Source organism: Geotrypetes seraphini, chromosome 1 (assembly GCF_902459505.1).
Source record: "Geotrypetes seraphini chromosome 1, aGeoSer1.1, whole genome shotgun sequence".
NCBI lineage: Eukaryota > Metazoa > Chordata > Amphibia > Gymnophiona > Dermophiidae > Geotrypetes > Geotrypetes seraphini.
This window is the reverse complement of record NC_047084.1, coordinates 218,298,428-218,370,516: the sequence shown is the minus strand read 5'-3', so window position 1 is coordinate 218,370,516 and position 72,089 is coordinate 218,298,428.

Here is a 72,089-nt window from a genome sequence, read left to right as displayed (position 1 = left end):
GAAAACCCGATTGGATGCCGGCCCTCGAGGACCGCAGTTGTCCATGTCTGGGATAGAAAGATGGATGCCATTGGTTCTTCAGGTCTACATCTGTGCCATCATGGTTCAATAAATGAAAAAATGTAGTATGTCATTATAAGTACGAGGGGGTGCTGAAAAGTTCTCAGCCCAACCAACCAACTTCCTAAATTCTGAGTGTAATTTTGCCACTGTAGCTGAAAAGAATCTCATCTTATTTCATTAAGAGCCAATTTGCAGAAATAAAATTTTATGTTTTGACATTGTTTCAGATTATTGATTGAACCATGTCCACGTAATTTTCTTCTTGGTTGGGCTGAAAACTTGTCAGCACCCCCTTGTATTTTATTAGATTCATGTGTTAATAAATTTATTAATAGCCATCTAACATAACACCTTTTAATGTGCTATGTATATTATCAAATGTTGTTGAACATTCATGTATTCACCTTAATGAACTTATTAAGCTGTAAAGCTATTGTACTAATTAGCAATTATGTTCCATATGACTATCCATAATTTTGTTTCCTCAACAAAACTTGTCATTTTGTTAATCTAATGTCATGAAGACAATTTGTCTAAACAATGTCTGATCATTCCTGGAACATTTTTACAATAGAATAATCCTCTTCCTTGTCATTACATTAAAGTTACCATATGAAAATGAGTTAATGAGTTCTTTGCTTGCCCCCATCTGTGACTTTTACAGCAGACTTGCTCAGTTTGCTAATTACAATCCTTTTGCCCTTTCAAATTGTTCACCATTGATGGATTACTTTAAGTTTCAAAATTTTCCCTAGTCTTGACATTATCACAAAGAATAAACCACTGTCTGTCACAAGCAAAATGAACACATTGAGTTTCACAATTCAATTTTACTGAAGAGTCACAAAAAGGATAAAATGGAGTTTAATTATAAAAAGGGTAAATATAGCCTGGAAAGCACAGAATAAAGGGGTCTTGCATTCTGCATCTCCTTTGTAATGAACAAATCTTTCATTGTTTAATGACAAATTCATTTTCAACCAAGCCTTTGGTAAACACCCAGTACGAGGAGCACAATCAAGAAGAGAATGATGTGGAGTTATGAAACAAGAATCAAGAAGAGAATGATGTGGAGTTATGAAACAAGATATTCCATACTTTTTTTTCCTTTCATATAATTGAAATGAAAAATGTCAAGAAAAGTGCTGGGTTTATTTTTTAGTTTTGTTTTCTAACCATTTCCTCAATTTATCATTGTCTCTGTTCAAAGACAAATGCTAGAACAGAAGATTTTCTTAGTACCTTCCAGTTTTGAATATTGTCATTAATCGGCCATTTTGAAAGTGGGCAAGAACAGGCATTCTGGGATGGAGTTGGGGAGGAGCCAGAAGTTATGCAGGTGCTAGCAATATTCAGAGATGGTGCTTGCATAGGTAACCAGACATTTAGGACCTCATAAATAGCAGTCCTAACTTTGCTCAGTTCTTTATACAGATCCTGGCACTGAATATTGGCGCATAAGTTCCCATGGTTAGCACATGTCTGGTGAGATTAGGATGTTCAATGCTGGTACCTGAACAAGGCTCAGCAATGAATATCCAGCAATATCAGCAATGAATCCTGGTAATGGCCAGTGCATACAAAAAAACACTGCCACCAGCTGAATATTGACTGGCATATTATCATTATTACTGGCATATTATCATTATTACCTCCCACACCAAATGCTGCATTTCACTAAAGTCTAGGCCTAAATTATTTCCCTATCTAGAAATTTTAGCTTCCTAGGATGTATTTACATGATATTTACCTAGTCAATATTAGAAACATAATAATAATAATAATCTTTATTTATTTATATAATTTATACACCATCTAGAACAGGGGTGTCAAAGTCCCTCCTCGAGGGCTGCAATCCAGTCGAGTTTTCAGGATTTCCCCAATGAATATGCATGAGATCTATCTGCATGCACTGCTTTTATTGTATGCTAATAGATCTCATGCATATTCATTGGAGAAATCCTGAAAACCCGTCTAGATTGCCGCGCTCAAGGAGGGACTTTGACACCCCTGATCTAGAACTAAGTGGTTTCCAAAGAAACATGCAAAATATAAAAACAGTACATCCTACATAAAACAGGAAACAACAGCTGTCTTGACAGCCTCACTTCTGTCCACTAATGGCATAATTACATAAATTCACTGGCAAATAACTGTGTTTTCAATAGCTTCTTAAAACTAACATGATCAGCACATAAGTATAATTGGCCTGGCAAGGCATTCCAAAGTTTTACCCCTGCTATTGCAAACGTAGAAGCTCTGGTATCAGCATAATGCACTTTTAAATCTCTGGCCAATGTCAACCAGTAGCACACAGCAAGCTTAAAGGAACAGAAATCCACGCATATGTGTATGTAAAGCACCGTGTACGGTACATAGCAGGATACGAATTCCAATTGAATCAATGAAATTTGACTTTGCTGTATCTGATCCAATTGCTGCTAGAGTTGAGGTAGTGAATTTATTCTTAACATAGTAACATAGTAACATAGTAGATGACGGCAGATAAAGACCCGAATGGTCCATCCAGTCTGCCCAACCTGATTCAATTAAAATTTTTTTTTTTTTTTCTTCTTAGCTATTTCTGGGCAAGAATCCAAAGCTTTACCCGGTACTATGCTTGGGTTCCACCTGCCGAAATCTCTGTTAAGACTTACTCCAGCCCATCTACACCCTCTCAGCCATTGAAGCCCTCCCCTGCCCATCCTCCACCAAACGGCCATACACAGACACAGACCGTGCAAGTCTGCCCAGTAACTGGCCTTAGTTCAATATTTAATATTATTTTCTGATTCTAAATCTTCTGTGTTCATCCCACGCTTCTTTGAACTCAGTCACAGTTTTACTCTCCACCACCTCTCTCGGGAGCGCATTCCAGGCATCCACCACCCTCTCCGTAAAGTAGAATTTCCTAACATTGCCCCTGAATCTACCACCCCTCAACCTCAAATTATGTCCTCTGGTTTTACCATTTTCCTTTCTCTGGAAAAGATTTTGTTCTACGTTAAGATGTAACTAAACTTATTATCATGCATGTAATTAAAGAACTTGAAAATGAATTAAGACACAAACTCATGCATAGAGAGGCCAAGAAAGATTTAAAGGACATGAGAAGAAGATGTGAGGAATATGCAAATGGGAGCAAATGAAGCTATAAGTAAGCACATTACAAGGAGCAGTTTAGAGATATATTGTGACAGCTATCAGAGTGCAAGATTATTCATTGAGTGTCAGTATTATATTACACTAAGTTTAATATTTTAGTTTAATTGCTTTCTGAAATATCAATTTTTCACAATGAATAATTGTCATCAGATTCCCATAAGGAAATCTATTGAGAAAAAAATAAAAATGAACAACTCTCAAATTCTAATGATTTGCAAATGAGAGCCATGAGTGTCTTCATTTGCATTCAACATTAGCAATAGTGCTATATATTGTTAGAGAATAATTTGAATTCAGCTTTAAAATCATAAAAATGTATTTTGATAGTAACACTTACCAACATTAGTTCTAATATGCATAAAGACCAAAGGGAGTACCTGATCCCAGTTTTTTTCCAGTCAGATTCAGCAAAGGGCTGAGATGGGCCTTAATAGTTTGGTTCATTCTTCCTACCTGACCTGCTGCCTGTGAGTGGTACGGGATGTGCAATTGCTGCTCTATGCCTAGAAACTCAAATAATTCCTTGATAAGCTGAGGAACAAAAGCAGGACCATTGTCAGAATTAATGGTTTTGGGGATCCCTGTCATGTAAAAAATTGCAGAGTGAGAACTTCAGCTATGGTCCTGACAGCCTGATTTGGTACCAGGAATGTTTCTACCCAATGTGATAAGGAATCAACCACAGTGAGTAAAAATCTGCTCTTTTTTTTTTCTAGCTGTTAAAGAAAGAAAGCCCACATGATCTATCTGTAGTCTCTCAAATGGGCCACGTGGAGGCATTCTCATTAACTGTCCCCTTCTCTTTTTGGTTGTCTCCCAAAGGAGGTGCAGATTATACAGGAGGAAACATGTTCCTGTATGTCATGTTTCATTTCTGGCCACCATACCAACATATCCAGGATAGACAGCATTTCATCAGTTTTGGGAGGTCCAATAGGACTTGCACCATGAACCCAATGCATCCAGCTTGAGCTCTGGGGATAGCTATAACTAAACCTGCCTCCCTTTTCACATATAGAATGTCTTTCTGTATAGTGAATGTGATTATAGAAAAATAAAACCACACAGAAATGTTTGTAGCTGGGCAGAAAAGAGGTAAATAGGCCACAGAATTAGAGGAAGAGAACCAGACCAACCCAGAGGAGGAAATTTCACAGCTATGCCAGAGCAATACCCAGAGCGACAAGGAAGTTGCTGAAGTCCCTGTATATTAATCTGGAGCTCCAGTAACAGCTGAGCTGCAGGACTCAATGAAAGATGGGGTCATTGAAAGGATAGTTGGCCCTATGCCTTTTAACATAAACGAATGGTGCAAATGGGCTACTGAAATTCTGATTCACTGGGGTCTAAGGAAGTATAAGAGGAAAAATTCAGATTTTGATAAGCTTGTGCATCTAGCCTTGGGACCACACTTATATATTTGGCTCTCTCACTCACCCATGCCAGTTTGTAAAGAGGGGCATTGAACAACTATTTTGCTGTGCTCCTTTGCAAGTACTTAGAACTCTTTCTCCTCTGCCAAATTACACCTTAGAGTCAGTGGCGTACCTAGCATATATGACACCCGAGGCCCATCATTTTTTGACACCCCCCCATCTATATGAAAAATATGATTTTTAGTAACAATCCATATATTGCACAACAAGAGTGTACCTAGGAAAAGGCAGCATCTTAAACACTGCAGTGAACACTACAACACCAACACATACATTGTAAAACTAAACAAGCCAGATCCCACACAGACAATTGATACTACAGTCAATGCCAACTGAAGACTATGTTCTTTTCATACACACAGAACAGAGATACACCCTCACCCAATATGGAATAATCACAAACTAAAAATAGAAATATATAGACAAAAGTTAAACTAAACCGCCAAGAAACCAGACTCTGCATACAATGCAACACCACAACACCACAAAAACAGTAACACATGTCCTCTAATACTGTGCAAAATATAAAGACAGTAGATGTAAATTTGAAAAAACAGATACATAACAATCACCACTTAACAAATTAACAAATAAAAATAAAACAAATAATGAGAAATAAGAAAATACCATTTTATTGGACTAATCCCCGTAAGCTCGGTCCCCATCCCCGCAAACCACCTGATTCCATCCACACAAGCCTTGAATTGTTTTATATTGAACTTATTATATTAAAGTATAAAAAGAAACAATATTCTGTACAATTGTCAATTTATAAATCAGCGCCTTCTCCCAACTCTCTCTTCCCTATTTCCCTTCAGCGTCCTCAGCCCACTCTCTCTCCACTTTCCTTCAGCGCACGCACATAAAAACAAGCAAGTAATTTTATATCATTTTCATTCTATTCATTCATAGAAATTAAAGTCTAAATGAAAGTCTAAATAATGCCAGTCACATAACAAAACATGATTTTACAAAAATAATTCCCTTCACAGTCAAGCCTGCAAGGATTACTAGATGTCTTTCAGCAGCTCCCCACCCTCCCTCCCCCTTACCTTCGTGGCCAAGTCAAAATGATCTACCAACAATTAAATTTTAAAAACACAAAGCACACTGTATGCAGAGAAAATATTATCATTTATATTCCGCGGGTTTTCAAAGAGGTCAAGGCAGATGACTTTATGAAATGTCACCTCAGTAACAACTATACAAAAATAGACCCCCCTCGCTTTTTACTAAACCGCGATAGCGTTTTCTAGCGCAGGGAGCTGCGCTGAATGCCCCACATTGCTCTCGACACTCATAGGTTCCCTGCGCTAGAAACTGCTATTGTGGTTTAGTAAAAGGGGGCCATAGCCAAAGTGAAAAATATAGACATCAGATATAAATTCTCAAAACAGACACATTTTGATCACTAAATTGAAAATAAAATAATTTTCCTACCTTTGTTTGGTAATTTCATCAGTCTCTGGTTGCACTTTATTCTTCTGATTGTGCATCCAATATTTCTTCCCTTCTTTCAGCCTCCTATATGCTTCCTCTCCTCCAGACTCATTCCCTCCACCAACTTTTTCTTTCTTTCTCTGATTCCGTGCCCCATTTTTTGCTTTGTTTCTGGCTCCCTGTTCCCCCTCCTTCTTTCTTTCTTCCTTCCTGCCCTTCCCCATGCCACTGCCGCCGGGGAATAGGCTGCTGTCGCTGCCGCCATCGGGAACAGGCCGAGATCTCCCTGCTTCTTGTCTCCACGGGGCCGACCAACTCTCGCCGCCCGACGTCATTTCTAACGTCAGAAAGGACGTTCTGGGCAGCCAGGCAGCGATTGGTTAGCCAGAACGTCCTCTCGACGTCAGAATTGACGTCGGGCGGCGAGAGTTGGTCGGCCCCATAGGGAGATCAAAGAACACGGTGCCGGCCTGTTCCCCGATGGCAGCGGTGAGAAGGGAAGTGAAGCAGGTTGGGCACCACTGCTCTAGACGACCCGCGAGCCGCACTCTAGGGAGAACAGTGGAGGGTGGTAAGCTGTGCACCCCCTTGGGGCGTACACCCGGGGCGGAACGCCCCCCCCCGCCCTCCCCTTGGTACGCCACTGCTTAGAGTAATTTGCATATAGGGTGTGGTTCTACTTCTCATTGCCTCTTTGAGGGTTGAACCCTGGACCTAGAACAGACTAGAGAATACATGAAAATACAAAACACAAAAGATTACATTTGGGAGCTTGTCTGACAAAGAGTTTTGTTAATTTGTTTCCTTAGGTGTGGTAAACTCTTGACAGGATGAAACTTTAAAGTATATTTAAATGTAGAAATATATAAGAACAGTATTTTATGTGGATAAGATGTTTGAATAAGAAAATTATTTCATACCTATTAATGTAGTCAACAATTGAATATGATGATATAGCAAACTGTGACAACATCCTGTACCCCTCTTGAATAGATTTGACACGCTTGGGGGCTTATGGCAATGATTAATATTAATATTAAGCATAATATGGGGGGCATACACTATAAATGTGTGAGACACCCCTTGCCTGGGATACCTGAAGAAAGACATCAATATCAATATATATAAATAAAAGATGAAGCTGAGTGATATATAAATGATATAGAGATATAGTAAAAAAGAATATTGTTTGGTTTGCATCACTGGCAAGCTGTTAAAGTTTTAAATAGATATTTTGTTTCAGCTGTTACTTCCTGTAAGATTGGGTAATAGATGGGTCCTAGAACAGGAAACAGGTCACTGTGCCCTAAGCTAACATGTTGTTACAATATGCCCAATGTATTGAAATAAATAATGATCTCAGTTAGTCTAAACGTAAATGCTGACAGGAGCAAAACCAATAGTGCATGATTTATAAGTCATTATAGAGTTGCTTATGTTAGGGGAAATTACTAGTGACAAGAAATCACATGACCAATGAAGCAAATATTGACCTATTGACAAAATGTAGTCATTTGCTATTTATCATTGGATCAAAATGAAATAATTGTATTGTAATTGGAAGTTGTACTAACTAACATATGAATAATAATAAATGTAATGATTTAATGAAGCTAATAAAATGGGCTGTCACCCATGGTTCAGGGAGATTGTTAACTGGAGCGCTGCCAGTTAGCAGATCACCAAACTTTCCCAATGCCTTGATGCTTTAAACTACCATTTGTGTCTGCTTGTTATTCGTTGGTCTTCCGCAGAAATGGAAGAAAGGGCTGGGGGCTGGGGGTGGTAGGAAGTTTGTCCATGTAGTTTTTCAAAGCACATGGAAAATAATAGCAAATAAGACCATTCGACTGATATTCAGCACTATTTAACTAGCCAGGAATAGCTCCCGGCTCGTTAAATAACACTTAGCTGGCTAAGCACTAGTATTCAACATGAGATGGCCACTGAATATTAGCATTTAGCAGCATCTCAGTGTTACTTCATTTCTCTTACTTTTACCCAACTGAGGTGCCTTTTTACTAAGGGGTGATAATCACTAATGTGTGCTTACCACTATCTAAAAGTGACACAAGCAGGTTGCACTCAGGAGTCAAGTGCTAACCACAGGCTCAGCATGCACCACCCATGTACTAAGAAATGCATTTTATTCTTTAGCCTGAGAAGAGTGTTTGGGGGCAGAGAGTAGGCATGTCCTATGTTAATCAGTTAGTACATGGGCATTGGCATGCACTGACTAATTAGTGTGACAGCCCTAACCACCTGTACAACAGATGATGGTAAGGGCTCGTGTGCTAATGAACAGACACAAATTGTGAAATTAGCACATGACCTTTAATAAGGAACACCAAATTATGACCAGCTTTGAGCCAAACTAAAAAGTGGCCTCAGCTCATGGGTAACCTATGTGCTATAAATCACAGTTCCTCAACTGCCGGTCCGCAGGAAATTTTTGCCGGTCCACACAGGGCCGGCAAGATTGACTCCCTTCAATTTCCTACCGGTCCGCGCAGGGCCAGCAAGATCAACAGCTGAAGTCTGCGCTGGGCCGGAGAGATCTTGGGGAGCCTCCGACAGTGGCTTTCTCCCCTCTCTGCAGCTCTCCTTTACTTCCCAGTGCAGCGATTCACGAAGGCAGCCTCGGGGCTTTTGCTGAGTCAAGGCTGCCTCTGATGATGCAACTTCCTCTTTCCTCAGAGGCGGCGTGACCCAACAAAGGACCCGAGACTGCCTTCCTGAATCGCTGCGCTGGGAAGTAAGGAGAGCTGCTGGGAGGGGAGAAAGCCACTATTTGAGTCTGGGAAGCTGCTGGGCAAGGGGAAACAGGGACAGCTGCTACTGGAGAGGGAGAAGGAAAGATGCTGCTGGGAGGGGAGGAGAGAAAGGAATCTGGGAAGCTGCTGGGCAAGGGAAAAAAAGGGACAGCTGCTACTGGACCTGGAGGGAAGGAGAAGGAGAGATGCTGCTGGGAGGGGAGGAGGGAAAGGAGTCTGGGAAGCTGCTGGGCAAGGGGAAAAAAGGGACAGCTGCTACTGGACCTGGAGGGAAGCTTGTGGGCAAGGGAAAAAAAAGGGACAGCTGCTACTGGAGAGGGAGAAGGAGAGATGCTGCTGGGAGGGGAGGAAGGGAAGAGAGTTACTGCTGGACAGGAGGAGGAGGGAAGGGAGAATGAAAAAAGGAAGGAAACAGCTGGCAGAGAGATTAGAGGAGGGGAAGGGGAGACACAGGCATGAGAAAGTAGAGAGATTGATGATAGGAAGGGGTCAGCAGAAAAATAAGCAGAGAGGGACAACGATGATAGATCTGGTGTAGGAGAGATAAAAATGAAGAGAGCAGTGAAGCTGGAATGAATCATGTAAAAAGGAGAGAGGGGGCACAAGCTGGATGGAAAGAGGAGAGGGGCATAGAAAGAAGACAGATACCATAGGGAAGGGGGAGAGGACAAACAGTGGATGGAAGGGGCAGATGCTGGATTGAAGAGACAGAGAGGGTCAGGTGCTGGAAGGAAGAGAGTGAAAAGAAGATTGAAAGCAGAAACCAGAGAAGACAAAAGGTAGAAAAAAATAATTTATTTCTATTTTGTGATTAGAATCTATCAGATTTGAAATATATATCCTGCTAGAGCTGGTGTTAGACATAGCTGGGGACTGCAAAACCCAGGCAGTGCTTCTTTAGCTTCCAGCTGGCTTAGGGCGCTCTCTGACCAGGGGGCAGTTGCCTTAGTTGCACTCCCCTAAAACTATTCCTGTCATGTGTGACTGCAGTATTCTGTTAGCATGAAATTTCTGTGTAGCATTCTGTAATAATTTGGCTTGTTCAGTTTTCTTGATAGTAGAGGGGATATATGTGAAGGTGAGGGGAGACAGGGGTTTTGTTGATCCTTGCTCTGAATTATTTGTATTTATAAAATGACAATTGTACAGAATATTTTCTTTTTATACTTTAATAAAATACATTCAATATAAAATCATAACTGAGGCTTGTGTGGATGTGATTAGATGATTTGTGGGGACCAAGCTCACAGAGATGGGGCGGAAACGGGGTTTTTAAATTTTAGTCTTAGTAATTTGCCGGTCCACAAAATAATTCTTTTTTTTCTGCCAGTCCACGGGTGTAAAAAGGTTGAAGAACACTGCTATAAATAACGCAGGCCAAGGGTAACCTATGAGCTATAAATAGCATAGGCCACTTTTTAGTGCAGCTTAGTTAAGGGGTCCCTGAGTTTGTTTGTATTTTAAAATAATTTTTGGTGCATTCCCTTTATTTTTTTTTCCTAACACAAACCATAAACGTACAGTCACTGATACAGTATAATATACTATCTAGATTAACATCTACAAAGATCAAATTGCATTTTTTTTTTTCATTTTGGCTTATATAAATTTAACTTGATATAATTCCTCCTCAAGCTCTGACAAGATTATGAATGATATCTGTTATTTTGATATCTGTCTGTCAATTGTTTCTGCTATATGCTTTCCTATTTGGATAATGAATCTTGTTACAGAACTGGATAGTTTATCTACCTCTAATACACGCGCTCAAGACATGTGCTTTTAAGATTTTTTTTTCTCCATTACTATATTACTATTACTTATGTGAATTGTGTTTTGTTTTTTTAACATGAGTCACAGCCAGAAAAACTGATAATCGAGCAGTAAAATACTGTCACGCTAAACTGACTAAAACCGATTTTGCGACCATCATTAAAGGCAGCACTAAATATTGGCTTTACAACTCCCCACCATTTTTTTTTTTTTTAGTATCCTAGCTTTGTCAGCCTTGATATATTCTTCAGTCTTAACCTTGGCATGATGGTATGGTGACAGCATGACAGCATGGTTGGAGTTTTGGTCTATGTCAGAATGCAACAGGTGTTCCTATCATTTTTTGCACTTTACAGCTAAAATAAGTTAAGTCGAATTGTATAAACATGTGACTTCTATTAATAGCTTGCCCATTTAAATTCAGCAATGCTACTTAAATAAATTGCACCACTGAAAATCCACATAGAAGAGAAGTGGATTTGTCATCACTTTATGTTTAGGTGGAAACTACCCAAAGGAATATTGACGTCAATGACTGTTAGCTACTTTGAGTATGTTGTTATATTGGCAACAATACCAGCTTGCAACATAAGTTCATGCTCTGTGTTCTGTTAATAACCCTTTTTCAGCTAAATTAATGATAGTGGGAAGTTCAGAAAGGTGATTATATATCATTCACTTCCCAACACTGAGAGATTATCTTGTTTTTTTGCAAGGTGTTTCGAACTCCTGAAAAATGAGACAGAGTCAATTCAAAATGGATGGCTTCCATTATAACTCTGCATCTTCTGTTTATAGCTTCCACGAAGTGTCTGATATATTTGCCACATGCCTTATTGCTCTATTGAAAAATGAGCTTCTTAAGGCAGCAATTGCTAGGCTTCTCTTTATTATCTGGTGTACAATAGAAGAGATGTAGCTGCTGGTTCTAGTATAGTGTCTGTATAATGGAATTATCAGTTTCCAAACTCTTACTGGGTGTTCTGTACGGTTGCTCCCTCAGATTCTTTTATATGCAGTATAAGGGCTTTTTTTTTTTTTTTGCCATGACTACCAATATTGCAGAGGATAACATTAGAATCAGAAAATAATATTAAATATTGAACTAGGCCAGTTACTGGGCAGACTTGCACGGTCTGTGTCTGTGTATGGCCGTTTGGTGGAGGATGGGCAGGGGAGGGCTTCAATGGCTGGGAGGGTGTGGATGGGCTGGAGTGGGTCTTAACAGAGATTTCGGCAGTTGGAACCCAAGCATAGTACGGGTAAAGCTTTGGATCCTTGCCCAGAAATAGCTAAGAAGAAAAAAACAAAAAAAATTTTAATTGAATCAGGTTGGGCAGACTGGATGGACCATTCGGGTCTTTATCTGCCGTCATCTACTATGTTACTATGTATATTATTCAGGTGGGGGTTGTGTTTATTCACCTCTGTCTACAATTAAGATTCTGGGAGTCACGCTGGACAGGAGTTTGACAATGTAGAACCAGTTTGATACTGTAGTTTGAAAGGGTTTTGCTCCACTCTCTAGGTCTATATTTTCATACTGTTTATTTTTGGGTGTTGTCACAATCATTACTACCACTATTTATCATGTATAAAGTTCTTAGTAGGGGAGTACATCAAAATGTTCTTCCTGCTTCCGCTAGAGAAACTTAGGCCCCCTTTTATCAAGCCGCGTTAAGGTTTATTATTGCCAGTCACTGTGGTAAACGCTCCGATGCATATATAAATCATATAAGCATCGGAGCTTTTACTGTAGTAGCCAGTGATTTTTTTTTTTTTTTTTTTTTTTAAAGGGATCCTAACATGGCTTGATAAAAGGGGGCCTTAGTTACAATATCCTCCAGAGTTTTATAGAAACTTGCCGGAAGAAGCAATGGCAACATGTTAAGTACATAATTATAAAAATTATACAGGTTCCTAAGATTAGGGCTCATTTTACAAAGGCACGCTAGCGGGGTTAATGCGCACGACTTTTCATCGCGCACTAACCCCTGCGCTGGCCCAAAACTACCGCCTGCTCAAGAGGAGGCAGCAGCGGCTAGCGCGTCCGGCAGTTTAGCGCACGCTATTACGTGCGTTAAACCGCTAGCGTGCCTTTGTAAAAGGAGCCCTTAGTCTCCATTTGCCCCCATCAGGATATGTATGAAGGAGACTAACTTGTCACCAAATCTTTTAACCCCAAATTCTATATACAAGGAGGTGCTGAAAACTTCTCAGCCCAACCAGCTTCCTAAATTCTGAGCATTAGTTTGCCACTGTAGCTGAAAAGAGTATTACTTTATTTTGTAAAGCGCCAATTTACAGAATCATAATGCTATGTTTAACATTGTTTCAGATCACTGATTGAACCATGTCAACGAAAAGTGTGCAATTTTCAAGTATGGAACTTCGTGCCATCATGAATTTTATTTACAGCTTCATTGGTTGCCATTTGAAGCAAGAATTCTGTTTAAATTTGGTTGCATTTGCTTTAAAGCACTGTTTGGTCTGGCTCCAGGATACCTATCCTCCCAATTCAAGTTACATAAGTCTAATAAAAATACTCAAAATAATAATTTGTTTATGTACCCATCTTTAAAAGCTTGTCATTATAAGAGATTTTTGGACATGACTTTTGCATTTTAGTTAGGAAAAATGAATTCCTGGTTAAATATTCTGATTCCACAAGCACAATCATATTATGTTTTAAGGAAATCATTAAAAACTTATCTGTTTGATAAATTTGTAACATGATTATCATTGTATCAATGTTTATATGTATGCTTCACTGATTGTACAGTCCTTCTTCGATGTAAACCGCCTGGAACTTATGGTTGGATGGTATAAAAGAATAAGGATGATTATTATTATTCCTGAAATGAAACAAAAAGTGTCAAGAAAAGTGTGGAATAGAGAATGACACGGAGACAAAATTTTCCCCGTCCCCTCAGGAACTAAATTTCCCTGTCCCTGCGAGTTTTTTTGCTCTCCCTGTCCTTGCCCTTTTAAGCTCTGCTTAACCACACAGGCCTCGAACACGTGATTTTAAAGTGTTTGAGGCTTGTGCAGATGAGGACAGAGCTTGCAGGAATGGGGCAGGGACAGGAAAAGAACTCGCTGAGATGGGAAAATGAGTTCCTGCAGTAACAGGGAAAAATTTGTGCCGGTGTCATGGCTCCAGATCATTCTCTTCTTGGCTGGGCTGAGAACTTTCAGCACCCCCTCATATGGTGCCTAAAGTTATGTCACACACTTAGGGCTCCTTTTACGAAGGTGCGCTAAGTGTTTTAGCGCATGCACCGGATTAGCGCGCGCTAGCCAAAAATCTACCGCCAGCTCAAAAGGAGGCGGTAGTGGCTAGCACGCGGGGCAATTTACCGCGTGCTATTCCCCGTGTTAAGGCCCTAGCGCGGCTTTGTGAAAGGAGCCCTTAGCTGATGCTTGCATATAACTTAAATAATAGGCTCAATCAGTATCAATAGTTGCCAATTAATACCTGATAATTGACATTAAACTGGAGTTAATTGAAAGTCAGGTGCACAAATTAGTAGGTGCATTGCACAAAGTGGTATGTGCCTTGTGCAAAGTGTATAGTTAAAAGCGGCCACGTTTAGGGGTGAGGCATATGTTTTTGGCTTAAGCTCTTTTGTGTGCACAAATTAGGCACAGGGTTTTAGGCCAAGAAAACCGTGGCATAAATAGGGTGTGCTTAAATGATGGGACACCTGGTAACACATAGAGGTGCTTAGGGATGGTGATAAGCACCAGTGGCATAGTAAGGATAGGAGGCGCCCCCCCCCCTGCACCCTCCTCTCCATGCCCCCACTCCTTCCATACACCCCTGCTCCTTCCCATACCCATTCCACACTTTCACTCTCCCTTCCCCCATACCTCTTAATCTTTGCCAGCGCCATGGCTTCTGCATTCAGGTTCCTTGCGCCAGCATTAGATTCTCTCTGATGTCACTTCCTGGCCCCATGACCCGGAAGAGATTCAGAGGGGAACCAGGCAGGCGCAAGCAACAGGCAGAAGTTGCTCGTGCTAGTGAAGGTAATATGGAGGTGCGCGGTGGGGAGAGGGATGGCACAAGGGTGGTAGGATGGGGCAAAGAGGTGCTAGCGCAGCCACCGACTTGGCTACCAATATATCAATGTTTATTTTACAATAGCCTCTAAAGTTTTCCCAAACCAGATACTCAAGTACTATATTTCAAATAAGAGGACTACCACTTGAGGGGGGAACTGGACTACATTCCCTTGTGAAACCATCACAGAAAAATACTCACACTTATCCCAATTTATAACATACCCTGAAGACAAACTAAACCATTTAATGGGGGCAAGCAGAACAGGGATGGAAAGGACCATGATATATACCAGAAAATAATCAGCATACAAGGACAATCTGACCTTCAAACGAGTCAAATGAAACCCTTCTATGCATTTAGATTGTCTAATAGACAGAGCAGATTAAACAGCAGAGGAGAGAGTGGACTAGCCTGACATGTTCCCAGAGACAAAGTGTGGGATTTTTTTTTTTTTAAGTACATGTTTGTCACCACAACTAACGGTTGGCTTCACCAGTGAGGACACAGAGTTTTCCTCCATGCCTTTTTCATTTATAAATTACAATGAGCAAGCACAAAGCCAGATTTGCTATGAAGCAATGTTTTCTGATTTTTTCTACAGATTATTTATTTAATTAATTTGTATTCTATCCCATCCTCCCCCAAAAAGCTCAGAATGGGTTACAGGTTAACATACATAGGGCTCCTTTTACAAAAGCATGCTTAGTGGTTTTAGCGCGCGCTTAGCATGCGTTAAAATGCCACACACGCTAGCCGCTATCGCCTCCTCTTGAATAGGCGGTGATTTTCAGGTAGCGCGCACTATAGCGTGCGCTAATCTGGTGCGTGTGCTAAAAATGCTAGCGCACCTTTGTAAAAGGAGCCCATAATATACAGTTAACAGGTTACAATATGCCTTAGTTACAGTACAATAATTTTTTTTCTGATACAAATTTTTATCCTAACTCAACACACTATCAAAATCTAACATCAAGATCCATGATATACAGTTTACAGGTTAAATTTGTCACAGTTACAGTACAAGATTTTACAATACATGGACTAAAGCTAAGGGAGGACAATTTCAGGACAAATATCAGGAAGTTCTGCTTCACACAACGAGTGATAGAAACCTGGAATGCTCTCCCAGAAGAGGTAATTGCGGAATCTACCATTCTAGGGTTTAAGGGTAAGTTAGATGTACATTAGAGAATGACACGGTGGCGGTTTACCCGCGGCTACTGCGTTTAGCCGCGGGTAACCCACCAAAAACGGGGAATGAAAATTAGCAGCCTCTGCGGGGACGGGGACAAGGCCATCACCGCCCCGTGGAGCGGTGAATGGTCTTGTCACCGCAGTGAGGCATAAAGGATCGTGCGGTCCCCGCAGCCCCTACTCGCCCACCCGCACGCCGGCTCGATCATTTAACCAGCTTCCTCTCTCCTCCTCACCTTAGTTTGCCGGCTTTCTTTTTCAGCGACCGGAACGCTTTCAAAAGAGCCGCGCACGCGCGGCTGCTCAGTATTCAATCTTCTGCTCTGACCCAACCGGAAACAGGAAATTGCAGCAGAGCAGAAGATTGAACTTTGAGCAGCCGCGCATGCGCGGCTCTTTGAAAGCGTGCCGGTCGCAGAAAAAGAAAACCGGCAAACTAAGGAGAGCTGAAGAGCAGTAGCGTACCAAGGGGGGGGGGGGGGGGGGGGGGGTGAAAAAGGTAATGGCGCCAGGCCTTGGAGCACCGAGGCAGACCGCTTCTCCCCCCTCCCAGCCGAACCCCCGCTGACCCTCCTATCTCTCCCCCCCAAGTGAACCTTTCCGACCCTCCCAGCGAAAGCAGCAAACCTCCCTCCAGTAGCATCGGCTTTCTCCCTCTGCCGCATCACTAATGACGTCATCAGTGACGCGGCATAGGGAGGAGAAAGCCGCAAAGAGGTTTGCTGCTCTCGCTGGGAGGGTCGGAAAGGTTCACGGAGGGGGGGAGATAGGAGGGTCAGCGGGGATTCGGCTGGGAGGGGGGAGAAGCGGTCTGCCTCGTGCTCCATTACCTTCTTCGGGCAGCAGCAGCGTTTACAATTCGCTGCTGTTGCCGGCTTCAGGCCTTGTTCTCTGCCGGGTCCTGCCTACTTCCTGTTTTCATGAAGACAGGACCCGACAGAGAGGAAGGCCTGAAGCAGGCAACAGCAGTGAATTGTGAATGCTGCTGCTGCCCGATGAAGTTCAGGACATCGGGGAAGGAGCAGGGAGAAATCGGCTGCTGGCTTGGGGGTGAGGGTAGGGAAAGAATTGTGGAAGTGGATAAATTGGCACGATGGCTTTGTGGGGGCTAGGGGGAGAGAGAAAGGAAAAAATAAAGAGGGGGGCAGGGGGAGAGAGAAAGAAAGGCAGAAATAAAGAGGAGTCAGGGGGAGAGAGAAAGAAAGGCAGAAATAAAGAGGGGGGTCAAGAGGGAGAGAAAGAAAGGCAGAAAGAAAGAGGAGGGCCAGGGGGAGAGAGAAATAAAGAAGGAGGCCAGGGGAAGAGAGAAAGAAAGGCAGAAATAAAGAGGGGGGCCAGAGGGAGAGAGAAAGAAAGGCAGAAATGAAGAGGGGGTCAAGGGGGAGAGAAAGAAAGGCAGAAAGAAAGAGGAGGGCCAGGGGGAGAGAGAAATAAAGAGGGAGGCCAGGGGGAGAGAGAAAGAAAGGCAGAAATAAAGAGGGGGGCTAGGGGGAGAGAGAAAGAAAGGCAGAAATAAAGAGGGGAGCCAGGGGGAGAGAGAAAGAAAGAGGGGGGGGCAGGAGAAGAAAGAAGGACCAGAGACTCATGAAATCACCAGACAAAAAGGTAGGAAAAATGATTTTATTTTCAACTTAGTGATCAAAATGTGTCCGTTTTGAGAATTTATATCTGCTGTCTATATTTTGCACTATGGCCCCCTTTTACTAAAATGCAATAGCGGTTTTTAGCACAGGGAGCCTATGAGCGTCGAGAGCAGTGTGGGGCATTCAGCGCAGCTCCCTGCGCTAAAAACCGCTATCGCAGTTTAGTAAAAAGGGAGGGGGAATATTTGTCTATTTTTGTATAGTTGTTACTGAGGTGACATTGCATAAAGTCAAAGTCATCTGCCTTGACCTCTTTGAAAACCCGCGGAATATAAATGATAATTAACATTTTCTCTGCGTACAGCGTGCTTTGTGTTTTTAAAATTTTATTGTTGGTAGATCATTTTGACTTGGCCACAAAGGTAAGGGGGAGGGAGGGAGGGGAGCTGCTGAAAGACATCTAGTAATCCTTGCAGGCTTGACTGTGCAGGGAATTATTTTTGTAAAATCATGTTTTGTTATGTGACTGGCATTATCTAGACTTTAATTTCTATGAATGAATAGAATGAAAATGATATAAAATTACTTGCTTGTGGGGACCGCGTGTTCCGGCTCACACAAGGAAGGAGGGGGTGAAAGGGAAAAAGTTTCTCTTCCTTGGAAATAGATTCTGAAGTGACCTCATCAAAGAAGACCAGCACCAAATGTAAAAGAAATCCCTTAAACAATGTCAAAAGAGCCCAAAATAGAAAACTGCTACTGCCTTGAAGGAATCAACTTGAAATCACAGAAGAGACAGGAAAAGGTTAAATGCCTCATGGAATCCTCAGGTACAAAATACAAACCAAATTGTGAATGAAATCAGAGCAGACAGTAAGAATTATAAAATTGATGTCATTATCCATCTGGAAAAAAAGGCGTACCAGAAATAATGCCTCAGCAATACAATTTTCAGAAGTTCTATTTGCTCATGGTAAGGGAGAAGAGAGACTGCTAGTGATGGTGGGGGGACTGATAAAAGATATGAAAGAAGGGTGATAGAAAGGAACAGTTGGTAAAGGAGGGAGGGAAGGGTGGTGGTGGAAAGGAATAGAACAGACATTGAAAGAGGGTAGAGAGGAACAGACCCTGAAAGAAAGAAGACAGATGCCAGACTATGGGGGAGCGGAGGGAAGAAGATGGGTGCTAGACGGGGACGGGGCGGTGAATGGGATGGCAGTGGCGGTGACAGGGCGGTGAAAGGGATGACGGTGACAGTGACGGGGCGGTGAAGGGAACGGCGGTGAAGGGGCGGTGCAGAGGATGGTGGGCCGGGGACGGTGCAGTGACGGGGACAGATTTTTTCCCCGTGTCATTCTCTAATGTACATCTCCTTATGAGTGGCTTAAGGTGACATAGGTAAGGGTAAGCTTGATGCACATCTCTTATGAGAAGCTTAGAGTGATATGGGGACTAATACTATAACAGGGCACACCTGGCGGGGCCTCCGCGTGTGCGGATCACCAGACTTGATGGACCTAGGGTCTGTTCCGGAGATGGCACTTCTTATGTTCTTATTCTTTTAGCCTAATGTGACACATACTGAGGATCTTGTATCAATAGACATTTTGTTGTAATCTATCAGTCGTGGGAATTAAGCAAGCAGGTATGTTTTTGTTGCTTTCCTAAAGTTGAGGAGTCCTTCATGGGATTTTATCTGCGGGGGGCAGTCATTGACAGGAGAACGGCAGCCACATTTAAGGTGGCCACCAATTTGGGTGCTGATTACAGAATCCGGCCCTTAGTCCAGTGATTTTCCACCGTTTTCATTCCATTGGAAAAATATGGATTAAGTATATAGCTTTCGATGGAGTCTGCCCCAACTTTGTTGGTTGGGTTGAGAATTTTTCAGCGGCCCCTCATGGTTGAATGCTACTTTTCAGATAACTCATCTGACAGCATTTTACACAGTTCCCCCATGCTGTCCTTTGCACATTTTATGATATAGCTTATTGGCTTGTGTAATGCAACTAGAAAAATGGTACAACTGTTTAATTTGGTACTCTGAATATGTGGCTCAGTAGCTAATATGTTGCAAAGTTTTTTCTATAAAATAACCTTTTGCAATTTGTTTCTTCTAGCATGTGACAACCTAGCATGACTGCTTTAAATAGCTCATCTTATTCTGCTAGTGGCACAATTCCTGGGGGTGTGCCTCAGCCTTCCATTATTTCCACTTTGTCCTTTTTCTTTCTCTTTTTGATTTCCTCAGGCACACTGCCATCATATGTTTAGATTGCTTAATTTAATTGTTATTAACATAAAGGATTTCAGTAGAATTGTCTTCTCTCTTAGGATTTACTTTTCTAATTCCAACATTTCCATTTTTAATTCATATGCATTTGTGTTTTTAGACAGATTTGCAATTTAAGGTTCATGGATTCTCATTATTTATGGTTAATGTGTTAGTTTTTAATATTTTATGTAATTTTGGTAAGTCATTTTTGCATCATTTATATGTTTATGTAAAACTTTCACTCTTTGATATGTAAAGTATATACTACTGCATTTAAGTATTTCTAAATGTTTTACTATTAAAGACTTTTGGATTTGGATTGGACCTCTCTTATCTAATTATTTTCCTCACTTTTCCACCTTACTATTATTTGCATGAGGATTGCATCCTTCTTCATATTTACCTTTTGCAGCAGAGGAATATCCATATTATAAAATGGCCACACAGACATCCATGCAGGGGTCCTTAAACATTTCCTGGGGACCCCCAGCTAGTAGGGTGTTCAAGGTATGCCTAATGAATATGCTTGAGGCAGATTTGCATGCCTCTCACTTCTATTATATACAAATCTGCCTCAAGCACATTCATTAGTGATATCTTGAAAACCCGACTGTCCGGGGGTCCCCCATGATAGGTTTTCAGATATCTAAAACATGATTAGAACTTCTAAAAAAGCACCTAAATATCCTGACAATGTTAATAACTCCAGTAGTTTAAGTAGTTAAGAGAGGGCTAAGAGGGCACTGCAAAAGTAACCTGCAAGGAGCAGGAGCTATAGTAACCCTGTATCAGTTGGGCACTCTAGTAGCAGCAATTAGTAGTATTTTGTGCAAAATCGGACTAATTTACACTGTTAACTTACATTTTTTTTCTCAGTTGCCCCTTCCTGGTTCAAAGATCTCACAGATCTTTGTATTATTATAAAGAACTAGTATTTTAGCCCGTTTCATTAACGGGTGCTAGCTGTCTGTCTTTCTTTCCCTCCACTTCCCTGTGCAGCAGCCACAGCAGCATTCTCTCCCCCTCTATGTCCCTGTGCAGCAGCATTTCCCCCCACCCTACTTCCCTGTACAGCAGCATTTTGATCCCCCCCAAACTTCCCTGTGCAGCAGCTACAGCAGCAGCATTCCCTCCCCCCACATCACTTCCCTGTGCAGCAGTAGCATTTCCCTTACTCCCCCCCCCCCTTCCCTTCCCACGGTCCTGCCCCCCCCCCACACACACACTACCCTGTGCAATAGCAGCATTTCCCGGCCTTCCCTGTGTAATACCATTTCCCCCCCACACACACACACACTTCCCTGTGCAGCAGCAGCATTTCCTACCCTTCCCTGTGCAGCAGCTGCATTTCCCTGCCTTCCCTGTGCAGAAGCAGCATTTGCCCCCCCCACACACACACACTTCCCTGTGCAGCAGCAGCATTTCCCAGCCTTTCCTGTGCAGCAGCAGCATTTCCCGGCCTTTCCTGTGCAGCAGCAGCATTTTCCGCCACCCCCTTCCCAGCCGCCACGTTGAAATTGATAGAAAAGCGCTGCACCGCACTACCACTGGCTTCGGCATCTTCTATCCACTGCGGCCAACCCTAGCGGAAACAGGAAGTAGTTTTTTAGTTTGTGATTACTTATTCCATACTGGGTGAGGGTGCATCTGTGTTCTGTGTGTATGAAAAGGATATGGTTTTCTGTTAGCATTGACTGTATGGGACCGATCTGTATTAATCTGACTTGTTTAGTTTGACAATAAAAAATGATTCAGCTTTAAACTTAAAAAGCTGTGTCATTGAAAGTGAATTGAGTTGAAAAATTGATTCCATAGGCCAAATCAAATTAAAAAAAAAAAAAAAGTTCCCTGAATGGGGCAGATCTAATTTCTAGGTTATTACAATGCACTATACCTCAAGGATCAATGTTGTCCTTACTGCATTTTAATATTTATGCAACCCTCATTGGTTTCATTGTTTAGGCACTTTCCTGTGGCATGCTATATGTTTTCAGGTGGTATGCACCTAAGAGCACCTTAATGAAGAATCCATAGGAGACAATGCAAAGGATGAATTGTGTATGGCAGGTGATCTACTACTACTAGTACTATTACTACTACTTACCATTTCTAAAACATTGAAAAGCATACAAAGTGCTGTACATAATCATTTGAAGGAACAAGAAGGAGTGGGGAAGGAACACAGGTCAAACCACTGTGTGGACAAATACGTTTATTTAAGGTATCAAACAAATTTCAGTTAAAAATCACACAAATATATAAATAAATAAAATGTGGCAGGCATATAATGTCCTTTCTAATAAAACAGATACTGGACCCCAACACGATCTGTGTTTCAGCCTTCTTCAGGGGTGTGAAAATTATCCCAGTAGATGGCACCAAATGATATAAAATCAAGCAGCGATTTATCTTTATCACAGTGTTATTCTGAGTTCAAACTATGTGCCAGGTGGCAGGAATCTTGTAATACTTACCGCAAGTAAACTCATTTTGGTTTGATTTTATATCATTATATACGTATTTGTCCACACAGTGGGTTGACCTGTGTCCCTTCCCCACTCCTTCTTGTTCCTATAATTTGCCCGTGTGGTGTTTTTTCCTTTGTATTGTCTGACACATAATTATTTAACATGTAATAGATGATCCCTGCTCAGAAAATCTTACAATCTAATTTAGACCGTAAGCTGAAGATTAATCTAGAAAATTCTGAATTGCCATGTTTGAGCCATAAACAAATACTTGCTATCAGTGATTACTGGGATGGTTTTTACATTCCAAAAAACACAATCACTTCTAGGTATGAAATTATCCAGATTTCATATCTCATGAGACAGATTTTTAAGGCTTTTCACCATACATTCTAAAGATGGCCTTTATTTATTGGGATTTATGAAGAGATTTGCTCAAGGTGGTATGCGGCAGGTACAACTTGTCATAAAACTTACATTTTTGTTAACCGCATAAAAATAGTGAAATGATCAAACATAAGCATAAATGTAATCAATGAGCTATACTTGGAAATGACAAACACGGTAAAACAACACAGTAGAACAATCATATAATATAAATATGACAAATGCTAGCAGAGTACAAAAGATATATTATAATAGGCAGTATGGAAAGAACTTTCCTTTAACATAGATGTGGTGCTCACAATGCCAGCACAATACAAATGACACACCTGAATAGGTTTGTATTAGAACATTCAAATAACAAAATGTGATGTTCATAATGTCAGTACAATGCAATAAAACATCTTAATAGTAGAGAGGACAATTGCAGATGAGATATATGGGTAGGCAAGGAGAGAGAATGAAGACAGTGGCGTACATAGCATATGTGACACCCGGGACCCATTATTTTATGACACCCCTCCCCCCATTTGTATGAAAAACATGATTTTTAGTAACAATCCACACATCACACATGAATATCTAGGAAAAGGCAGCATCTTACATACTGCAGTGAGCAGTACATCAATAAACCCATTGTAAAACAAGCCAGACTAGTACAGATAAATTCTACACAGTCAATCCTAACAGAAAACCATGTCTTTTCGAACACACAGAACACAGAAAATACCTTCGCCTAGTATGTAATCACAAACTAACTCCTCCCCCTTTTACAAAACTGTAGTGTGGTTTTTAGCCACAGTGGTAACAGCTCAGATGCCAATGCTAAAAAACGCTCTACAGTTTTGTAAATGGGGAGATAGGAAAAAAATATATAGACAAAGGTTAAACTGAAGCACCAAGAAGCTGGACTCTGCATACAATGCAACATCACAGAAACAGTGATGCATCTCACCTAAAGCAAAAAATAAATAAATAAATATAATTTTTTCTACCTTGTCTTTTCTGGTTTCTGCTTTCCTCATTTTTTTGTCACTCTGTTCCTTTCATCCACTGTCTACCCTCTCTCTGCCCCTTCTATATGGCATCTTCTCTCTTTCTATTCCCGTTCTAGAAACATTATGCATCCCCCTTCCATTTCTCCCTTCACCCCCGTTAGTCTGGCATCCATCTTCCTCCCTTCCCTCCTCCAATGGTCTGGCATCTCTCCTCTCCTCTTCTTCCCTTCCCTCTCCCACACCCACATGGTCTGGCATTTCACTCTCTCCTCTCCCTTCCCCCCACTTCCATCAGCATCTGCCCCCTTTCTCTCCCTCCAACCCAATTCCATACAGTATCCTTCCCCCTTATGTCTCTTTCCCTGCAATTCCATCAGCATCTGCCCCTTTCTCTCCTTCCACCATGCTTCCATACCACCCTGACCCCTTTCTCACCCTTCACCATGATTCCATACCACCCTGACCCCCCTTTGTCACCCTTCACCATGATTCCATACCACCCTGACCCCCCATTGTCACCCTTCACCATGATTCCATACCACCCTGACCCCCTTTTTCACCCTTCAGCATGATTCCATACCACACTGATTCCTTTTCTCACCCTTCACACCCTTCCATGCCACCCTGACCTCCTTTCACCACCCTACTATGCTCCTTTCTTTCTCCATCCCAAAAGTCCTGCGATGACTGCTTCTGCTCCGGATGGAAGAGGTAAGTGACATCGAAGGGGACTAGGCCAGCAGACACAGTTAGTTGCGGCAAGATCCTGCAATGAATGCTGCTGCCAGTCTACCCCCCCCCCCCTCGACGTCACTTACCTCTTCCGGAACAGAGGTGGTAGACAGCACAGTCATCACGGGACCTTCGTTCACTTCAGCGCGGCTGCCAACTCTGCTCTAAGTACGGCAGCCGCGCTGAGGTGCCATTTGCAGCAGCGCGGTAGGTTCTGGATCCGGCCGGCTGTGCACCTCCTTGGAGCATGCATAAGGGGCGGACCCCCCCCCCCCACGCCCCCTTGGTACGCCACTGGATGAAGACATTGGGATAAACACAAGTGTGCCTATTTGAAGGCAGATTTTATGTACAATGAGGTATAAGGAGCTGGTCTTAGAGTCTATCCAGCTCATAATCAAAACATCCAAAAACCTGCCTAAGTTGGCACTTGGATGTCCTAATAGCCGGGATGTCTAAGTGCCGATTTTTGAAATCAACTTTCTGGATGTCCAGCAGGACTTCTAAGCTGCTGTACATCCAGAGCTTAAATGGGCATGTTGGGAGACGTGTAATGGGTTGGCATCAGGCGGGCTTAAACCTCGACAGATTGCAGTGATAATTGAATCTTTCCCAGGATGTCCTAAATGGAACTTAGATGCCATGAATTAGACCTGTTTTAGATGCGTCTAAGTACTCCAAGTGTGCCCAAACTGACCAGATGACCATTGCATGCATTAAGATATGATCCCAACACACACACACACACACACACTCCCCTAATGCTCATAGACCCCCCCCCACCCAAAAATATCCTATTTAAAAAGTACATACCTGTCTGTAGAACTGCAGAATCTGGTATGTGAAAGCCTAGTAGAGCATCACACAGGTGTCTTAAGTAGCCTGGCTGACTGAGTTAATGAACCATAGAGAGGAGGACTCAGGCTCTCCATATTTTGCATTATTCATGAAGAAATCCATTTGTTTCTATTTCTCTGGTGTTATACTGCATGCAGAGTCTGGTATATATTAGGACTTGTAGTTTGTGGTCCTGTATTTACGTGGTGGGGCATAATCAAAAACTATGTCAAAATCCGTTTTGGACCTAAGTCTCTAGTTGCCCAAAGTCGGCAGTGTCTAAAGTCCATTTTCATCCAGTCATTTGATCGTCCAGACCACTAAGTCATCTATCTTTATACCCCATTCTTGTTCAAAAATTTGTCAAGGTCAAAAACGCCTAGAACAAGACTTTTTGGATATGACAGGGGCCAGCAAAATGATGGACTAGCCATTCAGATATGGCAACAGAGTAGTGGGGCACTTTACAGGGCATTGCTGCGAACTTCACAAAAAGAGTACCACATAAACATCTTACCAGAGCTCCCTTATAGGTCATGGTGAGCCCCCCTAACACCCCAAAACCTACTAGACCAACCTGTCTACCACCCCAATAGCCCTTATGGCTGCAGGTGGCACCTATATGGCAGTACAATAGTGTTTTGGGAGGTTTGGGGGCTGCACATGCTTCATCATGAATACAGTGGTTAGAGTGGCTTATGGGCCAGGGTCCTCCTCTCTATGGTTCACTAGCCCACCCCCAGACTACTTAATCCACCTCTATGCTGCTCTACTAGGTTTTGCTATGCTAGGTGTTGATGTTCTGGAGGTAGGTATGTACATTTTTATTCTGATTTTTATGGTGTTATGGGGCAATGTGTAGGAATCTGTACTTTGCCACTGCAGTAGTTATCTGGTCACTGTGGATACCCTCTTGTGACTTAGACCTGGTTTTAGATGGCCTAAGTCACAACATCCAAGTTCCGTCTAGGCAGTGTTAAACTTTTGGTTATACATGCAGTACAACTAAGTCTAGGATTGCCCTCGTCCCACCCAAATCCCGCCCTCGCCACTCCTCCTGAAACACCCCTTTTAGTTCTGGGCATACTGCAGCACTGTGAAGGCCTAAGTCGTTTTTAGATACGTGTAAAACCCGGTTCGATTATCAGCACTTGGATGACTTGTCTCACTGATCATCCAAGTGTCGATTTAGACCAGTTTTTAGACGTATTTCCGTTTCGATTATGAGCCCCATAATGATGACAAAATTCAGTTTTGGCTTTTTCATCATTATGTGTTCTTTCCCCACAAATCAAAAATTGTCATTCTCAGTGGTGTTTACTAACATCTGTCATTAATACTATTGCTTTGAATTCTGTGAATGATGGATCTCTGAGTACTGTACAAAAATGGTGTGAAACACTTTCTTTCCTCAGGTCATGACCCAATGGGAGAATATGATGAATACTTCTGTCTCTGATATAAACTGGACTTTATTCTGGTCAAAAACCAACTGCCCATTACTTTCATCCAGAGTATCCCAATCTTTATATTTTATCATTTGGCAGGCGGTTTGGACTCCTTTCCAAATGTGGAAAGCCAAATTGAGATCTGACTCTAAATGATGGCACTGTTCTACTGCTAAAGGAACCCTTGATCATATGCTACTTCACTCCAGTGCTCTTCAATCTTTCTGGTCCTGTATTTGGAACACTATTAAGGACATCACAGCTTGCACTTCTGACTTATCTTTTGATATAGTGAGTCTCCGATCTCAACATCTGTGTTTCAATAACACGGCCTGCCCTCCAAAATTAATTGACTCTGTTTTTGCTATTGCTATCATGTATATCCTCAAGAACTGGAAATCAGCTTCTTTGCTAGATTACACTTTCTGGTGAAATTCGCTCTGTCTCTACAACAAATGTGAATAATTTGCTTTTGAAAAATGCTGTACCACTGGAAAATCTGTATGTATCTCAGACCACCTGAGATAAAAGCTGTTAATTTCAAACCGCAGCCATGTTAGACCACGGATTTCAGCTCTCTTTTTGGTAAGCGTCTATTTTACTTTTTTGTTTTAATGTTTTTGCTACATCTAATGTGGTTTTACATCTAATCTAATCTAATCTAATCCTTAGGTTTGTATACCGCATCATCTCCACGTTCGTAGAGCTCGACGCGGTTTACAGTAGGAGAAATAGGAAAGAACTACAACAGAGGGTTAGAGGTAGAAGTGTGAAGAAAATTTAGAGGACTTGGGATGCCAAGATATAAGAGTTTCCTTGATTCCTACACTTTCCATGCTTTCTAATGGATTGTTCTTCACAAAGCCCAGAACAATGGGTTTAGGAGCATTTTCTCTACCTCTGAGTCCTAATTGATTTTTGTATGAAGTTCAGAAGCTCTGGGTTAATAAGAGATATGAAAGACTGACATCTTATTTTATTTTATTTCTTTAGTTCCCCTCGACCCTGAGGAAAGTTTCATATGAAACATGCATTGTAATCATTATATAGCTTATTTTTTCTTGTTATTGTTAAAAATTTCAATAAAAATTTTGAACTGAAAAAATAAAAGAAAGAAATATTATTGGTGTCATTGCCCAAAAGTAGGAAGATATTTGTGGTTCTCTTCACCCCTTAAAAATGAGCAAAAACTACTGCATTAGTAAGCAGGGTAATCTGACACAAGCACGCAGCAGTCCCATCGGGAGTGTCAATTGAACAGCTAGGCTTGCTCTTAGGTGTGTAAAGTGTACAGAATAATGGCACATGACGCAAAATGTATTTAAAAATGTATTAATTTTATTTATTTCCATAGCAATTATCAAAAGATTATTTGCATCATCGGGGGTCTTTACAGATGCCAAACGCTGGCATTTCTGGCAAAGAATCCCAACTCTTTAATTGTCGTTCACCAATATATAACTTACATGACCAGCATGACATCATTACTTGTCAGCCAATCGGCTAACAGAGGCTGTCCTTAGGTTTGAACAAAGAACTTCCTTTTGACATCGAAATAAAAGTTTCACAAATCATATTTTTGTTTACATTACTTTCTAAATATGCATAAAATATTATAACATACCCAAAGAAAACTTTAAATCCAAAACAGCTTGTCTGTTAAAGCCAGCCTGCTGATAAGTTTGTGTCCCTGTATTAGAAGTGAAGCAGGAAAAACCTACTCCCCTCCCTCCTATGCTGGAGGTCAAACTAGCTGACCTTTCCTGCTCTGAAAGACTTGTACAGTGTCTCTGGCTCTAACTATTTCCAGATGTTGCTTCTTAGACTCCCTTAAAGTTTCTTCAGGTTTAAAATATATAAAATATGTTTTTCAAAACCAATTCTCATGTTTAATATACATTCACACATCATTCATACCACATATCACACACATAATCATTCATGGGATCCCATCACACACCCAACACGGTATATTGCATTCATAAAATACATATAACTCTCTGTATTCAAAAATGTGAAACCCTATATCTTTCACAAGCCAGACTGAGAGGTCTGGTATTAATTAGAGCCACGAGGCTCAAGATGGGAAACGCAGAGAGAACAAAGACAGACAGAAAGTCACTAAAACAAAATGGAGTCACTAAATCAAGATGGAGTTCTTAATCCCTCTAGAAATATGTTACACATTACCTGATTCCCTCTATGGTCTACCTTAATAGCAAAATACATACAGAGAATATTATTATGCTTTTCCTTAATATTAATCTGTAGTGTGTTTTTCTGGCCTTGGCTATATCCATATTCAGATTTTAATTCACCAACTTTTGTACACTTTTATTGGGCGTGGCCTTAACTTTCATATGTACTTCTAATTAGTTTACCCAGAACCATACGAAAGGCAGGCGTTTTTGTAGAAAAACTCTTCAAAATACTGCACCATTTCCTGTACACTATCCATTCCATTAGTGCCCCCCACAGCCCACGAGCACCACTCCACCTCAATTAGACTCATCCCAATGTAAAATTTTCCATCAGGTGACAAGCTTTCTATTGTGATAGAGGCATATCTTTTCACCAAGAATTGTAACCAGCTTCAGTCTTTATTTCCATTTCAAAGTGACCCAACTCATCGCTGTTATGTTTGGCTAGAGACCAGTAATTAGTTCAACAAAGACAGGCAACTCCACTATTTTCATTGGCTATATTCACTGAACAGCAAAATTTAAGATGAAATGTGTGATGACGTTTGCAATAGCAAAATCCTGTTCCAGGTTTTGCTGTATCATTTGGTTTACTGAGGAAACAATACATGTAAAATAGCCATGCCAATAAAGTTATTTGAATTTTTTTTCTCCAACACTTTAAAATAGGCATAAATGAATCATGTTGGTGTTGGGCATCAGCAGTGGCTCTTTTCTGTTGAAGAAGAATGTGATGATGCTTGCATGACTGCAGAAGGGTCAGAGATATACCATGGCTGGGGTGGATGTGAATGTCAAGTCATATTCCTCTGCATTTAAGAAGCTTCTGGACCTTATGTCAGGATGAAGCAACAAATGGAGTAGAAATATTACTTTGAAAACAGAGGATGCAATATATCATTTGATGCCCAAGATTGATATAACCATACCAGGAACAGGGAAGACATCTAGAACAACAAAAATATTTCAGATCATTCTCTCAGCAAAATCCATTTTGATAATTGACATTGCATTTGGTTGACAAAAGGGGCATTTCAAGATTTTATTTAAAAAAATGACTTTGGTTACCATGACTGCTGTCTGTGTTGTATTATACAGTAGCTTTGAAGGTCATGATGACATCTTTGATAAAAATGAGAAAAGTGCCTGCTACTTATTTTCAGAGCACAGAGCAAAGTAATCATCACTATAGCTACAGAAAACATGTTTAGGAGAGCATGCACAGGAGTCTGTACTTAATGATATATTAATTATCCAACAACAATACCTCAAAAGCTCTTCAATTTTCATACAACCTTCAAGTGGAGACCCATTACTATCATTGGTTTTAATAATGGAGAAAAGACACAGAGTAAAAACTCCATTTAAAGGAGAAAAGCATCTGTGTCCAAAAAACTCCATATAAAGCAAATCAGTGTTAACAAAACAGTCTCCTGGGACAAAATGTCATAAAATTAAATTTCTTAGTTAAATGTTATTATTAAAAAAAATAACTGCACAGAAAATAAGTTCAAAAACATTGTATTATTTAGCTTTGCAAACTGAGCTTCATGAACTCTCTCCCCAGACTTTAATTAAACAGTCCTGGAGAACCACTAAGATCCTATCCTTCTTTCAAAGCTCTTCCAAAACAGCTCACATAATCACTCCAAGCTTTAGATGATACTTGAAAGATAAATTGTGTTCTGTAATCGAAGGGCACTCATTTCACAAGAAGCTTTGTCAGGAGGTAAACCTTAACGTATCAACTTTCACTCCATGAAAGTTGGTAGCAAAATGATGTTCCCTTGATATGCTGAATGTGAATATATAGCACTACATATGGAGAAACATTTCTTTGTGGGATTGAGGAGTTCTTGTACAGGGAGGAGAGTAGTAGAATCAGAAGATAGATAGAGACAGATAGCAAGGAGTGAGAAAGGAGGAGAGAGTCTGAGTGGGCAGATTTATAGAACATACATTGAATCTGATAACAGATTTATAGAACATTTATTTATTTTTTATTCAATTTTCTCAGAACTGTTTACATAAATTTATTCAGGTACTCAAGCAATTTTCCCTGTCTGTCATAACAGGTTCACAATCTATCTAATGTACCTGGGGCAATGGGGGGGGGGGGATTAATTCTGTAACCAGCGTCTAAAGTTAGGCACCTATTTAGGAGGCACCCAACTAGATAGGCACCTATCTAAATTGAGCAAGCTCAATTAAGCTTATCAATTAGCACTGATTGAAATATAGGAGCACGATTCAGTAACAAGGCGCCTCTAAAAATTGTGGGCGTGGCTATGTGTTAGGCGCCTTCTTACAGACTCACTGCTCTTTAGCGTGCTTAAGCGCTCGCATGGGCACCTAAGTTTTAGTTGTGCCTACAGCTGGCCTATTTATTGGGCACCTCCAAAATAGGTCCCGCTCAGTGTGATTCACTAAATTGCGCTGAACAGTGCCTATATCAGCGCCTAACCTTTGGGCGCTTCTTATAGAATTTGTCTTTAAGTGACTTGCCCAGGGTCACAAGGAACAATTTTAACCACTGTTCTACACTCTCCCCTCAATGAATGTTTACAGTACTATACTTTATTGGTGTCTATAATGCATGATATGCCAACAAAATAGATTACCACTGAAGAACCTCAGAGACACAACTCCAGGCTCATTACACTCATGGCCCTAAGCTTTATGTGTAATCTCCTCACCGGTATTATATCAAACTTATTTATAAGATATTTTTAAACTTATTTTATATATAAATAATGCTTAGCTTTGTAGTCTTGGAAGCCAGGGAGAAAGTCAATCAAGTGGTCAGGAAGGATGCTGGTGATGTAAAGGGGAACAGCCTTGAAAAAGCAGGAAACGAAACATGTTGGCTTTCTCCCTAGCTTCCAAGACCACAAAGCTAAGTGTTATTTATATATAAAATAAGTTTAAAAATATCTTATAAATAAGTTTGATATAGAACTGGTGAGGAGATGACACATAAAGCTTAGGGCTATGAGTATAATGAGCCCGGAGTTGTGTCTCTGAGGTTCTTTAGTGGTTATGGTTTAAATGGATATATTTGATATATAAAACTTGAGATTTGATAAATGTTGGTTCTGATAATTACCTCGAGATAAATAAAATGCTAGGGTATAACAAGATGTAGCTATAGAAGTATGTGTGCCTTTTGTCCAGAGTCAGCATATCTTTTAACTCTGTCTCACAAATTTTCTCCAAGCCAATCAAGCTATTTTACTTGGAGGTGGAAACTAAACTTAGGAAAATATTGAGGCCATATGTGGTAATGACACAATTTGTCTCGTATTCAGTTCCTAAACTTCCTTTAAGGACTTTATAGATATATATATAGATATATAGATAGATATATAAATTTATTACAAAGGTGTACTAAAAACTTCTCAGCCCAACCAAGAAGAGAATGATGTGGATATGGTTCAATCAATGATCTTGAAACAATGTCAAAAAAACACAAAATTTTGTCTCTGCAAATTGGCACTTAGGCCTGGATTCTCAAACTGATGCCAATTTTCTAGGTGCCAGTAGATGCTCATTCTGTCATTAAAAATGCCTTCCAAATGGCATTTTAAACCAAGATTTGAGGGACATACTGGCACTTAGAAAATTGGTGCCAGAATTGAGCCTACATAGGCACTTTAGGCTGCCGAACACCAAAGTAGGCATGGCCAATATTGGAAGTGGCGTTATGTGGCCTAAAGCACCTACATAGGTTCAATTCATGTGAAGATAGTCACTGGAAATGTAGACCCAGAAAACCCTGCCCTACATTTCCGGTGTCTATCTTTCGCATCAGAGCGATTCCGAAACCGGCGCTGATGTATGGCCGACATACAATCATCATCTGCTTTTAAGGTGGCCACCAATATTGGCACTGGTTTGAGAATCCATGCCTTTAATGAAATAAGATAACATTCTTTTCAGCTACAATGGCAAAATAACATTCAGAATTTAGGAAGTTGGTTCGTTGGGCTGAGAACCTTTCAACATCCCTTCAGATCTGTAAAAAAAACAAAAAAAAACATAATTTATTTGACAACAATGTAGGATATTTTCTACAACTTCACTTGTCATATTTGAGGTTTTTGTTTCCTTCATGCTAAAACACACATTTGGTCTCTATAGGCCCTTTAAAAATGAACAATTTGCTTCATGTTGCCAAGGAAACAGATCTTTGCAAAGATGTTGTGCAACTTGATGTCAATGTAAACCATTAAAGTAGAAATCTTTACTGCTTGCCAACCTCTTGAGAGTCGAGAGGATCACTCTAATCAAAATGGATTTAAAATTATTCTGAGCATGTACAAATGCAGTATTTTAGAAGTGAGGATTTTTGCTGGCAACTGAGTACTCAGATTTTCAAATACTGTTTTGCAATCAAAAATGTATTGATCAACAGTGAAAGCCCCTCTCGTATCAGTTTTTGTGGATTTAATTTTAATATGTTTTGAATGCATAGAATAGAGACACATGTAATATCGAAGCTGCTATGTACACCAAAACAAAAAGTCCTCAAAATATTATGGTGTTTCTTGCCTTAAATGAGGTGTTTTCAGGTTTATTTTTAGTAAACCATGCAATTGTATCACAGAATTGTATCACAGAAAAAAACAAGCCCCAAATCATGGTTCTACATGAGTAATTATATGGCAGTCAACCATGACAGCAGGAGAACTTGAATTCACTGCTCAGATAGTTGAGATGATAAAGAAAGGTAATTTAGAAGTTAATTTTGTATTCTCAGCTGTATTCATACTGGTTAGTCTAAGTGGTTTTATTCATGTCATTGCAATTATTACAGCTATCCATGTAGTCCTATTGATGCCAAACACAACTGTAAGTTCATACATGTAACATTATTTCCCAAAGGTGACTTTCATTAATGAGAATCATGTGCTGTCTGACAGTGGGGCTCATTTTCAATGCATTTAGGCATACAAAGTACCATAGGTTTCTATGGAACTTTGTGTGTCTATGCACTTTGAAAATGAGCCCCAGACTTTCTGCTTGGTCATAAAAAGCTAATTGTGGTAGATGTATCCATGCTATTTAACAATTGAAGGGGGCCTATTTACTAAGCTTATTTACTCAGGCAGTCTGTTTCAGTCATATGGTGCAGCAAGGGAGAAGGAATGAAGTTGAGTTGACAGTAGAGTAGACTTGTCCGATGAATTGCATTCTCGGGGAGGAGAAATATAGAACAGTTGCAGAGTGAATGCACTTGTAAGTCAGTAGGAGGAGTTTGAACTCTATGTAGAAATGGATAGAGAGCCAATTAAGTGACTTATCTATCTATATATAGTGGCAGCCAATATACTGTTATGTGCCCTATCCACCACTATGCAGAGGCACTATCCAGACTGTGCCAATGAATATTCTTACAAAGCATCTCAGCAATATTTAGATACTGTAGTTCCAGGGGATTCCACTAACTATAGCCAGCAATATTCAGCTATTTTCCACATAGCTGAGCAGATAAATTTAGGAAAGCAAAATGGCTGTCCTATCTTGATAGCTTTTGCCATGAAGGCAGTTTGAAAGTGATCTAAATATTATTTTTAGGTTCAATTCATCCTCATTCAAGTGCCTAAAAAAACTTTTCAGGAGAAATATATTTGCAGATTCCAGTACTACATGTAATCCCACACTGAATTTTGATAGGATGTTTAGAGGCATAGAACAGCTGGGGAATCATGAATAGACTTTCTGAATGCAGGTTTTAAGCATTCTCTCATTCTGGTTCATAACATATTTTCAGCTTGATTTCAGTACCCATAATGTTCATTACCTCTTTTTGTCCATGTATTATATGTCTAGTGGTTAGAGCACCAGGCTGAAAACTGTAGAAGGTCCAAAAAAGCAACAGGGTACTTGATCCACAAAACCCAATGCAGTAAAAAAGAAGAAGCCGATCAGATGGAAAAGTCCTTTCAACAGATATATATTAAGAAACTACACTTAAAATAGACAGTAGCCCGATGACAATGTTTCTCCCTTTCCAGCGGCTGCATCAGGGGCTATAGAACTGTTAACAAACACATTAAAAAATATAAAAATAAAAACATGTTAGTATAAAATCATGAAAACTTAAAACATGCAAAAATAAAACCATTAAAATGTAAATATACATAAATAAATATTACCACAGACCAAACACCAAAAGTCAAATATAAAACATACCCCCCTTTTACTAAACTGCAATAATGGTTATTAGTGCAGGGAGCTGCACTGAATGCTCCATGCTGCTCCTAACAGTCATAGGAACTCTATGAGCGTCAGGAGCAACACAGAACATTCAACGCGGCTCCCTGTGTTAATAACCGCTATCATGGTTTAGTAAAAGGGGGAATAGTGAGAACATACAGCCACATACAAGATAGATATATCAGTATTAGGATGTAGAATAATCAATACATACTCTCAAATAGTAAAACAATCTGGTTGATACTGTATTTGTGAGTGATTTAAACAGGCAGAAGATTCTGATCTCTAGCAGTAGTACCACAAGATTACCACTAGAGCTTATGTCAGCCATTTTCTACCAGGAGCCACTAAGGGGCAGGAGCAAGCAAGGTTTCCTCCTATCTGACCAACCACATTGGATCACCAGGAAAGGGGGGGGGGGACTACAGGTAGGTAGGTGGGTGAGGGGTAGGAAGGGGTTTGATTTTGGGGACGAGGTGCTGGAAGGGGAATCTGTTACCAGGAATCAGGTCTGCTATTGCAGGGAAGGGCTGAAGGGGTTATGTTATTGGGGGAGATGCAGGGAAGGGGTTCTGTTCTAGGAGAGGGGTTAGTGATATGGGACTGATTCCATTATCCCAAGCTATCCGTGGGCCAATCAGAATAGGCCCTGGAGCCTTAGGTCCCACCTGGGGGCGCGGCCTGAGGCACATGGGCCCAACCCGACCATGTGCCTCAGGCCGCGCCCCCAGGTGGGACCTAAGGCTCCAGGGCCTATTCTGATTGGCCCACGCGCCTTAGGCCCCACCAGTAGGCGGAGCTTTAGGACGGATGGGCCAATCCGGCCTCATTCCTTCGTTGGCTGCCTGCCGGACAGGCGGGTTTGGCTCTCGTCTGTCCGGCCAACTACCAAAGGTACGGGGAAGGGGGGTGGGGGGTCGTGGGGGTCGGCCAGGGGGGTCGCGGGTCAGCTGGGGGGGGCGGTCGGAGGTTCTTGGGGGGGGGGGCGGTCGTGGGGGGGGGAGGGGGGTTTGCATCGAGGGCAGGAGGGCCTGGGATCCCTCCTGCCCGTAATGTAGTGCGGGGTGGGGTTAGGGGGTCGCCGTGGCCAGGAGGGTTTGGGCTCCCTCCTGGCCCGATATTGTTGGGGAGTCGGCGGTCCTTCGGGGTGGGGGTGCGAGTGGTCCTGCCGGGGGGGGGGGGGAATGTATCGGACGTCGGGGGGGGCATCAGGCTTTCAGGATGGGGACAGACCTTCAAGGGGGGACAGGACTTCAAGGGGGGACAGTGCACGGAAAGTCAGGGGGGTGAACGGAGAGTCGGGACAGCGCACGGAAAGTCAGGGCGGGCGAAAGGAGCGTCGGGCATCATGCGCGGTATACCCGTGAGCGCGGTATACAAAAGTTTTTGTACATATCATCGTGATTTCTGCGCGCTATACCCGTGTGCGCGTTTTACACGGGTGCGCGTTATATCCGCGAAAATACGGTAATCAGTATGTGTAGGTTCAGGTAACTATCATATGTTCACTGAGAAACAAATATTCAGTGTTGTTGCCCAGACATGGTCTGGCATAAAATATCCAGAGATAATTTAGTTAGTAACAATCAGTGTTTAAAAAACCCTACCACTGTCGCTGACTGACTATTGACCAGAATATTAGTAATGTTATATCAGACTTCCAGTTCTGGAATCAATATACACACACCAAGCTTTACACACTATTGCTTCAGCATCAACTCCCTCAACACTAAGGCTTATTCTGGCCATATCTTTAGGTTCATCTATTCTGACAGCTACTCCAAAGAATCTCTCATTGATTTAAACATCAACTACTTATGTCAAAGAAACATTTTCCAGCTTCATTATTTTTTTCTATCACATCCTCTCATTCTAACAATACTTATAGATACGAAAGTTTTTCATACAAAGCCAATAATCAAGAAAACAGTTTTCTCAAAGTCCCATACAACAAAACAATTGAAACTGCATCACACTCCTAAACAGCAGAATTATATATAGATTTATTATGCATTTACAATGCAACTTAATAACAAAGGACATTTTACAATGCAACTTAATAACAAAGGACAGAAAGACAGGGTAACGGGAAATAAAGTATTTTTAGCTTCATACAAGGGTTTCATCTCTGAAGCAACCATAAACTTTGCAACTATTCAGGAGGTATATAATGAGGTACCTTTAAGTTAATAGGTTAACATGTCTATACAAGTAATGAATGTGAATGATAACAACTGCAAAATATTGATAGAAATTGTAAGATATAGCAGTCAACTCACCAACTCCAACCAAAAACTTTCTGCCATTGACCTGGATGCGGAAAAGGCCTTTGATCGGGTCTAATGGCCTTTCCTTTTTCATGTGATGGATTGGTTTGGTTTCCCCCAAGGCTTCATTAAAATGGTCAAAGTGCTCTATACCCAAATCAACATTAATTGCATATTATCTAACAATTGTAACCCTATAAGAGGAACTAGACAAGGATGCCCACTCTCTCCACTCCTGTTTGATTTGGCTCTGGAACCACTTCTATTGGCTATAAGGAATAACCCATCAATTATTGGATTTAAATGTGGCTCCATAGAAACAAAGTTAGCCACATATGTTGATGATATTTTGTTGTTCATAACTCCGGACTCTATCTCTACTGAAAACCATTGATACTTATTCTACATACTCTGGATACAAACTAAATAAAAATAAGACTGAATTAATGAATTAAACTTGATGTGACTGAACATGGCTTCAGTTGGGCAGATGATAGTCTCAAATATCTGGGGGTCCTGTTTGGACCCACTACAGAGGATACTATAGCATACAATTCTGAATATATCCTACAAATGGTTAAGGAGATCACAAAAAGATGGTTGCTGCTTAATCTCTCATGGTGGGGCCGTTTGAAATCCATAAAGATGATGATATCACCAAAAGTTAATTACATACTTAATATGCTTCCTTTTTTATTTAAGAAATCATTTTATTGTACTCTGGATTCTGTACTTACCAAATTTTTGTAGAATAAGAAACAACCCCATATTGGCCTACACAAACTCAAAGTAGATAAATCCTGTGGTGGTGTCAATTTTCCCTGTTTTTTTCATTACCATATATCATTCATCTTGCGCCAATCTACCTTATTGTTAAAGAACACACGCCAACAGATCCTCCTTGTTGGCTCTTATTGGAACAAGAGAAACATGATAGATAATTTCTGCAATTCATAGTGGGTATGGATTTATCTTCTGGTCTCAAACTAGACTGTCTGCTGAACTCATCCAAACTGGCATTCTCATTAGCGGATAAATTATAGGAAAAACCATGGTCCGACTCACATTGTGCATATCTTTGGCAGAATCCCTTACTTAAGATTCAAAATGCTACTATATCATGGCCAAAATAGCAATGATATGGTGTATGGGCCTTACATCATGTGATGAGAAATACCAATTGAATGTGTTTCAATAATATTGTTAATGAATACAATTTGCCTCCCAGTCAAAAATTTCACTAGTTACAACTTACACACTGTCTACGCAAAGTTTACCCCACTTCTATGTACATCCTTATATGATCGCCTGACTTGTTGGTGTATCTGGACAAATTTGCTATTCATAAAGGTATTGCATATTCCTGGTATAAACCATTACAATCCAAAAAATTCACTGAAACTCTTACTAATGGATCAAAATGGTTTGACAACTTACAGGTTACCACTGATATGTTCTCCTGGAAGAGTATTTGGACACATTTATTCAAGTCCATTAAGTCCACCTTTATGCTTCAATCTATGTATTTCCTACTCCACAGAGCAACATGGATACCTATCTTGTCAAACAGGATCAATACTTTATCCTCGCCTATGTGTTGGTCCTGTAATACTTCAACAGGTTCCTTGGAACATTTACTACTCCAACGTCCTCTTCTCCATACTTACTGGAATAGAATATGGAAAACTATTTGTTCGGTACTATCAATCACTGCAGATTTTAACTACTCCCATATAGTCTTTGGATGTTGCACTGACACGCTTCCTCTTACTTATCATGAAACTAAGCTACTTTGCATAATATCTGTACTTGCCATACAGAACGTGCAATACAACTAGAAAAATCTCTCTAATGCGGAATATAACATCAGTATGGGTAATTGTCATTATGTGGCTGGGCCAAGCAGTATTACCCATCACATATCTACACCACCTGGCACTTTTGTTCTCTGTAAACACACAACATACAAAGTTACACACAGTTCATATACTCCCAACCATATTACCAGGGCCTTCCTGATACCTCCTGGTCCTCCCGAGGTCTTCCCTGGATTCCTCATTCTCCTGTTTTGGTGATCTGAACATCCAAATGCCACTTTATGGTATTTTAAGTTTCTTACTGTAATAGATTTAATATACATTATGGGCTCCTTTTACAAAGGTGCGCTAGCGTTTTTAGCACGCGCTAGCTGAAAAATTACCGTCTGCCTAAAAGGAGGTGGCAGCTGCTAGCGCGCACAGCATTTTAGCACTTGCAAAGCGCGCACTAAACCGCTAGCGCGCCTTTGTAAAAGGAGCCCATAATGTATATTAAATCTATTACAGTAAGAAACTTAAAATACCATAATATGCTTTGTAATCATGGCACTGTGATTAATTACCTCAAAATACTTGTTATTTACTGATTAAATTAGATTACAAATTAATGGTTCCAGCTATAATTTATCCTGCCGTCTTCAATCAGTGCCAGTATAGAAATTATGTAGCAGGTTTATAAGTGAACTTTTGAAGCCTTAGATGCTGTCTATTCATATAAAAAATCAAATGTATCTATGTAAATCATTATATACATGCAAGTAGCAATTATAGAAAAATTGCTACTTATACATGTTGATGGCAGCTCACAGAGATTTAAAAAAGGTTATGTTTCAGGGAGGCCTTCACGGTATATGAACTTTGCCATATTTTAATGCTAATACACATATAGAGGGGGCATAATCGAAAGGGACGTCTAAGTCCGTTTACATCCATCTTGCAAGTCGTCCAAAGTTAAAAAGAGCCTAAGACATTTTCAAAAGAGACATCCAACTTTTTTGTACTTTCAAAAATCGTCTAATTATACGTCCTGCCAATCTGATCATCCAAGCTGCTAAATCATCTATCTTTATACAACATTTCCGTCCAACTTTCCATTTAAGTCCAAAACGCCTAGAACAAGCCCTGTTGGACGTGGGAGGGGTCTGCAAAGTGATGGATTGAACACCCAGACATACCACCTATATAGTGGGGTACCTTACAGGGCACTGCTGTGAACTTCACAAAAAGGATGCCATGGCTTCTCCTCCCTACAGCTCCCTTATAGGTCACGGTGAGCCCCCCAAACCACCTCCAGAATCCTCTAGACCCACTTATCTACCACCCCAATAGCCCTTATGGCTTTAGGAGCCACTTATATGCCAATAAAAAAGGGTTTTGGGGGTGTATAGGGGAGTGCACATGTTAAAGTATCAATGCAGTGATTACAGGGGCTTATGGGCATGGGATCTCTTCTCTATGGGTCTCTAACCCACCCCCAAGATGACTTAAGCTGCCTCTGTGCTGGACGACTAGGTTTTCCTATGCCAGGCGGCCACGTGATGATGGTCTGGAGGCTGAAATTTAAAGTTGTGAATAAAACTTTTATGGGGTGGGGGGGTTGGTGATCACTGGGGTATTGTGTGTGGGGGGGGGTCTGTGTAATGTGTTTGAAGTGCTTATCTGGTGAGTTTAAGTGGGTTTTTGTGACTTAGACCATGTTTTACATGGTCTAAGTCACAACGTCCAAGTTCCATCTAAGCTCTGTTGTAAAACTTTTGGTTTTATATGCTGTATGACAAAGTCTAAGCCAGCCCACATCCCGCCTAACTCCTGCCTTTGGCACGCTTCCCGAAAAGCCCCGTTTAGCTTTGGACATTGAGCGGCACTATGAAGGCCTAGGTCGTTTTTAAATACGTCCAAAACCCAGTTTTATTATCGGCGCTTGGACATTTTTGAGAAATGTTCGTCCAAGTGCCGACTTAGGACGTTTTTTGGACGTTTTTCTCTTTCGATTATGAGCCCCATACTGTACTGTTGGGATTTATAGAATAGTGTTGGTGACAATTTTTTTCCAGTGCCCAAATTTGGGGACCATTTACTGAATCTGGTCGTTAATGTGTAAAGTAGCATGCATACGGAGGTAATTTGCCTAACCGTAAATGGGGACAACAAGTTAGAGGAAAAAAAAAAATTCACTAGCTCACTGATTCTTACTCACTAGCTTCTTCTTAGAACTGAATATAGCATTTATTGATAAAAAGAAAACAAACAATACATCACCATGAGTGGGTGGCTTCATCCTTTAGACTCTTAATAAGACCAGGAAGCCTCAACAACAGCCAGGTAGGTGCTCATGGGAAAGGCCCTGGTCAATGTATGCACCTCATTCCCCAGGAGCTGGCTTCAACCATAGCAGTACTGAGTGACTTTTTATAATAAAATTCTTATGCAATGTTTACCTCCTAAACATACTCAGGATGGCACATAATGGTACATGTTCCCAAAGTATGAAATAGTTAGATATTTCTAAAATATGAGGCTACATCTGGGTTATACAGAATGGATGAAAACAAGACATAGAAACATAGGGCTCCTCTTACTAAGGTGCGCTAGCGTTTTTAGCACACGCACAAAATTACTGTGCGCTAAACCCCACGGTATGCTTCTAGAATAACACCAGCTCAATGCTGGCATTAAGGTCTAGCGTGCGCGGCAATTTAGCGTGCACTATTCCGCACGTTAAAGCCCTAATGCATCTTTGTAAAAGGAGCCCATAGAAACATGACAGCAGATAAAGGCCAAATGGTCCATCTAGTCTGCCCATCTGCAGAAACCATTATCTTTCTCATAAAAACATGATGACAGATAAACACATTTATCATACATAGGGGAAAAAAACCAGGTTATCAGATTTCTGGCCAAAGGCTCTGCTCAGTCTAAACAACAGATGTATCACATTCAGTTCCCAGTGAGCACCAAGCACAAACAGGCACTCTTAGTAAGTGTCAGCAAACTATGCTGATAAGCAGCTAGCCATAGTCGAGTTAGCAAACACAATGGCCAACTGACTATGGCTACCTAAGTATGCAGCTTATAACACTATGCAATGCTATCCTATCTAGTATATAGGCCCTAAGCTAAGTACTGTACTACAGGAGGTAATTCTGTAAAATAGGTCTAACATTTGCATGCCAGTTACATGCTTAAATTTAAGAAAAGTGGCATATATATTCTTGTTCCTTCATGACTCAACTGTTTCAGTGAAACATGAATTAATATTGGGTAAAAATGTATCCAGTTATTATTTGAATCAACTGAAGAAAAAAAAGATAAGTGCATTTATCGACCTAATAAAGAAGTTGATATAACCTTTTATGAAATAGCATTTTGCTAACTAAAAGCTATCCCCCTCTTGTACAAAGCCGCGCAGTAATGGCCCCAAAGCCTAAAGAGATTTAAAGGGCTTCGGGACTGTTGCCGCACGGCTTTGTAGAAGAGAAGGTATATTTCAGAAGTTTGTTTGCCTATAAGAACAATTTTTTTTATCTAAACAGAAAGTATCTTTTACTTTATGACATGTCTTTTTCTCCTATTTATTTAATCTTTGATGTCTTGGTTACCTACAGAATCAGAATATCGGCAGCCAAAATGGTATCAACTAGAGAATAATTTAGTTTACTCATTTTGTCTACAGGATTTACCTGGAGTTAAGCTGCCTAGGGGGCTGTTAAACAATCCCATTATCCAATCCACACATAACACACTCTCTGATAATAATAATAATTTTATTCTTATATGCCGCCATATCACATAGTTCTAGGCGGTTCACATCAAGAAGAACTGTACAATCAGTGAAAAAAATACAATTAACATAAAAGTACATTAAAATCAAATTAAAATATACATATTAAAACATCAATTTACAAATTTACCAGATCATTTTTCAACAACTTCCTAAAAGACACATAAGAATAAGCCTGAGAAATAATGCCACATAACCAAGAATTCATTTTGTGTGCCTGAAATGTCAAAAAATATCTTATTTAGCGACAAGATTTTATGGTTGGATAAACAAACAGATAATTTCCTTGAGTGATCCTGTTTGGTTTATATCATTCAAAACGTGAAGACAGGTAAGTAGGAGACAGACCAAATAAGGCCTTTAAACAAACACCAATAAATTCATGTATACAATGTCCATACATAGAGGACTCCAAAAAATTTTTCTAACACAGTTGTTAGCAAGGTTGTCTGAAATCTCAGTCCCATAACACAAAACCCTAGTAGCAAACTGTCATTCTAAATGGAAGGTTTTCTTTAGAGCCAATGATGTGGGTGGAGGTGGTTTGAGCATAAGCTCTACCAGAAAAGACCTGAGGCTTTTTCTTCTGAAAGAATTGACTCTCAGCTATACAAGTGGAGTATTTTGTATATTTTAATATTTATTGACCCACTTCCACCAATTTGTTATTTATCAATTTGGAATAACCCCATTATCTGTACAGATGAATAGAATATTGTGTGGATGCACATACACCATAGCAGACGTATCTGGAGATAAATCGATATCCTTTATGAGCTTGTGATGTAAATATACAGTTCACTTTGCACATTGTTTCTAATGGACTCAGTTACAGCATGCTATTGTTTGCTCTTTACCGCCAGTGAAATTCCTTGGTAAAATATCAAGTCTACAACAACTTTGGGGTGTGAGGCTTCATACTAGTACAAAGCAGCAAAATTAAAAGAATGTATAATTGATGATCTTAGACATAAGAACATAAGATTTGCCACTGCTGGGTCAGACCAGTGGTCCATCATGCCCAACAGTCTGCTCATGCGGCAACCCTTAGGTCAAAGAACAGTGCCCTATTTGAGTATAGCGTACGTTCTGGTTCAGCAGGAACTTATATAACCTTTTCTTGAATCCCTGGAGGGTGTTTTCCCCTATAACAGCCTCTGAAAGAGCATTCTGAGAAGGCGCTGCAAACCTTTTCATAAAACTGACCTTGCAACAACCCAATTGCTGTATATATATTGTGACCGGGCCCGTCCCTGAGTAAGTAGGAAACTGCGGCCCGGACCACAAGTAAGATTTTTGATACGCCTTTTATAGGGCAGTGGAAGGAAGACCCGGATACCGGATTCTTTAGAATAAAGTATCAGGTTTATTACTAACCCAAAGTTCAAAGGAAATAAAACAGCAGAAGAAAAAACATAAAACATTCACTTCCGTTGGTTACAGTGCTTAGAGGGCCTCTCCCCCATTATACTCTTACAGTCCAGGTTCTATTAAGGAGCAAGATTGCACTTCCTTATCACCAGTAAAATCCCAGCTAACGTATAAGTCAGTTAATGCTTCCCTTGGCTCGTAGCCCCAGACGGGCTTGATTGCTCTCACTCTGGACTTCACCTTTTACGAGCCTAGCTAGCTGAGCACGGCTTGCGTCCAGCCTTTCCTTCTCAGCTCTCTGCATTTGTTTAACACATTATTAGCACCTTGTTAACTCTGCCCGCACTGCTCATGCTGTCGGGTATACAGACAATAGGAGACCGTTCTTCAGGAGTTTAACCTAGGACATGCAAACATTATATTCTCCAAGGTCCATGCCCTCTTCACTTATCTCATTACTTAGTATGCTGTCCATTTCCCATTCACACTCCCGGGAACTCTGGCTTGAAGTTTCTTCACTTCTTTCTGTTTGTGCTTCCCCTCCCCCTCTCTGTACGTCTGCAAAACTATCTGCAGCTTTTCTCTGGGGAGGCTTTCCCAGCCCTGCTCTTTGGGGCTTGAGTTGCCAGTCACAATACCTCTCCAGGGCAGTAACACCTTTCCCTAGGTGGGGGCTTCTTGCCCTCCGTTCCTGCTGGACTTGAGGCACCCTCTGTGACCTGGAACCCACGTGAGTAGTTTGGCTTCTCAACCACTCCTTCTGGTTCTCCTCTCTCTTCACTCGCGTTCCTTCCCTAGGTTCCTCTCTCCTCCTCTCTCCAGTAAATTGATCTCTCCTATAAGGCCAACCCCCGGGGTCTGACTCCACCCCCTTCTAAATTAGCCTCAGGTTTCTCCCTGCCTTCAGGAAAGGAGTGATAGGGGAAATCAGTGGTCTGCAGAGCCTTTCTTAATTGGCTCTTCAGCTGTGCTGGAACCTGCCTGGGCTTGCCTTCTTTTGCCTGAGCCAGCTGTCCTGACTCCATGCCTGGGTTTATCCAGCCTTGTGCTGCATTCTGGGGAGTTTCAGTAGTAGTTTTCACCGTGACAGGAGCTTCCCTGTCACATACCCCCCTACTTAAACCCCTATCGGTCCTTTCTTCCTTTACACTCTTAGAGGCCTTTTCCCCTAACCGTAACGGGATTCTTCGGGTCATGGATTTCTTTACCACCCCTTCTTTCTCCTCTGAGGAGCCCCAGCCCTGCTCCCCCCGAGCAGTGACTGTATCTATCATCTCCTCTCTCAGTTCCGGAATCATCACTCGCTCACATATTAATTGAGCTATACAATCCCCTTCTTTTATACTATATTCCTTCTCACCTAGATTTAATACCAAAATCTTAAGGGTTCCCCGATAATCGGGATCGACCACTCCAGCCCCTATGTGTATGCCATGCCGGAGGGCCAAACCCGATCTTGGCGCAATGCGTCCATAACACTCTTCTGGTAGAGCGATCACTAAGCCCGTATCCACAACCTTCCTGCCCCCTTTTGGCACCTTTATTTCTTGGATACTGCTTAAGTCCCAGCCCACGGATCCTGGCGTCACGCGGACTGGCAATTTAGCCTTGGGAGATAGCCGCATCACCCTTAAAATGGGCTTCTCCTTATCTGGTGTAACCTTGGCCAAGGAAACCTCTTTCGGTTTTCCGGACGGCCTCTTTCCTCTCTTGTCCCTACTCTGACCTACCTCTTCAGGTTTTCCTGGCGGACTCTTTCCTCTCGTGTCCCTACTCTGACCTACCTCTTCAGGTTTCTCTGGCAGACTCTTTCCTCTCTGGTCCCTACTCTGACCTACCTCTTCAGGTTTTTCTGGCGGACTCTTTCCTCTCTGGTCCCTACTCTGACCTACCTCTTCAGGTTCCTCTGGCGGACTCTTTCCTCTCTGGTCCTTACTCTGACCTACCTCTTCAGGTTTCTCTAGCGGACTCTTTCCTCTCTGATCCCTACTCTGACCTCCCTCTTCAGGTCTCCCGGGCGGACTCTTTTCTCTCGGGTCCCTACTCTGACCTCCCTCTTCAGGTCTCCCGGGCGGACTCTTTTGGCCCCTGTCCTTATGTACGCTTGCCTCTTCAGGATTAACGGGCGGCCTCTCTGCTCCCCCGTCCCTACATCTCGGACACTCCTTACACCAGGTTACTACCTCTTGGACTAGTCCGGGCCAATAGAATTTCCTTTGGATCTCTTTAATGGTCAAACCTGGGGTCAAATGGTCTAGTCCTCGGTCCCTATGGATGGACCAAAATATTTGTTTCCTAAAGCTGGCTGGTATTACTAAGCACCTTTGTGCCTTTTGGGCCCTAGGATTCCATCCTCTCCTATAGAGGAGTCCCCCTACCACCTGGAACGCACAAGCCCCCTCCCCAGCGATTTCCCACTGCTCTATAGCCGGCTCTAACGAGGGATCTTTCCTCTGTTCCCGGCTTAGAGTAGGGAATCGTTGGGCCACCTCGTAAGGCACCCAGGGTCTCCACGATAAGTGACTCCCCCCTCCCTTGCCTTGCGAGCAAGATCTTTTGTCCTCTCTCCTCTCTGCTCGGCTTTTCCTTCTTTTACGGGAGGGTTCTTCTAGGACCTCCTCTGCCAGGGGGAAGATTTGGGCTAACTGCTCCTCCCGCACTGGGGACGCCTCCACCCCTCGCATGCCAAAACACTCCCTAAAGTAGGGCCATTCCCGTCCCAGGATCACATCATATGGGGGCCTAGGCATCAGGGCCATTTTTAGAGCATCTTTTCTCCCTTCATACTCTATCCACACCTCCTTCATTTCATAGGTTAAGGAGGTCCCATGCATGCATTGTATTTCCAACCGTCCCTGGGGTTTATCGATTTTCTGACCCCGGGCTCTTAAAACCTGATGCCATACTTTCTGGGCCAGTATGGACTGATCAGCCCCTGAGTCTATTAGGGCAACTACCGGGATTCCCTCTATTTTTATCGTAATCATCCACTCTCTCAGGGAAGCCAGGGTTGTGGACCCAACCTTGTTGGTCAGGCTCCTCCTGACCGGGCATTGCACTTGCCAATGTCCCGGATGACCACAGGCAAAACACTTACCAGCCCGCTTAACCCTGGCCCGTCCCTGGTATCTTCCCCCAGACCTCCTAAAACATCTGTCAAGGCCTTGTCTCAAGGCTCCAGGGTTCTCCTTCGGGGCCAAACGGGTTCCCCGTGACTGGCTCCGATAGGGACCTGGGTCACTCTCTACACATTCTAGCAACTTTGGCTTAAGTATAGGATAGTTTACTGCTGGTTCAGTACTCAAAGTATGATATGATATGTCATCATCTACATTCATTTTAGGCAGTCTTATTGGCTCCCCAAAAGGAGCGCCTACCGGCCCGACGACACCATCACCGCTGCCGGCCGCCGGTACTGCAGGCCTCTGCGCCAGGTTGCTTATGGCCTGTATCTGAGCAGTCATTTGTTGCAAAAGTTCCGTGTGCCTTGCTTGCTGCGCCTGGTGATCAGCCTTCCAAAGCTCTGCCTGCGACTGCAACATCTCTTGGAAATGCAGCTGCATACGGTGCATCTCCCCTTCCAGACCAGTCCGGAACTTGGCTGCCTCCATCCTGAAATACAAACAAGAGAGAACAGGAACCCAAGTGCGGACTTTTCAAACTATGGTGTTCCCCTTCTGGTCCCAAGCTTCTGGTCCCCCTTACCCACCAATCCACATCAGCCACCCCTAAGTACCGTTACCTTAGGGACTGATGTGTCTCAGCCTTGGGATATTAGGGCCTCCCCAGCCACTCCTGCAACCAGGAACTCCGGAACCTGGAACCGCTCCTCCGGACTCCACTCCACTCTCTTGCTGACGGTGGCCTCCAGATGCCTTAATGCTGCCTCTGGGTCTTTTAATCCTCAGTCTCCAAGAAAGTCCGGTTAAGAAATTTATGGCTTTTCAAAAAAAATCCAAACCACGCTCGAATTGTTCCTACATTCCACACCACTGTGTTACCAGCTTGTGAACACAGTCCTTTCTGGCACTATTTTCCACTGCCAAAACCAGCTGTTGCTTTGCACACAAAAAAAAACCAACCTTCAGGTTTCTGGGGTTTTGCCGTTTTTTTTTTTTTTTTTTCTTGGGGTCTTTCCTTTCCAACCTCTGGGCGTACTTCCTCCACTAACCTGTGGGCGGCGCGATCCCACCACTGCCACCAACTTCTTGTGACCGGGCCCGTCCCTGAGTAAGTAGGAAACTGCGGCCCGGACCACAAGTAAGATTTTTGATACGCCTTTTATAGGGCAGTGGAAGGAAGACCCGGATACCGGATTCTTTAGAATAAAGTATCAGGTTTATTACTAACCCAAAGTTCAAAGGAAATAAAACAGCAGAAGAAAAAACATAAAACATTCACTTCCGTTGGTTACAGTGCTTAGAGGGCCTCTCCCCCATTATACTCTTACAGTCCAGGTTCTATTAAGGAGCAAGATTGCACTTCCTTATCACCAGTAAAATCCCAGCTAACGTATAAGTCAGTTAATGCTTCCCTTGGCTCGTAGCCCCAGACGGGCTTGATTGCTCTCACTCTGGACTTCACCTTTTACGAGCCTAGCTAGCTGAGCACGGCTTGCGTCCAGCCTTTCCTTCTCAGCTCTCTGCATTTGTTTAACACATTATTAGCACCTTGTTAACTCTGCCCGCACTGCTCATGCTGTCGGGTATACAGACAATAGGAGACCGTTCTTCAGGAGTTTAACCTAGGACATGCAAACATTATATTCTCCAAGGTCCATGCCCTCTTCACTTATCTCATTACTTAGTATGCTGTCCATTTCCCATTCACACTCCCGGGAACTCTGGCTTGAAGTTTCTTCACTTCTTTCTGTTTGTGCTTCCCCTCCCCCTCTCTGTACGTCTGCAAAACTATCTGCAGCTTTTCTCTGGGGAGGCTTTCCCAGCCCTGCTCTTTGGGGCTTGAGTTGCCAGTCACAATACCTCTCCAGGGCAGTAACACCTTTCCCTAGGTGGGGGCTTCTTGCCCTCCGTTCCTGCTGGACTTGAGGCACCCTCTGTGACCTGGAACCCACGTGAGTAGTTTGGCTTCTCAACCACTCCTTCTGGTTCTCCTCTCTCTTCACTCGCGTTCCTTCCCTAGGTTCCTCTCTCCTCCTCTCTCCAGTAAATTGATCTCTCCTATAAGGCCAACCCCCGGGGTCTGACTCCACCCCCTTCTAAATTAGCCTCAGGTTTCTCCCTGCCTTCAGGAAAGGAGTGATAGGGGAAATCAGTGGTCTGCAGAGCCTTTCTTAATTGGCTCTTCAGCTGTGCTGGAACCTGCCTGGGCTTGCCTTCTTTTGCCTGAGCCAGCTGTCCTGACTCCATGCCTGGGTTTATCCAGCCTTGTGCTGCATTCTGGGGAGTTTCAGTAGTAGTTTTCACCGTGACAGGAGCTTCCCTGTCACAATATATATATATATATGTATATATGTATTATAGGTTTATTAGTAATAGACAAATTTCAGCTTACATGGAATAACAAATAACAGCACTTTGAGCTAATGGATAACATACAAAATGGCCAGCTTTCGTTATGGATCCATCCTAAAGTTAAGCCAGCTGGTATGCCACTTATATACTTTTAGTTCAATAGCCTAGAGTACCACCCAGTTATATATTACAAACTCACTTTCCATTGGTTTGTCACATTCATCATTTCTACTGGTTGTATTGGTTATACAGTCTACATACTTATCACAGAGCCATATTGAAGCATGATGTCACTTAGTATCAAAATATGACTCCTCTCTATTTTCCCTGACAATGCATTTGTAATGCTAAGTTAAATAATTTCTGAGAATAGGCCCCCTCCTTCCTGAGCTTGATTGTTGTTCTGTCAGAATTTCTGATAATTTCTGGTAGGACATTTTGTTTTGGTTTGTCTTCTGGAAAGTCCCAAAATGCTGATAGCGTCAGCAGATATTTGCCAATTACTGGGGCAAAGATGAACCTTTTACATAAGCATATTTGGCCTCTTTTACAAAGCCGCGCTAGCGGCTGTGCTGCGCTAATGGTCCCGAAGCCCATAGAGATTTAAAGGGCTTTGGGGCCATTGCCACATGGTAGCCGCTAGCGCGGCTTTGTAAAAGAGGCAGATTGTTTCTTGCTGACAGGGAGAGATATGATTGTCCAGAAGCTAGAATTCAATAGCACAATATCTCTCTTAAAAAATATAACTGTTGGGTCTGAGTACTTTACTTTTACAATTCTCCCTACAATTCACGGTTTTTAGCTTGCTGGCTCCTCCGCCCCCCAAAAAAATTATGTCAGCTTGCATAGAGAAATCGCTGATTCCAAGCATTTACAGAGAAAATCACTGATTTCCAGCACTTTCTTCACCATGTTTTGTTCTCTCCTTCAGGAACAGGCCAGGTCTCCCACCATGTTATTCACAGTTTTACCATATTCACGATGGTTTTTAATAGAAAACAGCGAATAATATATGAAAAAGTTATTTGCGGTTTTTCTGTATTTGCGGGTCTGTTAATCCCCTACCACAGCGAATACAGAGGGACAGGTGTAGTAATTATAGTATTATTTATATGATCTGTGACAGTTGTTATATGTGAAGATACTGATCACAGAATTTGAGAATCAACTCCCTGGGAGGAAGAGGATGAAAAGAGTGCTGCACAAATGTTATGTGGTGAAACCTCTGCCGAAGGATTGCCCAGGGATATGTTAACAGCAGGCACTCTGCTATGTGGCGATGCCACGCCTGCCCCCTAAGTACTTTGATTTGGCATGGCTGACACTGCATGGCAAGATGTACGTCAGGGCGAATATGAAGTGTAGACCTGTAGCTGACAGGGAGTGTCCAAGAGGGGAATGCCAGGGAGTGTTAAAGAAAATGGAGCATTTTTTTGTGTTTTGCCCCTTTTCAGTTGAGGTAGGGAGGATGGTGGCCAGGGGTTTGGGGTTTCAGTTGGGTTTGTTTGAAAGTCTGACTTATGCGGATTGGGTTTATGGGGGGGGGGGCAAAAAGAGGGTGTATGGTGAAACTTTATTTTATTATTTTGTCCATACTGAAGTATTTCATTTGGATGGCATGCTGCCAGATGTCACTGAGGCAGTGACAGCTGGCACTGGACACAGTGGCAATGGATATGGTGCGGGCAGTTTGCCACATTGCAGAAGCAGAGAGAAAGAGAAGGAGTGAACAGCAATGGCGTCTACTGTGGAAGGGAGTGCGACTTCGGCCTCCCTGACGCCTGTGTATGAGAGTTTGAGTTTTTGTTTTAACTGAGTTTTTGTATTTCTGTTTATTTATTGCGGGAGGGAGGGGTTTTCTAGTCACTTTGTGTACAGGTTTTGGGGATGTTCAGTTTTCATATATTCAGGTTTGGTATGGGGATAGTGGATATGGTGTGGGGATAGTGGATATGGGAGTATTGTGATGGACTGGCCACTCAGACAACAGAGCAATGGGGTGCCTTACATGGCACTGCTGTGACCTTCACAAAAAGAGTGCCACATAAATATCTCACCAGAACTCCCTTATAGGTTATGGTGAGCCCCCCAAAACCCACTATACCCACTTGTCTACAACCCCAATAGTCCTTATGGCTGCAGTTGGCACATACTGTATATAGCAGTACAGTAAGGTTTTAGGGTTTTTTTTTGGTAGGCTCACATTTTCCACCATAAATGTACTGGTTAGAGTGGTTTATGGGCCTGGGTCCTTCTTCCTATGGTTCACTAGCCCACCCCCCAGACTACTTAAGCCATCTCTGTTCAGGTATGTATGTTTTTATTCTAAACTTTGTAGGGGTACAATAGGGTCAGTGAACATGGGGAGAGTGTGTGTGTCTTTATTTCATCTCTGCAGTGGTTATCTGGTCACTTTCAATACCTTTTGGGCACTTAAAGCCGTCTTTATATCGTCTAACTCACAAAATATAAGTTTTGCCTAGGCAGTCTCGTCAAACATTCGATTATCCCTGCAGGACAACTGTCTAGGTCGGCCCACATTCCATCCACATCCCGCCATAACCACTCTTCGAAATATGCCCCTTTCAGCTCTGGGTGTACAGCGGACTTCAAAGGCCTAAACTGTCCTCAGATACATTCAAAAAGCCATTTTGATTATCGGCACTTGGACGACTTGTCTTTTAGATCATCCAAATGTCCACTTGGGTGGGTTTTTAGACATATTTAAGTTTCAATTATGAGCCCCTTAGTGTATAGGTAAAGGTAATAATACATATATGTCATAATCCAAGAAAATGAACCAGGTCTTAGAAATTGAGTTATTTAGCTGGCTAAGTAATCAAGAAGATGCCAATTCAAATGCAACAAACCACCTCTTTCTATCATTTCATTATTTAGAGATATACCATTTCAATTAACAAATTATTGTATCTGATAAATAGAAACCAACGGATATTGTTTCTTCATTTCTCAAGTGTACACTACGACTTGGCACCTTTTCTTAGATTGTGATATATATATGTATTAATTTTCTCTGCATGTTACATAGAAACATAGAAACTGACGGCAGAAAAGGGCCACGGCCCATCTAGTCTGCCCAAACAATGTCCCACCCCCTAACTCCCTCCGTGAAGAGATCCCACGTGCCAATCCCATTTTTTCTTAAAATCTGACACGCTGCTGGCCTCAATTACCTCTAGTGGAAGACTATTCCAGCGATCAACCACTCTTTCGGTGAAGAAATATTTTCTGGTGTCACCATGAAATTTCCCACCCTGAGTTTCAACGGATGCCCTCTTGTTGCCGTGGGACCTTTAAGAAAAAAGATATCTTCCTCTACCTCGATACGGCCCGTGACATATTTGAACGTCTCGATCAGGTCCCCCCTCGAGTGAGTAAAGCTGCAACTTACCCAGCCATTCCTCATACGGAGATCCTCGAGTCCTGAGACCATCCGGGTGACCATTCTCTGAACCGACTCAACTCTCCGCACATCTTTGTGGTAATGTGGCCTCCAGAATTGTACACGTGTTGGTTGATTGCTTATATTAGGGGTGGTGGGAGGATGAGGACAGGACTTACAGGTGAATGTACACAACATTAATAGTTGGTTATGTATGTTACATCTTGTAAAATGGTTTAAAATTTTATTGTATAGCTAGGATGAGATAACTGTATCATCTTCTTTGGTAATTGTTCTTAAGATTGTTATTTAAAGAAAATGGCATCATAGCAACAGGTATAGAAATTAGTGGTCTTCACATTTCATAGAAACATAGAAAGATGAAGGCAGATAAAGACCATATGGCCTATATAGTCTGCCTAACCATGCTATCTGTTATGTCTTCCTCTACCTTAAAGATCCAGTGTACTTGTCCCAAACTTTCTTGAATTCAGACACACTTTCTGTCTCTACTAACTCAACTAGAAGGCCTTTCTAAGTATTCACCAACCGTTCTGTGAAAAAATATAAATTCTGAGGTTATTTCTGAGTCTATCCCCTTTCACCTTCATCCTATGCTCTCTCATTCAATTGAAAGAGACTTGCCTCATGCACCTTTATTCTATTTACAGTGGGCATTTAAATGTCTCTATCATGTTTCCCCTCTCCTGCCTTTTATCTAAAGTATGCTATCTACACCAGCATGGGTGTCTACTCTATTGTATATTTTTATATCATCCACAAAGAGGCAAATCTCACCTGACAGCCCTTCAGCAATATCGCTAATAAAAATGTTGAAAAGAACAGACCCAAGAACTGAACCTTGTGGCACACCACTGGTAACATCTCTTTCCTCAGAGCAATCTCCCTTGACTACTGCCCTGTGTCGCTTTCCACTCAAATTTGCAATGTGCACTCAATATATTTAACTGTTGCAGTAATTTAATTCACTATTTACTTAGAATACCTATATACTGTATAGTAGAAAATTGACTAGACGAGCATGTAAGTATTCTAGCATATCAGTTATACCAAAGCGTAATTGGAAATATTATAAAAAAGGATATATGAGTGAAATGCACAGCCTCTGCTGCAATGAGACAGACTCTGTACTTTTTGCTATACACAGTGTACAAAAAGTAGATAAAAATCACTCCAATAAATGCTGGCATTGTCAGTTTGAGCCAGGCAGATTAGATCATTTGTTATTTCATTGCCCATTATTTAAGGCCTTTTGGAAATCCATATGGGGCAAAATTACTTCAATTCTTATTGTTCCTATTCCATTATCATATGGAACCATTTTATTTGGAACTTCAATTATTCCTGAGAATCCGCTTGATATTCACAAAGATAAGCTTCTCTTAGTAATTAATGTCTGGAGTTGGGTTGCAGTTAATCACAAGAAACTGGAAAAATTGGGATTGTAAAAACTTCACATTCTGATGGGAGTCACTGTGTTTGTATTATCGGTATGAACGAATGTTAGCGGAGCAAAATGGTCAGTTCTGGGCATTTAATGACATCTGGAGCCCATTGGATATGTTTGTTTATGATGGGTTTATTTAATTCAGGTTATTTATTGTATTATTCATATTCTTTTTTTTTATATATAATTCTTTATTCATTTTCACAAATTACATTAAGTGTTAATATTTTCATTCATAGTAACAATAAGTACATCACTTATAAACAATCATTGGTATATTACATAGATTCTTATCCCCACCCCTCGCCCATCCCTCCCAACCATATACTCCATTATTGTATGATATATGTAATAATAAAATACCCCTCCCTACCTCATAAACTGATAAACATAAGGGAAATAATTTTACTTAATCCTGACAATATTTTGTTAATGGTTTCCACACATCCTGAAATTTCTTAAAATATCACTTTTGTAACGCAATAAATCTTTCCATTTTATAGATATGGCATAAAGAATTCGACCAAAAGTTATAATTTAATCTCCTCCAGTCTTTCCAATTATATGTGATTTGTTGAATGGCAACCCCTGTCATTATTAGTAATAATTTATTGTTATTCGCAGAAATCTGACTTTTTGCTCTCATATCCATACCAAATATCACAGTATCATAGGATAATGCCACTGGGTTCTCTAATAAATTATTAATTTGGTCCCAAATTGATTTCCAAAAATAATAATAATAATAATATTGTATTATTCATATTCTTTATACATATCCAGGAGGAAGTTTGGGTTGTTTTAAGAATTTGATGTAGTATGAAAGTGCTATTTATTTGATTTTATTATGATATTTTCTTGTATTTTGTATGTTATTATACAAAATCAATAAAAATTATTAAAAAGAAAAAAGGATATATTATACTGAATATTTTGTTTTATTATAATAGAAAATGGAAACAATAAGGCTTCCTATTAGCTCTAAAGTTAATGTGAATTTGCAAAATAAGCCAAATGGAAAACAGGACTCAGTTTCCAAGAGTGATCAAAACAAATGCTCAAACAAGTGACCATGTTGTTCATTTATTCTGAACATCTGCATCCTTAATTTTGACTAAATGCACACTATAATTAGTATGTGTGGTCATTTAAAATTACAAATTGCATTCATGAAACTGTAAATGCAAAAAACTGCAATAAGTGTCTAGGCTCGTCCAATTTTTCAAGCATAATTGTCCAAAATGAAATAGTACTTCAATCAAAAACAGTGGCATATCATTTTACTCATGTTTTGTAAGCAGTCATTGGTGTTAGCAAAATGCATTTTATTTGGAACAATATACATACATTTCATTAAACCATTCCTCTGTATTAGAAGTCTTTTTTAAAGATGGTAATGGTTCCTTAGGAAATGAATTACCATTAGCAAACATGTTGAGTGAAATTATGCCAAACTGCCTTCATTAATTGCAAAAGTTGACATCTAATATGGGTGCAGAGAGTCAGTTCAGTCCTCAAGGTCTTATTTTATCTAATTACAAAATGGGGGGGAGTATTTTCAAAGAGTTACATGCAGTTTGCACTTGAAAAAAAAAATCGTATTTTCACTAATATACTGGCATGTAAATATAAGTAACTGGGCTAATATTCATAGCAACTTATAAAGATAATAACCGTCAATTTCTGGATAACTGGCTTAGTCAGGCTTATCTGCAGAAATTCATCAACACTATTCATGTTACGTTTCAGGAAAGTCTGGGTATGGAGCTTAGGCAGAGATAGGAGTTATTCAGTTAACTATCAGTTAACTATCCAGATAGATTTAGGACAGCAAAATGTTCACTATCTTGATAGCAGCATCTGTCATCACTTAGGGCTCCTTTCATAAAGGCGCACTAGCGGTTTAATGTGCGTAATAGCGCACGCTAAACCGCCGGACACGCTAGCCGCTACCGCCTCTTCTTGAGCAGGCGGTAGTTTTTGGCCAGCACGGGGGTTAGCGCGTGATGAAATGTTGCGTGCGTTAACCCCGCTAGCAAGCCTTTGTAAAAGGAGCCCTAAATTTAGCACTGCTCACTAAACAGAGAGCTACACAGTATATTCAGAATTAATTCAGCCAAGGTGAACACATTAAAAAAAACAAACAAACTGCTGGCCATTCAAACTAAATACTGACCTTAACAATTTTAGAATGGCTCCTGCATATCAGTGGCGTACTAAGGGGGGGGGGGCGGGAGGGGAGGTCCGCCCCGGGTGCCAGCCATGAGGGGGTGTTCCCGGCCTTGCCGTTCATTCCCCCCCCACCCCCGAAGGACCGCTTGCCCCACTGACCTTCCTGCACCAACCTGTGAAGCAGCCCACAGCAGGATCGCGACTTCAGCGATACCTGAGCTGCTTGGGCGCTGCTTCCTGCGCCGCGGTCCCGCCCCTCCTCTGACGTCAGAGGCCTACAAGGGGGGGAGGACAGGCCTTCGGGGGGGTGCAGGCCTTCGGGGGGGGTGCAGACCTTCAAGGGGGGACAGGCCTTCAAGGGGGGGACAGGCAGGCAGGCCTTCAAGGGGGGGACAGGCCTACAAGGGGGGTGCAGGCCTTCAAGGGGGGACAGGCAGACCTTTAAGGGGGGACAGGCCTTTGGGGGGGACCCTGGTTTAGAAGTACAAGGAGGGAAGGGGGTGTTCAAAGAGACGTGCAAATGCCAAACTTTGGGGGGAGGAAGAAATAATGGGTCTGAAAATAGAGGAGAGGGAGAGAGATGATGGACCATGGGATTTAGGGAGGGAAGGAACAGAAAGGGAGAGAAATTGGACACAAGGGATGGTGTGGAGGAGGGATAGAGATACTGGATAGGAGGGTAATTGGGAAAAGAAAGGGAGAGATGGTGGACTCGGGTGGTGGGGAAGGAGGGAGAGATGCCGGATGAAAGGGTAGTTAAGAAAAGGTGGATCTGTGGAGGGAGATGAAAAAAAGGAAAGATACCAGACTTCCTGGGGAGGGAAGGGAAATGGAAAGGGAGGACAGAGTTGGCAGATAGATGGTTAGCATGCAGAAAGAAGAAAGAAGGAGACCCCAAGTTATCAGAAGAAAACCAGAGCCTTGAACCAACAAGATTTGAAATATAACCAGACAACAAAAGGTAGAAAAATTAATTTTATTTTCTGTTTTGTGATTATAATATGTCAGATTTGAAATGTGTATCCTGCCAGAGCTGGTGTTGGACTGCAAACGTGAGCTAAGATTTAACAGAGAGAGGAAAAGTCCTTTTTGTTTCTTTATTTTATTTACACCACAGCGCCAGTGTGGTTAGGAGAAGCCAAAGGGGGTGAAAAAGCTATAAAAACCCCCAGGAGTTTTGAAAAAAATCACCCAACTGGGCAGGAAAATCGAATTGAAAAACCAATTCAATAGACTGAATCGAATCGAAATTTTTTTTCCTGAATCTGGCAGCATTAGTTTGCGCTACTGTCTTAGACTTTAGGACCTGGGATTGGGGAGAGATGGCATCTTTAGTACTTTATAATGCAAGTGAAACGAGGATTTGGTCAGACTTTTGAAGGGTCTGCAGAAAAAAAATATTGTATAGGCCGGGGACATGAGACAGCAGGAAATGGGAACTTTTCTTCCTTCTATTTTTGTAAATGGAAAGGCTGAGGATGTCAGAGAGTTCAGTTAAAATATGTGCTTTATAAGAAAATATAATAATGTGTTTTATAAAGTTTATAGCATAGCTGGCCTACCCAGTGAGGTGTTCCTAGTGGTGGTGGTGGCAGTGTGTCAATGTGTTGAGAGGAAGAGGTGGTCTGGGAAATTCTGCTGAGCAAACTCCGGGCCCATTTCCACCCCCCAGTTAGTCCACTCCACTCAACTGGTTCACACACTGAGTGGGTCTTTGGGTGTTGTTTTGGGATCTCTTCCAGTGGTTTATCAGTATCTCCTTCTGGTCCAAGGAAGGAAACTTTGTTATCCTTAGCATTGACCTACAGAATATGTTTGTAACAGCGCTGCTTGTGTGGCATTAGGCTATGTAGTGATCGAAAGAAAAAAAACAGACCTTTGCACATTTTTGCACTATATGGTGGGTGTATGAGGAGATTCACATTTCCTGCACAGCTAAGTCCATGTGAAGTTACCTTGTGCTGTATTTGACATCTAGCAAGGTCTCTGTTTGAAAGGAAAGATCTAAACTTAAAAATGAAGTGGCCAGAAGTTATGGTAAAAGCAGATAGTGTAGCTGGTTTTAAGAAAGATTTGGACAAATTCCTGGAGGAAAAGTCCATAATCTGTTATTAAGACATGGGGGAAGTGTCTGCTTGCCCTGGATCGGTAGCATGGAATGTTGCTACTCTTTGGGTTTTGACCAGGTACTAGTGTCCTGGATTGGCTACCATGAGAATGGGCTACTGGGCATGATGAACCATTGGTCTGACCCAGTTAGGCTATTCTTATGTTATGTTCTCATCTGTAGGGGCCTTTGTTTTCACTTCTTATTTTAATGTATTTTTTTTCTGGGAACTTATCAGTGTTTTTTATAATGGGAACAAAAATGGAAGAGAATTAATGTGTGTGGGATGAGGGGGTAACTAATTTCTTCAGCTAAATAATTCAATCCACCTCAACCAGACATAGGAGAACATTCACACACCCTCCAACCAAAAACGTCAAAAGAAAAAAACTGTTCGACAACCTCCTAGCCATTCGAGCTGCAACACTCGACCCCCAACTCTACAACCAATTGACATCGACCACAGACTGCAAAACCTTCAAAAAGAAATAAAAACCCTGCTATTCAAAAAACACATAAAACCGAACTAACACAATCAGAACTGTCCCAAGCACCACCTGCAACTACTCCATATGTACTTCTGATGTCATGACAATTCAGACATAATTTATGTTATGTTATGTTAGGAATATAAGAAAATTTTCACTGCCTGTTTCTATTCTGACCATTTATTCCGTTTCATGGTCATTACAAAAAATATTTTTTTACATAGGGGGGGGGTGTCAAAAAATGATGGCCCCGGGTGCCACATACCCTAGGTACGCCACTGCTGCATATATGTTGCAGCACACACCTTTAAAAGAGACACATTCTGGATGTGATCTGGGTTGTCCTTCAAAGTATACCTGTGCTCTGCATTTTAAAATGGTCTGGCAGCTATGCCAGTTTTCTCTGCACTTATGTGTACAAGGTGTACATAACTGCAGGTATCCAGTTATAGAATTACCCTTCATGTTTGTACCTGAGGCAATGGAGGGTTATGTGACTTATCCAAGGTCATAATGACTTGGAGTGGGATTTGAACTAAGCTTCCCTGGTTCTCAGCATATTGCTACTCTTCAAAAACAAAAACATTGGCATGAATATAAACCGAGATTAGAAATTTGGGTTATCTTGGTGAACCAGTATACAAAGACTAGACATCCTTGTTAACACAATTTTTTATTAACATTAAATATTTTTATTAGTGTAAAACCACTCAACGCTTACAATAACAGCAGTTTAAACAAAATCTGTTTAGATAAACAATCTCTTCCACATAATCTCCCTATTCCCTACCCCCCATGCCCACTTCCCCAAGTTTTAACTGGTTGGTGCCTGATTGTATTGTTTGTATACTGAAAATGACCCCCCAACACTACCTCATTTATTCATTCATCCAATTTTCTATACCATTCTCCCAAGGGAGCTTTAACCACTGTGCCTCACTCTCTTCCCAGTCTTGGATGTTTTTCTGCATGGGCAGAAGCATAGAAGGATCACTCCTGCCCCAGCTCACCAATGGCCACCCAGCCTGTAAGGTAGATCCAGAGAAAAGCCTATGAAGGTTCTGGGAGGGGTTTTTGCCTTTACAGTGGGAGGGCATGAATGAGTGGGAGTTTCTAGTTGCTTTTTTGGTCAAAATGGTATGGTACTCTGAACACACAAAAATAACCCACTTCCTCCCTTTGTAATCATTTAGTCCACTTTGAGCTGAAGATATTGGGCCTAACACATGACACTTTTTATTTTATTTATTTATTTATTTTAAGTCTTCATTTATTTACCAGCATTTAATAACCAATGAAAGAAATAAAGGAAACAAAATACAACAAACAGGAAACCAAAAATGCTTTTACCATACCTTTCAGCTCAGAAGACAGCTGCTGCTGCCGACTCCTTATGCTGATCCAGTGTGGGGCCTTGAGCATGCTCAGGGCCTAGCAGTTCTCAGCCTTCTCTGAGAATCTCAGAGGGGGGGGGGGTGCCGGCAGACTTTGCGCATGAGAGATGCGCCAGGTCCTTCGCTGCTTCAACATATAGTGGATCACCAGCAGCAGTATAAAGGTCAGTGGCTCAGGAGAGGGGAGGTTGGCTCGTGGGGAAGGGGATGGGGTTGGCGGCCCCATGTGTGGTGGTGGTTTTTTTTTTGGTGGTCCCATGTGAAGCGGCAGTGGCGGCGATGGGAGGGTGTTTTGTGGCCCCATGTGAAGCGGTGGCATCGGCGGCTTCATGTGGATCGGCAGCAGTGCCAGGCAGCATCGGTAGTGTATGGTGGTCAACGGGCCCACGCATGGAGGTAGGACAGAAAATCTGGGGGTGGGGGATTGGCAGCCCCATGCGGAGCAGTTGCTGCAGCGGTGGCAGCACGCAGCATGCAGCATCCAGGAATATATGTAGGTCAGTGGCTCCGCACACAGAGGTCAGTGGCTCCTGGGGTTGTCAGTCCCATGCATGGAGGACAGCGGATCAGTGGCACCCAGGAATGAATGGAAGTCTGCGGCTCTGAGTGTGGCCCATGAACAGAGATCAGGATTGAGGCATGTACTTTGGATATTGGCTCCATGGAGGGTTTGTATGATATGGATAGCAGCTCAGGGCGGCAGGAGTGTCAAGCAGAAGTTCAGGCAGGAGAAGGAGTAAGACAGCCGTAGCGGTGTTCAGGTGATGGCTCGAATATAAACCAAAACCCCCATTTTGGGCCATTTTTGGGCACGAAAATCTCAGTTTATATTTGAGTATATATGGTACAATTTGTATATACTGTAAGCTCATTTAAATAGGGTAGTGTTACAGTCAGGACATTGATTTTGGGAGTCACCTGTGATTGTTTATTAGATGTTTGATCTGTTGCAATTGGAACAGTATTTCCAAATTTTGACAATTATAACTCATTATATCTTGAACTACCTAAATGCATGATTCAGGCTTTACAGTTATCTCAGAATGCGGTAGCTAGATGTATCATGAACATGTCTAAATTTAATCATATTATACCTGTCCTTCAAGTTCTACTTTGGCAGTCCTCTAAAGTGTCTCACTGCTCTGTTGGCATGTCTGTGTGGCCAGTCCATTACAATGATGTCCCCTCCCATGTCTAAATGATCTGGATTTGAATATTTTCAACTTGGATGTTTCTGTGGTCGAAAATGGGGTACAAAATTAAGTATCCTAGGGGTTGGACATCCTGTCTCGGCTTAGACGTCCAAGTAAATGATTTTCAAAAAATATGTATTTTGGATGTCTAGCGGTTTGGGTTTTGAAAATGGGCATTTTGGTTCTTCTGACTGGACATTTAGTGGCCAACATCCAAATTGGACTTAGACATCCTTTTTGAAAATGGCCCTCTACATAAAAACAAGACATATTTACAGAATAGCACTTAGATGGAAATTTATTATGTACACACATTTGCCATTCTAATGAAATGTACATGTAGTTGACACCGGCTGGGGAATTCTATAAATGCCACCTAAAATTAGGCACCAAGGCCTGGATTCTGTAACTGATGCAGTTGTCAGTGGCTACCTTAAAAGTAGTCGCCAGTCGCGTGTCAATCATGCGATGGTGCTGCGGAGATGATGCGGTATATAAACCCAAGATTTAGATTAGATTAGATTAGATTAGGATATTCAAGGCCTACATTTTCACTGCCTACCTTTGATGTGAATCATGCCTGCATAGGCACTATAGGCTGCCAAGTGCCACTTCCGGCGTTAGCCATGCCCACAATAGCATTAGGCATCCTAAAGCGCCTACAGAGGCTTGATTCTGGTGTTGGTAGGTATCTTGAAACTCAGTTTAAAAGTCATTTAAATGGCATTTTTACTGAGCTTGGACATCTACCAGTGCCTATAAAAAAAAAAATTAGTGCCAGTTAGAGAATCCATGACAAATTCTGTGCCCAAATTTTAGCATGGAAACATTTTCTAACAGATGCAAGGCATTGAAATGGGGATAAAATGGCAGATTGATTTGGAAATACACTTACATGCCCAATTATAGGATAGCACTTAAGTGTAGTGGGAGGGGCATGGCTGGGTCAGAGGCACTCTGAAAAATTATGCACAATATTTTAGAATACTATAGATGTGCACTCAATTTGCATCAAACAAAAAGAGTGCAGGAACTGGTCCAAAGAAGACAATCCAATAGTAGAGTCAATAGGTCTTTAATGTTGGTAGAAATCCATGGTGCACAATAACCAGAGCAACTCGACATGGCCATGTTTCAGCAAAATAAATGGTGTGGGGGCATTTTCCATCCTTCTCTATTTTCCCACCCAACTTGCATGCCAGAATTTACATCTGATTTCAGTTGGTGTATATTAGTTGGGTTTGATAACATACACCAATGGTATTCTATAAATAGTGCTCATCCCAGAGAGCCCTTTATAGAATAATAATTATTATTATTATTTTATTTTTATATACCGCTATACCAAAGGTTTAAAGCGGTTCAAAACAGGGAAGTTAATACATACAGTGCAGATAAAATAACATAAAGGTAAAAACAAGCGGTTAAAATTGAAATACATAAATTAGAAACATAGGTAATTTTAAAACAGAATGCATTATGAATAGTGTTGGATTCCATTTTCTAAATCCAGCCCATAACTGTTAGCACACATGCTATAACATTAACCTCATAAGCACTTATCTGTCTATATAAAATAGCATCTAAGTAGATACCTTGTTTCCTTCTTTAATCCAGGCACCTTGTTAGAAAATTACTTTCCATCTGTCGAAGTATAAATAGTCCTAGTTATATCTCTCAATACCTTTCAACAAAGCTGCTTGGTCTAACTAGGCTCAGTCCTGAGTTTTGACCACGTAGGAGGAGTCACACAAAATCTTATCCTGGCTAGATCAGGAGTCTATTGTCAGAATGTAAGAAGTTTTCAGATAATTTGTTGGAAAATATCCCAGATTCTTATCTGGCTCATTGCAGGAGACAATTAATGCTGAAATGCTAAAAGGTATTCTTAAGAATCAAAGGGAGATATTTGCACATCAAAAGGAGCAAGCACTGTGAGAGAGATATAAAATAAGAATTGTAAACCTTTTACCCTACAGTATATAAACACCAAATTATTTGCAAGACTAAGGAGATAGCAAATGAAAGGGCCAGAAAGACCCATTCAATTCCCACCCTTTCACTCTGCCACCATTTCACATATACCTACAGTATACAAAGCTTATCTTAGATACAATCTTTTATTGTATGCATTTTTGCCATATGTGCTTTATTTTATTAATGCCTCCGTCTCATTGGAACTTGTCCTACTAAGAAGCAGACACTAGTCAGTCCATTAAGGGGCTTATTTTCAAACCACTTAGACAATGAAAATACCATAGCAACCTAGGGTAATTTGTATGTCTAAGTACTTTGAAAATGAGCCCCTAAATACCCTGATATTATCAAGTTTCAATTTCCAAAAACACTGAAGATGATGTAGACTGCAATTTTAGCAGGTAGAAAACATTAAACTTTTCAAGAGAACTCACCTTATCATACCTAGAGTACCTGAATGTATTCATCTTGAGCTACTTCTACAAAAAATGGATATAGCTCACACTTAACTAAATGCACACATACAAAGTTATCAACAGGGACAAATGGGTAATATGGGGAAACTGTATGTAGCATAAAGGCTTTGCTATTCACATCAGCAGACTAAATAACAATGAATGAACAAATTTTATTCAGTATTGTCTGATGGTAATTTGCTATTTTTACCTTTGAAGAACAGAAAAGGATCTAGGAATTATTAAAAAAGGGATGGTTAAAAAGACTAAGAATGTTATAATGCCCCTGTATCTCTCCTTGGTTCAAACTAATTTGGAGTATTATGTTCAATTCTGGTCTCCTTATCTCAAGAAAGACATAGGGCTCCTTTTACTAAGGTGTGTTAGGGCCTTAATGCGCGGAATAGCGCATGCTAAATTGCCACATGCGCTGGACCTTAACGCCAACATTGAGCTGGCGTTATTCTAGAAGAGTGAGATAATAAAATTTGCGGATGACACCAAACTATTTAGTGGAGCTCGGACAAAGGAAGACTGTGAAAAATTGCAAAGGGACTTGGACAAATTGGGAGAATGGGCAGAGAGATGGCAGATGAAGTTCAATGTTGAGAAATGTAAAGTATTGCATGTGGGAATCAGAAACCCGAGGCACAGCTATACGATGGGAGGGATGTTATTGAATGAGAGTACCCAAGAAAGGGACTTGGGGGTAATGGTGGACATGACAATGAAGCCGACGGCACAGTGCGCAGCGGCCGCCAAGAGAGCGAATAAAATGCTGGGGATAATCAAGAAGGGTATTACAACAAGAACGAAAGAAGTTATCCTGCCGCTGTACCGGGCAATGGTGCGTCCGCATCTTGAGTACTGCGTCCAGTATTGGTCACCATACCTTAAGAAGGATATGGTGTTACTCGAGAGAGTTCAGAGGAGAGCGACACGACTGATTAAGGGGATGGAAAACCTTTCATACGCTGAGAGATTGGAGAAACTGGGTCTCTTTTCCCTGGAGAAGAGAAGACTTAGAGGGGATATGATAGAGACTTACAAGATCATGAAGGGCATAGAGAGAGTAGAGAGGGACAGATTCTTCAAACTTTCAGAACATAAAAAAACAAGAGGGCATTCGGAAAAGTTGAAAGGGGACAGATTCAAAACAAATGCTAGGAAGTTCTTCTTTACCCAACGTGTGGTGGACACCTGGAATGCGCTTCCAGAGGACATTATAGGGCAGCGAACGGTACTGGGGTTTAAGAAAGGATTGGACAATTTCCTGCTGGAAAAGGGGATAGAGGGGTATAGATAAAAGATTACTGCACAGGTCCTGGACCTGATGGGCCGCTGCGTGAGCGGACTGCTGGGCGCGATGGACCTTAGGTCTGACCCAGCGGAGGCATTTCTTATGTTCTTATAAGCGTACTATGCAGTGTAGCGTGCGGTAATTTAGTGCGTGCGCTAAAAACGCTGGCACATCTTAGTAAAAAGAGCCCAAAGTGGCACTAGAAAAAGTTCAAAGAACAGCGACCAAGATGATAAAAGGGATATAACTCCTCTTGTTTGAGTTAAGACTAAAAAGGTTAGGGCTCTTCAGCATAGAAATATAAACAACCTGTGCAATGCAAAGAAGACATGCTGTATCTATTGAGAAAAATCAAAGTCGAAAGTCATAACATGGGATTAGAACTAAACATAAACAAGACAAAGATTATGAACATGGAAAATTATGAAGATTTTGAGTTTAAATGTGATAGAATAGAAGTTGTAAAGGATTTCAATCTCCTGGCCTCTTTTGTAAACAAAGAAGCAACTAGCAGGGAGGAAATACTCCACAGAATAGCACTTGGTCATTCTTCAATGAAGACTCTCGACACAGTATTCAAAGGCAAGGAGGTAACACTCCAAATAAAGACTTGTCCACACACACATTTTCTCAAAGGTCATTTATGGATGCAAAAGCTGTACATTATGGAAACAAGACAGAAAGAAGATTGACTAATTTGAGCTTTGGTGCTGGAGAAGGATTTTAGGCATGCCATGAAATGCCAGAAGAACTAACAAATCAATTTTGGAAGAGTTCAAACTTACTGTTTAAAGTGGCTATGCCACTCGAAGCCCAAATGATGAAGTTACGATTGTCTTATTTTGGGTCACACCTTCAAAAGAGAGAGATCACTGGAGAAAGACATCATGTTTGGGAAGATTGAAGACACCGGGCGAATAGGGCAACCTGCAATCAGAATACTGGATACGTTGAAAACAAATATGGCGAGCATTTCAGTCCTATTATTTGGGTAATAGATCAATATGATATCTGCCTATGATAAGAATGACAATATAAAAGATGAAGCATAAACAAATAAACAGATAACTTAACAACCTTGATTGTCAGGCAAGTTATCCCAACAGTACGCTGTAAACTCCAAGGGCTCCTTTTACAAAGGTGCGCTAGCGTTTTTAGCGCACATATCAGATTAGCACGCACTATAGCATGCGCTACCTGAAAAACTACCATCTGCTCAAGAGGAGGAGGTAGTAGCTAGGAGGAGGTGTGGCATTTTAGCATGTGCTATTCCACTTGTTAAGGCCCTAACACACCTTTGTAAAATGAGCCCTAAGTCTCTAACGCAGGTTCATCCTGAATAGTCTTAAAACTCATAGAGAACATTGAATGGAAAAAGTGATCCTACTTATATTAAATATTGCCATTACCCACTATTGTGTTCATCTCTCATTTTCCCTTGCATAAAAAGTAAAGTTTCACATATTTTAGAATATTCTCCCTTTATGACTACAAAAAAGAAATCCCAGTTTTTATCTTTCTCAAAATGGAAGCTTTTGGTATTGGAGCCCACCAGGGACAAGGCGTTACTAGACCTAGTTCTCACCAACGGAGATAGCATCACGGAAGTCTCAGTAGGAGACACACTGGCCTCCAGCGACCATAATATGGTATGGCTCAACCTCAAGAAAGGATTCCCAAAAACAAACACCACAACAAGGGTTCTCAACTTTAGAGGCACAGACTTCAACCGCATGGGAGATTTCGTCCATCAGGAGTTACATAAACAAGCAAAAACTGACAATGTGGAGGATATGTGGTCGTCTCTGAAGTCCATACTACACGAAGCAACAGACCGATACATAAAGACAGCAAGTAAACGCAGGAGAAACAAAAGACCCCAATGGTTCAGTAAAGAAATTTCAGACCTAGTTAAACAGAAAAAAGATGCATTTATCGCCTACAAACATTTAGGCAGAGAGGGGGCAAAAGAGGACTATCTAGACCGGGGGTCGGCAACCTGCGGCTCCAGAGCCGCATGCGGCTCTTTTCCACCTTTGCTGCGGCTCCGGTAGTGTGTCACGCAGGCATGCAGCTTAAGTCCGGCGTCGCGGCGGGAAATAGCCATGCTGAGCAGTGAGCTCAGCACATACACAGATGAAAGCCTTGCTTGCTGATTGGTCCGGCGGCCCCGCCCCGCCGGACCAATCAGCAAGCAAGGCTTTCATCTGTGTAGTGCTGAGCTCACTGCTCAGCATGGCTATTTCCCGCCGCGACGCGACGCTGGACTTGTAAGGTGCCTGAAAAAGAAGTCATCCTGGCCGGGGTCGGTGTCATGCTCCGGAGATCTACAGCCTTCCTATCTCCCTCTCCCTTCTACCTGCTTCCGGCCACATCCCCTGCTCCGCGGCTCTCTTCGGCAACTCAGCAGCAGCTTCTGACGTCGGGGCCTACCCTCTGCGAGTCCCGCTTGTTTCAACTTCCTTTTTCCACAAAGGCGGGACTCGTAGAGGGAAGGCCTCGATGTCGGCAGCTTGTCTTGATCACTGCTGCTGACGAGTTGCTGAAGAGAGCCGCGGAGCAGGGGGGTGTTGCCAGGTGCAGGTAGAAGGGAGAGGGCCAGATGCAGGACTCGTGGGTGAGGGAGGAGAAGAGAGAGGGGAGGGAAACAAAAGGAAATATTTCATACTGGGCTGGGCCGGAGTGGAGGGAGGGTGGAAAGATTCTGGCTACAGGGTGCATTAACAATGGAAAAGGGGGGAAAGCTGAAAATGGAGATAGTGACACAAAGAAGAGAAAGGGTAAGCAGGACCTACTGAATAAGGATAGAGATACAGAGGGGACATGAAGAGGAGGTGAAATAGAGACATAGAAGTAATACTGAAAAAGTGTGTGTGTGGGGGGGAGATAAAGACATTGAAAGGGCAAATGGTGAACATGGGGTAAAGACAAGGACAGAGACAAATGAAGATTCTGAAAAAGTGGTGAGATAGGGATATAGGTGAGATGGACACAAAGAAGGGTGATGCTGGAAAATAGGTGGAATGGTAATTCTGACAGACACAGAAGGGAAATGCTGGATCAAGGAGAGATGGGGCTCAGGCTGGATGGAATGAGGAGAAATGCCTTGTTGTCCCGGAACTTCCTCTCCTACGTCAGAATTGACGTCAGGGAGCGGAATGCTGGTCAGCGCAACACTTTTGCAGGGAAAGCTTGGGACGGCGGTGGCTTGGGGGCTGTTCCCCGATTGCGGTGGCAGCAAACCGAGTGGCTTGGGGGACGGCACGGAGACAGAAAGAAGGGGGAACAGGGAGACAGAAAGAAAAAGTTGGGGGGAGAGAATGAGGTCTGGAGGAGAGGAAACATACAGGAGGCTGAAAGAAAGGAAGAAAGATTGGATGCACAGTCAGAAGAAGAAAGTGCAACCAGAGACTCATGAAATCACCAAATAGCAAAGGTAGGAAAAATGATTTTATTTTCAATTTAGTGATCCTGTATATAGCATTAAGATAAGAAACAATATATGCAGTGTTAGATTTGTTTTATAATGGTTTTGCGGCTCCAAGTTTTTTTTTCTTTTCGAAAACGGGTCCAAGTGGCTCTTTATGTCTTAAAGGTTGCAGACCCCTGATCTAGACAGATCTAAAGCTGTCAAAACAGCAGTCAGAGAGGCCAAACTCCGAATGGAGGAAGAGCTAGCAAGGAAAATTAAGAAAGGGGATAAATCTTTCTTCAGCTATATTAGTGACAGAAAAAGAAACAAAGATGGGATAGTACGCCTGAAGCAATTGGACGGTAACTTTGCAGAATCAGACTCTGAGAAGGCAGAATTACTAAACCAATACTTCTGTTCAGTGTTCACCCGCGAAGCGCCGGGAGCTGGTCCACAGCTGCAGACGGGAGATAACCAGAAAGACCCGTTTCAAGATTTCGAATTTACGCCCAGTAGTGTCTACAACGAACTATCAAGACTCAAAGTAAACAAAGCCATGGGACCGGATAACCTACACCCCAGAATGCTCAGGGAGTTAAGGGAAGTCCTCGCAGAACCATTATCTGTTCTTTTCAATCTTTCCCTAAGCACAGGAAGGGTCCCCTTGGACTGGAAAACCGCCAACGTAATCCCACTCCACAAAAAGGGCTGCAGGACAGAGACAGCAAACTACAGACCAGTGAGTCTCACGTCTATAGTGTGTAAACTCATGGAAACACTGATCAAACAGAATATTGACACAATCCTAGACGAAGAAAAACTGCGTGATCCACACCAACACGGGTTCACCCGGGGTAGATCCTGCCAATCTAATCTGATTAGCTTTTTTGACTGGGTTACTAGACAACTGGACGCCGGAAAGTCACTGGACGTGGTATATTTGGACTTCAGTAAAGCATTTGATAGCATCCCTCATCGAAGATTACTGAACAAGCTGAAATCAATAGGATTAGGTGACACTCTAACTACATGGGTTGGGGATTGGCTGAGCGGTAGACTTCAGAAGGTGGTGGTGAACGGTACCCCATCCGAAGCATCGGACGTGATCAGTGGAGTGCCGCAGGGATCGGTCCTGGGCCCGATTCTATTCAACTTATTCATAAGAGATATGACGCAAGGACTTAGAGGAAGGGTATCACTGTTCGCCAACGACGCCAAACTTTGCAACATAGTAGGCAGATGCTTATTACCTGATAATATGTCACACGACCTACTGCTACTGGAACAATGGTCAAATACTTGGCAGCTAGGCTTCAATGCTAAAAAAATGCAAGATAATGCACCTGGGCAAGAGAAACCCGTGTAGAACTTCTGTACTAAATGGTGAGACCTTGGTTAGGACCATGGCGGAACGCAATCTAGGGGTGATCATTAGCGAGGACATGAAGGTTGCCAATCAAGTGGAGAAGGCTTCCTCCAGGGCAAGACAAATGATGGGGTGTATCCGCAGAAGTTTCGTCAGCAGGAGACCTGAAGTTATGATGCCGTTGTACAGAGCCATGGTGAGGCCTCACTTGGAGTACTGTGTTCAGTTTTGGAGACCACACTACTGAAAGGACGTGCTGAGGATCGAGTCGGTTCAGCGAACGGCCACCAGGATGGTCATGGGGCTCAAGGATCTCACGTATGAAGAAAGACTAAAGAAATTGCGGCTGTACTCACTTGAGGAAAGAAGAGAACGGGGAGATATGATTGAAACGTATAAGTACATCACGGGACGCATCGAGTCAGAAGATGATATCTTCTGGCTCTTGGGACCCTCAACCACCAGAGGGCATCCGCTGAAAATCAGGGGAGGGAAGTTTCATGGCGACTCCAGGAAGTACTTCTTCACCGAAAGAGTGGTGGATCATTGGAACAGACTCCCACTCCAGGTGATAACGGCCAGCAGCGTGACGGATTTTAAGAAAAAATGAGATACTCACGTGGGATCTTTAAGGGAGTAAATTCAGGGGGGGGGATACTTGGAATGGGCAGATTTGGTGGGCTATAGCCCTTTTCTGTCGCTTTTTCTATGTTTCTATGTTTCTAAGCAATTTAAGCTTTTCATGACCCAAATTCGTTTACAATACATTGGATTGTAAACAGCTACTCTTAAGTATTTTCCCTATCTGTCCCGGCAGGCTTACAATCTACAGTAACTGTGGTATCTAGGGCAATGAGTTAAAGGAGTTAAATGCCCAGGGTCACATGAGCAGTAGTGGGATCAAACTAGAGAATGACATGGGGAAAAAAATCCCCATGACCACCGTCCCCGTCACTGCCCCATCCCCACGACCACCATCTCCCACAGCATCCATACAAGCCTCAAACAATATTAATTAATCATATTAATTCATTATGGTAACCACAAAATGAAAATAAACACAAAGCACACTGTATACAGAGAAAATGTTAATTAACATTTATTTTTGTTTTATTTTTCAGAGACTCTTAAAATCAGGCCTAATGTAAATGCTTTCTTGCAGTGTACAAATTTACACATACCAAACAAGATTTTGTTTCTTAAAAATTACATACTGTTAGCCATCTTTCCAGCAGCAGTGGAAGCACCGATCAAGGCTAGTTTCAAGTTTTTAAGATTTGTTATCTATGCAATATCATATACTTCAATGCATATAACAATTAAAAAAAAAAAATTAAAAAAAAAAATGGGGAGGACAAAACAAGATATTGTAAACAAATTATTTACGTTCTAATACAAACTGGTACAAAAAGCAAATGGGATGAACTACAATCTTTAAGGAAAGAAAAAGAAACATTTAGGGATAAACACATATGGTGGGAGCACATAACCAGAATATAAAGTAAATTAAAGAATATTTTGACGACCTACTCATAAGATTCATTAAAGACTAAAGATTTAGTACTTGGTAAGTTAGGGAGCTTAC